General features: G+C 41.4%; 1 protein-coding gene across 2 annotated transcripts; it reads right to left on the reverse strand.

Moving 5' to 3' along the window:
- Positions 1-595: 595 nt before the first annotated feature.
- ATP2A1 (ATPase sarcoplasmic/endoplasmic reticulum Ca2+ transporting 1) lies at positions 596-30,375 on the reverse strand. Of its 2 annotated transcripts, XM_077449629.1 has the most exons (23): positions 30,012-30,375; positions 26,638-26,655; positions 26,445-26,527; positions 20,888-20,992; positions 19,214-19,352; positions 16,687-16,767; positions 16,511-16,596; positions 16,116-16,413; positions 15,860-16,026; positions 15,623-15,711; positions 15,039-15,141; positions 13,621-13,752; positions 9,604-9,729; positions 9,073-9,291; positions 8,405-8,740; positions 8,049-8,269; positions 7,513-7,715; positions 7,331-7,416; positions 6,888-7,021; positions 6,644-6,761; positions 5,568-5,685; positions 5,314-5,354; positions 596-1,161 (listed from the first exon to the last, which is right to left on the reverse strand). In XM_077449629.1, exons 1-22 carry the CDS (start codon positions 30,127-30,129, stop codon positions 5,350-5,352), a joined length of 2,985 nt encoding a protein of 994 aa, XP_077305755.1. In that variant the 5' UTR covers positions 30,130-30,375; the 3' UTR covers positions 596-1,161; positions 5,314-5,349. The 2 variants fall into 2 exon arrangements, with proteins under 2 accessions (XP_077305755.1, XP_077305754.1); XM_077449628.1 differs by lacking the exon at positions 5,314-5,354.
- Between the last annotated feature and the right edge of the window lie 41,714 nt (positions 30,376-72,089).

Raw genomic sequence — 72,089 nt, forward strand, 5'->3', positions numbered from 1 at the left:
CACACATCCCATAGAAACAGAGCTGAGGCTGTCAATCAGCTGGAGGCCACTCCCCTGTCACCATTTTTCTCTTGGTGTCAGGAAAACTTGTCAGAAGTGACTCATGCTGATAGCAGAGGATGGAGGCAGCCGACAGAAATGACACTTAGTGCTCCTAATTGAGACACACTACAGAGGGATATGCTTTGTTCATATTTTATGTCTGAGGTTTACAACCACTTTAATTCTCTGGGACTAAGATCCTCAAGGACATTAATGACTCTTCTGCTGATATATCTTAACCCACCAACTCCCCATGTTTATTTTTTAAACCTCCAATTAAGTTCTACAAAAAGGAGGTGTGTCACTGACAGGACCACCAGGTCAAAATAAAGGGGGGGAAAAACCCTGGAAAAAAAAAGAAAACGAATGCAGCCATTACAGTTAAGGACTAGTAAGCTGTAGTAAGCTTTAACTGTATTTAAATCCTTATTGATTTTCATACACACAGTTTTTATACCATCTTTCCATAATTAGACACTTATAGAAATGTAAACAACATATGCAATAAACAGATACTCCATGCCCCACAGAATAATAACACGGACAAGAGGAATCAGTTTAACTTATTGTTTAATTTTAATAAATAGCTAGAACAGTTTTCATTTGGTTTTCTCGCTTCCATTTTTTTCTTTGCTACAAGCTGCAACTCCCACGGAGGGCTGGAAACAGGATAACATGACACTGCGATTTACAAAACACTGGCTTGGTAACTTTCACTGATGGTGGAGACACTGGGGGGAAAAGACATTCTTAGTCCTGGTATACTCCAGCTGGGTGATAATTTCCTTCACTTGTACGCGGAATAATTGAGGCATGACATGAAGGGAGTGCTATAAAAAGGGGCACAATTGGAAGCACAACTTTGAAGGCACTTGGAAAAAAAAAAAAACAGATCAACAGAAAAACAGCCCATCGATAACCCAGCCCTGCAGTCGGACCTGGTGGACACCAGGAAGTGAGGGCTTTGGTAAGACGGATGGAAGGTTGGCAGTGATGTGTTTCAGAATATCGAGATGAGACATCAGTAAGGGATAATGTAACAGAAAGTCTTAATGGAGGTTTTGGGCTGATATCTGACTTATTTCAGTAAAAAGCTGAATTCCTTTTACTGCGGTTTATCTGTCAAGAAAGAAAGAGGGGGGGAGGGAAATTCATTAGATTTACAGTATGCTTTTAACTAAATCAGATTAATTTCTTGTCCCAGGATATGTAGGGGCATTTTCATTTCCTGTTTAATAAGTTGCTCTATGGGATGATGGACTTAGATGTGACTTACAGAAAGGTTTTCATGCATGTGTAAGTCAAGACTTTATTAAGAAAAAAATTAAAAATTTAATTTAAAGGTCAACTAAACCCAAAATGGATATCTCTTTTTTAAGTTAACTCAAAAACTGAAGATTTGTTATCTTATAAGGAACATCTAGAAATGTTAATTGTGCCTGAACATTACACTGGAATAATTACATTTTTGTTTTAGATGGCAGTGTATGTCATGTGCCTAAGCACTCCTATGCCTTGAGCCTCATAGCTGTATATTTGCAGTAAAATGATTGAAGGCACTACTCCCTCTCCTTGATGGTCTCACACATTTTGGGGTGAGACTTGGCGCTGTCACTGCTATGCAGCTCACTAGTTTCCTTGCTGGAGAGGGCTTGAACCTGTGGACCTGCATTGCAAGGATCTGCCTGCAACTGTTTATTCATTAATTGAATCTGTGCTTTGTCTTGGGAGAGGGGGGCTGACTTAAAGAAGTTAAAAAAGCACAACCCTGAGCCTCTACCAAGACTGTCACCTCTCTAAAGACACAGTGGGAGATTTTTACTAAAACTGGAGCGTGTAAAAGCTGGTGCAGCTCTGCACAGTAACCAATCAGCTTCCAGGTGTTATTGTCTAAAGCTTAAACTGCAACTAGAGGCAAAACCTTTTTTTTCGTTTTGGATAGAGTGGAGAGGGATTAGAACACCTGTCAAGTTTTTATTGCTGCCTGTGCCCTCTTTAGGGAGATTCACCCTCTCAATTTGTCCTGTTTACCATTGTTATTGAAAGTAAAAGAAAACCTCAAATTTTGGGTTGTCCCCAGAAAAGTATTAGAGGGCAAATCTTATAATGGGGACACTAGTTCTGGTGACCTTGAGGTCCCCAAGGGATTCCCTTCATTTGCAGGGATTTCCTCTCACTTCCTTGTTTGGCTATGGGACAGGAAGTAAAGGGAAATCTTCCCAATGGTTCACAGATGCTTATAGCTCTACTTTAATTGAACAAGTTGAAGTTAGAAACTGATTGGCTACCATGCAGAGCTGCACCAGATTTTGCACTCTCCAGTCTTAGTAAATCTCCTCCACAGTGTGAGATAAGGCATGGTATGTCAGTAATAGGGAAAATATCAACTGCTGGGAGCTAATACTGGTGATTAGCACACACAGCAGGGCGCAGCTTCCTGAATTTAGGTCCTTTTTAAGTGGCTCTTAGCAAGTTGTATCCTATGCTGGCTCCTTATATTCCCCAAGAACTCCAGGGGGAATAAATCCCCATGAGAATTCTCAGTTGTGCCCAGCTGTCACTACAAAGATAAATAATAGTGTCACACTCATCAAGTGGATTTTTGCTAATGTGAATTAAACAAATAAACAGTGATTCCAACTTATGCCTTTTGGAAAGGGACAGAGCGAGAATTAAAGACACAGGGGTTGATTTATTAAAGGCAAATACACTGTGCACTTTGCAAGTGAAGTTGCACTCTGCAAGGGAATTTTCCGCAGGAAAAAAAATTCTACAGATCCAAAAAATATCCAATCAACTGCAATAAAATAAAAAGAAAGACACCATTTTTTTTGCTTGCATTGTTTGGATGATGGAAGTCAGCAGAACTTCTGGTGCAGAGGGCAAATGCACTTGCAAAGTGAACATTCTGTAAAACAAAACCAAGGAAATTTCCATGCTCAACTTACTGACCAGCCTTCGACCAACAGTATGCGTTAAAAACAGGGGTTTAGTTGCACACATTTGTGACCACTTGTTTGTAAAGTGAACATTCTGTTTGCCTTTAGTAAATCAACCCCACAGTATGTAGGAAAAATCTGTTCCCTGGAGTCTCCAAAAGATTTAAAGTGAGATTTGTGTTTAAGGGCCAGTTCACACCAGATGCAGTTCCGTGCGCTTTTTTTCTGCACAAAATGCATGCACAGTGTTTTCCATGTATTCCAATGGCTCTGGTTCACACCATGCAGTCAGTTTCCAGTCAGTTTCTGCACCGGAAATTGACTACATGGTGTGAACCAGAGCCATTGGAATACATGGAAAACACTGTGCGTGCATTATAGTGCAAAAAAAAAAAAAGGATCTGCATGGAACTGCATCTGGTGTGAACTGGCCCTTAAAATAATAAACATGTTATACTTATCTGCTCTGTTGCAGTAGTTTTACACAGAGCATCCCCATTCCTCCTCTTCTCATGTCCCCTGCCAGCCCTCCTGGCTCCTCCCTCCTGCCTAGTGCCCTCATAACAAGAAGCTTGCTATGGGGGCACTCAAGCAGGCTCGTTCTCAAATCACTGCTCTGTGTGTCCATTGTGTTTTGTGATCCGATGATGCCATCATTGATTTCACAATTCGATCAACCAAGTCTTTCATTTCATGTTGCTACAGAAAATAATTTTTGTGGCCTTGAAACTTTTTCTTTCTAGGATTTTCCTTTTTGTGCGCTCATGTGCATTTCTTTTTTTTTCCTTATATTTCTTGCACGATTCTCCCCATCACTGATCAGAAAATCGTTAGTTTTTCAAAAAATTTCCAACATGCCGGACTGCTCAAATTCGATGGCTGCACGCCATTGCTGCAGCCCACTTATGGTGAAAATTTAGAACGAAAATTCTTATTTACGATTTTCGTAAGAAAATTCTTTTGGAATTCAACCCATCTGATAAGTCAGTCCTTATATATAAGCTGTTTAAAAGTAGAGAAGCCGTTTTGCTTACAGTAACCAATCAATCATTCCTACAAGGATTTACTAATACTTGTTAGAGAAATTAAAGAATTACCTGGTTGATATGGGAAACATAGGCAGTGGGGTTTATTTACGAAAAGGCAAATCCACTTTGCACTAAAAGTGCACTTGGAAGTGCATTCGCTGTAGATCTGAGGGGGACATGCATGGAAAATAAAAAACAGCATTTTGGCTTGCACATGATTGGATGATAAAATCAGCAGAGCTTCCACTCATTTCAGATCTTCCCCTCACTTGCAGTGCAAAGTGGATTTGCCTTTAGTAACTCAACCCCAGTGCACCTTTTCAGACACTTTCAGTACTTTAGTAGCTTACCTTTCAGTTAGGCAGAGATTTACACCCAGAACCGCATTGCCCAGTCAGTCATTCACTGATTTTTTTCTTTGGCGCACACAAAAGCAGCTAATACAGTATATATATATAGATCCATTTCACCAGCCCTTTTCATGCAGCGTTTTCAACATGTCAGCAGAAACAAATAATACTTTTTTTTGTGAACAAAAAAAGTCTTCTACGTGATAACGTTTTCAAATCCGTTCCGATTTTTTTTCACTCAAACCTTTGTTTAGGTTGCGCAAAAATAAATCTGACATCTGGGACATATGATACAAATTTTATATCATATGATTGCTGAGAAATTAACATTTGCAACAAACATAGCTGTCAAAAGAGATTGCAGCAAACATATAAGATAGGAACATGTTGCTTTTTGGTTCTTATGCTGGTTCTTTGATGACATAAGAGACAAAACAGATGTGAATTTTAAATAAATGGCACAGTTTAAATCATGAAGTAAACCTGAACAAAGGGGAAATCCCAGACAGGTAAAAAGGGTATAATCAGATTATTGTTAATTATTTAAGTCCGTGTGAGGCCTTTCTGTGGTAGGGGATTAATGTTTTAATTCTAGGCTTTAATGGTCAGTTTTGTGATGTATTATTTTGTGAAGTAAAAGTGCTTGATAGATTGTAGTGTTAAATGTGTATTACATAGTACAAATAAATTATTCACTAGAATGGACTATATGTAAAAGTACAGTTTTAATTGCAGTTCTTTTGTGCTAGGAGTTTGAAATGTCTACTGATGTAGATGTACTGTAAATAGGAACTGGGTGACAGAACTGACAAGACATATATAGAAGACATTGTAATCGGGTTAGGTTACAGATGACAGACAGTGGAGCAGCACATGAAGGTGAATGAATATGGATAACTGCATGCAGATGATAAAGGCAAGAATGCTGTAAATGCATGCAATGTGATGGGATACCTGTTAAACAACAACAGGGTGGTGGTAAGGAAAGGTTTATCCTATGGGAGAGGATAGAAAAATACTGGTTTAATATGACATTGAAAATGAAAATGATGTTTAGTACATTTCTGTAACTTATCCAGACTTTGCATTCAAATAATGTTGTTTATGGTAGTAATGTATAAAGCAGTTATCTTACTGACTTTAAAATCCAGCCTATTTATCTTGACAAATAAGCCACCGTTGCTACAAACTAAAATGATTGCACTTACCTTCAAGGTAGTTACGGGCAACAAATTTCAAAAGCTCATCCAATAGGATGACAGGGAAGGAAATCTTCAGTACAACGAACCACTGTTCTACGTTCAGAGGTGTCAACTTGAAGATCATCTAAGGAATAGATCAAAAAACAGGATGAAGCAATGTCCTAGAGCATCTACAATACATTCATGAACTTGGTGATTTGTTAATAAAATACAGTTTGTTTTTAGCTTTCAAGATTGATGTGTGTTTGAAAATATTACTCCTGATTTTTTTTTAGAAGAAAGGCAGCACTGGTTTCATATTTAAAGGATGTTAGTTTTAAAAGTGAAAAAACAGCATCTTCTTCCTAATATATAACTATGAAGTTAATACTAGCAGATTTCAGATTCTTGTCAGGTTGACTAATTTGTTTATTTTGTTCATCTTTTTCAGGACAGAAACTATATGTAATTGAAACAATGGAGGAAATATGGGTGCATGTATTTGTTACATGACTTTGCTAGACATTAGATTATAAATAATGCATTATGGGCAATGGCAGGCTTGTTATTGATGGGCCGTGCATTCCAGTGGTACAGGCGTCTGCCCTTCCCTCTACATGCCAGGGTCCCAATGTCCGGCTATTGAATACAACACCTTTCCTACATGACTTGATAGCTGTGCACACTGGGAATGATGATCTATGTGATTTGGTTATAATTTTATTTGTTCTTGTTCCTCTTATATTTACTTATGGGCACACTCCTTATACCTTGCTTCGACAATAACTGTCTTTGTTTTTTTTTTCGGCATTACTCTGCAATGGATGTGCTTCACTATATATATATATATATATATATATATATATATATATATATGTATATATTTCTTCTATTTTGCAAAATGTATAATAAACACAAATTCAACATGAATAAGGCATTATGTATGCCAGAATTACAATTTAGGAACATTAGTGAAAGTAAATGTTAATTCAATATATGGTATACAAACTGAAGTCTGTTATTTATTAGCTAAATTATACTTTAATCAATGACTATACTCTGGTCTTCTTTTTATAATATACAACTTTAACATTTTCACTTACAGGCAGAGGTTCAACATAGAGGATAAGGAAGTGGAGGGACATGGATAGGCAGATGGAGCCCAGCAGCCAAAAGTTGACCCATGGGGGCATTCTGATCAGAGACTGGTTTTCTGAAAGACTGTAAGAAGAAAAGAAGAAAATAATATGTCTCTTTTTGTCATTATGATATAATAATAATAATAAAAAAAGAAAAGTGTCACAAAGGCGGGGGAAAAAAAAAGGAAGATTCTGATAGTGTTTTTACCTGTTGAGAGCATTGCACATCTCAATTGTGACCAACACAGACAGAGCCATGGTCATTGGAACTGGAGACTCAAAGACTTCACAATCATGACCCTCAAATTCGGGATTGTCTTCTGTGCACTGCATGAAGTGGCTCTGGGTGTATAAAAAAATTAAAATAAGAAAAACTTATATTCTATTAAATAGCAATATTCAAGGTGGAGCTTTTGAATTATTCCCTTCTTCAAAATTTTCTTGAAATAGTAAAGGAAAAAATTAAAATAAGAAAAACTTATATTCTATTAAATAGCAATATTCAAGGTGGAGCTTTTGAATTATTCCCTTCTTCAAAATTTTCTTGAAATAGTAAAGGAAAAAATGTGCATTCTTCACTGCCTGATTATGTACAAAACTGACCTTTGAAGAAAACGTGATAAAAAAAAAAAAATTTAAACATATCCTTACCAGCTGGTAGAAAGATACATTAGGTCCATCGTCAGCATACAGAAACCACCAGGCAGCAGCACCAACAGTGGCTGCACCGACGTAGCCTGAAAAGAAAGATGATTTGTATGGTTATTATAAACACAAAGACTTATGACGCAAGAACAAAAAAGTAAACTGCAATACAAAGCAATGCACCATACCTCCAATGGCCATGTAACGGAAGAAGAGCCATCCACTGATGAGGGGCTCTTTGGGGCTACGTGGTGGTCTGTCCATGATGTCCAGATCAGGGGGGTTGAAGCCGAGGGCTGTAGCAGGCAGACCATCTGTGACCAAGTTCACCCACAGCAGTTGTACGGGGATCAAAGCCTCAGGCAGACCCAGAGCAGCAGTCAGGAAGATACTGTTGAAACAAAAATATGGACCTAGATGTCAAGTTCCCATGACAAATAAAAATGATAAACGACACCATAGTGACCTCATTTGATGGGTGTACCTTTTGTATTGAACTGTACTGTAATTGTGTTGTTCCACCCCCTATACATTGTAAAGCACGGCGTAAACTGTTGGCGCTATATAAATCGTTAATAATAATGGGTGAACCAAAGTATTATTGCAAAATGAGTTATAAATGTGACGTGAAACTTAATAATTTATTTGGACCAAAACTTGGAGTATCATTTAAATCTCTAGAGATCCCTGGGACATGAATGGGGTCTGAAAATTAATAACTCACCAGACGACCTCTCCTACATTGGAGGAAATGAGGTAGCGGATAAATTGCTTCATGTTGTTGTAGATGGCACGGCCCTCTTCTACTGCAGCCACAATGGTGGCGAAGTTATCATCAGCCAACACCATCTCTGAAGCTGTCTTAGCTACAGCAGTACCAGAGCCCATAGCAATACCGATCTCAGCCTTCTTCAGTGCTGGGGCATCATTTACACCATCACCAGTCTGGCAGAAAAAAAGGATAATATATGATGTTAGACTTTTGCAGCAGAAAAACATAGTACAGTTATACAACCAGAGGGAAAGACGTGCAATATAATTTAGAGGAAAGAAAAATCTCCATATAATTTATTTGCATACCATAGCTGTAATCTCATCGCAGGATTGCAGGAACTCTACAATCTTGGACTTGTGAGATGGCTCGACTCTGGCAAAGCAGGAAGCATGTTTGACGGCTTCTCTCTGTTCTGCAGGAGGCAGATCATCAAACTCACGACCAGTGTAGGCACGGGTTGACACATCGTCATTCTCACCAAAGATTCCAATACGACGGCAGATGGCGATAGCTGTGCCTTTGTTGTCACCAGTGATCATGATGACACGGATACCAGCATCACGGCAAAGTTGGATGGAGCCCATGACCTCTTTACGTGGGGGATCCAGCATACCCACACAGCCAACGAAGGTCAGGTCAGTCTGTGGAATAGAAGTTAAGTTAGCTGCAGCAGTGTAATCAGTTGATATAAATTAATGTGATAAGTTTGTATTTGAAAAGAGAACAGTTTATACTTTGAGATACTAATGAGCTAGCATGACATATACAGTTCTGTCAATGTGAGTTAAGTTTTAGATTTTCAGTGATATGGTTTTATTTATTGTTTATAATGGTGATTACCTATTATGGGAAACATGATTTGCCCGTAATTTACTGCTGAAATGTCCCCACAGACGTGTTTGTAGGGGGGGGATACATTGTCTCACACAGTCTTGAAATGTCATATCTTTTGTATATAGTGCCACAGCATTACCTCATAGTCAGCAAATTTGGTGGAGTCTTCCAGAACCATGTCCTCTCTCTTGGGTGGAGTGTCTCTTGTGGCAAGAGCCAGACAACGCAGGGTATCTCTGCCTGTGCCCCACTCTTTGATTACACCCAAAATCTTGTCCTTGATAGCAGAAGTGAAGGGTACACGAGTTGTGCCCACACGTACATAGTTGCAACGGTCAATCACACCTTCTGGGGCACCCTATATTATACACAAAAATATAAGACAAAAATTTGCTTAAACGAAATACACATGAATACTCCTGATTAAGCACTATATGCAAATGGCATGCTGTGTTACTTAAATCTAATGATGATGGCAGCATATCATGTATAAACATTATTTGCACCCACATAATTTATGTTTATGCATTTCAGTTCACTAAAATATTATAACATACTTTACAATGCACAGATTATCAGTACCACGAATCTCCCCAAACTCCACCGTGAAAAAGTTTTTCTCTTTTCCGTCGGTTTACTTTTGCAGTGAAATAAGGTTTTAAAATTGTACCTTCACAAACATCTTGTTGCCAACAGCAGCACGGGAAGCCTTGGCGGGTGTGCAGTAGACAGACATGGATTTCCTGTCACGTGAGAACTCAAGAGTGAATTCCTTCTTCATCAGTTGCTTGATAACCTGAGTTATAAGAAGGGTAGTTTTGCTTTGTTAGGGTTCTCATTGATGACATTTGTTGTGCTTCATTTGTGGTTGATTGTAAATTAGCTATTAAAGGAATACTTGTGACTTTTTTTCATTAAGGATTCAATAGCTCTATCTTATTTAATTTAGACATTTAAAGGGATTGTAGTGTATACTTGTGTGGCTTTTTTTTTTTAAACTATTGGTAAGTTTTCTAATAACAAAACCCAGCACTGCTAGCATACCTGGAGATACCCCGTGTTTACCTAAGACAGGCAGTCTGCAGGGCCAGATTAAGAACATCATGGGCCTGGTGCTGAGGATTTTGGTGTGGCCTTTTTATAAACCATAAATAAATAAAAATGCTAACTATTTTTTGTTATAACAAATTAAATGAGAGAGAGAGAAGGAGGAAGAGAGGGAGAGAAAAAGGGGCTGAAAGAGGTGTGAGGGGTAAGGGAGGGAGGATGAGAGAGAAAGAGGGGGATGAGAGAAAGGGGATGCACATGAGCATGTGTGGGAATGACATCAACGCAGCCTTGCCAAGGCAAGTGACCGAAGGCACAGAAGGAGGACCGGGTGAAGATGGAAGTGCCCGGGCCCCGCCAGATTGATCACAGCACAGCACTGGAGGGCTCAGTCTGACAATTTAAGTGTGCCTTAATGTGCTAATATGCTGTGCATACTTTTACATTATGGCTCCATGCACACTGAAGCTCAAAAAAGCTATTTCTGGACGCCAGATTGCTGGCAGAAAACGCTGGTTGAAAAACCTGCTTTTAACAGCGTTTTATACTAGCGTTAATGAGCGTTAATGAGCGTTTTACAGCGTTAGCGTTAATGGGCGTTTTTTATAAAAATACACAGAGGACACTCCAAAAATCCCACAATGCATTGAAAAATAGAATGCCGAACACTAATGAACGAGCGTTAATGAGCGTTAATGAGCGTTTGTCGTTTTTTGCCGCTGAAAAACGGCACTTTGAACGCAAATTTCTGGCGTTCAGAAAAAAGCCCATAAACTCCACTGCTCATTAAAGCTGAAAAACGTCCATGTGTGCATGGACACATAGGCTAACATAGAGTGGAGTTTATGGGCTTTTACAAAAAACGCCCAAACGCCAATAAACTGCAGTTTATCAGCTTCAGTGTGCATGGAGCCTATGGCATAACCTACCCCAGGGCCTCTAAAAAGTAGTAATGTTAGAAAAGTTTACTACCGCTTTAATATCACAGGAGCCTCTCATGGGGCCCCCTACTGACCCTGTGGCCCTTGGGCAGTGCCTAAGTGCATAGTTATCAACATTTCAAAAATATTTTCAGGGACGCTTTTTTTACAAGTGCTATATTTAGAGTAGCTGACATCCCCTATGTTCCTCTATACATCACAATAGTAATTACAAAATTAAATAAATACTAATAATGGGGCGGAACAAATATGAGGACTGTGAGATTTCCATTAGTTGAACAAAAGTGTGCCCATTCTAGAGCTGGTAACATTGAGGATATTCAGTATAATTTTAAAGAACAGTTTTTGTGGGTAAGAGGCATAGGGGAGGAGTATTTATGGTATGTGAAGGGTCTAACAGTGGGCACTATGTACATGACAGGAGTGCAGAGGGTATGGCAGAAGGCACTATGTACAGGAGAGGAGTGTAAAGGGTATGACAGTGGGCAGTATGCACAGCAGAGGAGTGTAGAGGGTATGACATTGGGCACTATGTATAAGAGAAGAGTGTGGAGGGTATGACAGTGAGCAATATGTACAGGAGTGTGAAGGGTATGACAGTGGGCACTATGTACAGGAGAGAAGTGTGGAGAGTAAGACAGTAAGCAGTAATTAGAGGAGAGGAGTGTGGAGGGAGGGTATGACGGTGGGCACTATGTATAGGAAAGGAGTATGGAGGGTATGACAGTGAGTAGTATGTACAGGATAGGAGTGTGGAGGGTATGACAGTGGGCACTATGTATAGGAGAGGAGGATGAAGTAATCTGGCAAGGAAAAATGTAAAGGTTTGTGGAACAATGTTTAGGGACCGCGTAGTGGTTAAGCGGGCCATACATGGATTGAAATTACACTAATTAAGCAGAGACCAGCCATAGGGGATCTATGTATGGGCTAGCTGGTTTTACACAAGTCAACCTATTAACCGACTTAAGTACAACCAGCCTGTCAGGTTTTCCCCAAAACAATCAGTGCTGCCAGCTATAGTTAGCAACACTAATCAATGTAATCACTGGCAGAACAAAATAACACTGCGGGAGTGATTGCCCCATTCACAGGTCAGCAGGTGAGAAGGGTGTGTGGGGACAGGCTGGGGAGAGATACTAGTCAGTCCCTGGGTAGGCACTGGTTAGTATCAGAGCCAGATACACACAGGTTACATACACCACGATCGTTAGAGCGAGAACAATAATTCTAGAACTAGACCTCCTCTGTAACTCTAAACATGTAACCTGTAAAAAAAAATTTAAAGCATCGCTTAGTACACAACAAATCTTGCTGACTTTAGTGTTTTTTTTTATGAATGAAACCGTTTCTTTCCTAAAAAAAGTTTGAAAAATTGCTGCGCAAATATTGTGTAACATAAAAAGTTGCAAAGACCACCATTTTATTCCATAGGGTGTCTGCTAAAACAATATATAATGCTTGAGGGTTCTGAGTAATTTTCTAGCATAAAAAAATGATAATTTTTACATGTAGGAGAGAAGTCTCAGAATGGGCCTGGGTGGCAAGGAGTTAATTATCATAAGTAATATACAAATAATTATAAGCACTGTGAGTTCATCCTTTCAGTCTGCTGCAGAGTGTTCCAGCTTGTATTTAAACTGGCAGCTCTGTATGTAGCTTCTGACAGGCTCCGCAAGGAGCCCCGTATCTCCAGAACCATAGATGATAGCAGCCCCAATATTAACCAGTGCTGGAGTGGGTCTTTAGCTACCTACCCCCGAAATGTGGGCTCTCTGTGACTCCTGATCGCTGAGCTACCATCCTCGAAGTCAATCCTTTTTTTTTATTGGGCAAATAGGCCTATCTTGAGAAAGGGGCCTGGAGCTGCAGCTCCAATAGCCCCTATGTTAATCCGGCCCTGGCAGTCTGTTTGCCATAACTTAGCAATGAGAGAGGTGGCTTGTGTGCCCCTCTTGGGCGACAGATCCTGAAATATGTGAAATTTGATCTCTCCAGCTCTTCAGGTCTATTTCAAAACAGCAACTGGTTTATAGACCTAAAGACCACTAAGGCTTTGTTGAAACTGATTAAATATTCAAAGCTTTATTTTTTGAGCTTAACAAACAAATAAAGGGAAATATCATAAAAAAATTAAGTTTTGTATTTTCAACCTAAATTTCCAAATAGAACCCTTCTCAGAACAGTTTCTTAAGTTTCATAAAGTTGTGCCTACAATAACAGGTGTTTGGTATAGTGTGTTACATGGGATCATTAAGAAGCAGATTGTTAGATGGGAGTTAGGTTTCTTGTACATGACAAGTCCAAGGCAGGTGTCTGGTATAGAAAGTCTCTTGAAAAAACTACAGCCAACTTGCTGTGAGTTACATGCTGTAATTAGCTTTCTATATTGGTAGTAAGCTGGGGTAACTTGTCACAAGATGGGCCTGCAAATTTGAAGGTTATATACTCTTGGGTAAATCATATATTCAGGGTAAGTAAAACTTGTCTCTGCTGTTTCTCCTGTTAGATAATAAAAAAAAAAAAAATGTCATTCATTTATATGACTGGAAATGTATATAAAACCCTCATCCTTATATTCTGGCATTTTTGTCTCACAAAGTATAAACATTAAAAGCTTTTCTTTAGGTGTTGGACATGCAATGGCTAAGGCAGTGGCCAGTATTGGTGGCTGACGCAATATATAATCTGGTACATACAGAGTTGCAGGCATTGGCACGCTCCACTTTGGACAGGCTCTTCACGTCAGTGTTGAATACATTCATCTTCTCAACCAGGGTTGTTAGAGCAGTTTCAGTAGCTTCACCAACCTTCTCAAAAACACCTTTAGCCTGGTGAAAGAAAACGTTTCAGAAGGTAAGTTCTGAGCAAGGACTTTCTAGATGTCATCACAGCAGCCACACGAACATGATTAGTGCAATTTTAGCTGACCATGTAGTCTTAAATTACTTTTGTGTTAATTCGAGCTAGGAATGACTGCATGCTTTGAATAAGACACATACTGTATTTTGTATGCTCTGTGTTTGAATGGACACACGGATCTGCGGCTCGGCTCTGTTGCCCCCATAGCAAGCTGCTTGCTGTGGGGGCACTCAACAGGTGGAAGGGGCAGGAGAGCTGCGGAAGAACCCAGGAAGAGGAGGATCTGGGCTGTTCTGTGCAAAACTACTTCACAGAGCAGATAAGTATAACATGTTTGTTATTTTTAACCAAAAAAACCCAAGACTTTACAATCAGTTTAAGAGTAGGAGTACTACGTTTCTCATCTAGTCTGAAATTAACCTCCCTGGCGGTATGATTCAGTCTGGTTTTAGGTGCTGAAAGCGGTACAATTATTTTGCATGGAAATTTGGCGTTTTATTTTGTAGTCCTGTAATTCTTAGGAATAACTCTCTTAAATCTGTTCAAACCAGAGTCTAGCAGACATCCCGGGTATGATAAAGTTTATAATATAATAAAGAATAATAAAAATTATTCAATAATGTAATCAATTCCTAAAACACTGAAAAAGGGACACGTTTTGGTTGCTATGGACAATCTCCAAATTCCAGGCAGAAAAAACAGTATTTATAATATAAAAGTGCATGCAGGGCACTGCACAGACCACTAGGGACAAAGGAGGTGTGTATTTTTTAATACAGCACTGTAATCTGTAAGATTACAGTGCTGTGTGTGTTTTGTGTCTTTTTACTTTTTTGAATTTGCCGCCGTTCTCCGCTCCCGTGCGCCATAACGTCGCAGGGAACGGAGCTCGGCGGCATTCAGCACTGTGAATTCGAGCGGAGTACAGCTCGATCACACAGCGCGGAGGACATCGCTGGATCCAGGGGACAAGGTAAGTAACTCTCCCTGTGTCATCCCCTGCATCCAGCGAAGCGATCCCGAGTCTGGTTTGGGGTTACCGCTCTTGTTAGTGAAATCCCAACCCGAGCCAGACTCGGGATTACCGCTAGGGGGGTTAAAAAAACATATTGTAATTTAGTTTATCACAATCACAAAAGTCACTACACTTAGTTTTTAGTATAGTTTACAAAACTATGAGCACATGCAGCGTTAGATATACAGGCCAAACATAGTTTAAGGGAAAAATTTTGTGGTGTAGACTATTTGTGTTTACCTCGTTAAAGTCGAGAGAAGAGTCATTGCAAAGTGCACAGATTGTGGCCAACTCCACCAGCCCATCATATTGGCCAGCTTTCACATTCTTATCATTCTTCTGACTGAGAGGACACCACATAGAAAGAAAGAGGGCCCCCGGAAAAGGATGACAGGAGAAAAAGATTTGGTGAGACAGGGAGAGATGGTTTACAGAAGAATAGGGGGGACACAGATGTGCAGATATACGGTAGGTAAACGTAATGATAAAGGATGTCTTAAAATGGACATGGCAGATACCACTATGGTAGAGTAAAGAATCTAGTTTTAAAACAAAAAAAAATAATGAAATTGCACAGAAGGGCACAGGAGGGAGATACAGCGGGATGCGGTGACAAATGGAAAGTAATGCAAGAATAATGATTTGTGCAGATAGAAAGCAAAAGTATGCAATGGGTAAAAGTGTAGGTTCACGTAGGCACGTAGGTTAAATGGTGCCGTGTATAAACTCCTAGTGTTCCCTCTTCTGTTGTAGTTCACAGAACTATTGGTTGAGTAGAATGCACCAGTAAGCATTATTGTTCATTTAACTGTATTTAAACTTACACATCTCCTTCAGGGGCATAGGTGGATCCAGTAATGGTGAATTCATTCAGGGAGGCAACATCGCCTTCAACTTTATCAAGCACAAACATCTATTAAAAGAAAAAAAAAAAAACTTTTGAAACATACTTCTTATGTATTGATTTGGATGCCAGATAGTCACAAAAAGTGATAGTATTTATATAAAAAACACACCGTATTAGATGAAGACACACAATAAAGGTCATTATGTAGGCTTACCCTGCAGACAGACATCTGGTTGGTGGTCAGAGTACCAGTCTTGTCAGAGCAGATGACTGAGGTGCAACCAAGAGTTTCTACGGAGGGCAAGCTCCTTACAATGGCATTCTTCTTGGCCATACGTCTTGTACCCAGGGCCAGACAGGTGGTGATTACAGCAGGGAGACCTTTGTGCAAAGAGTGACTCTTAGTAAAAAAAAAATGGACTACTGCTATCTGTGTATGCTACAGCCACCCTAAAGAATAATGCTCTTACCTTCAGGGATGGCAGCTACAGCCAGAGCCACGGCAATCTTGAAGTAATAGACAGCTCCTTTGATCCAAGAGCCACCATGAATGGGGTCATTGAAGTGTCCAATGTTGATAAGCCATACAGCAACACAGATGAGGGAAATCACTTTGGACAGCTGCTCTCCAAACTCATCAAGTTTCTGCTGCAGGGGGGTCTTCTCCTGTTCAGTGGCTGCCATCTCATCACGAATTTTACCAATCTCAGTGTTGGCGCCAGTGGCAATGACAATACCAATAGCTTTGCCAGCTCCTACGTTGGTACCCTAAGAAACAGAAAGGAGGTCATCAACTGTTCCACAAAAGCAACAGATAAATTCAACGAAAAGCTCAGTAATAAGGGACAATGTCAAAAACACTTACGGAGAACAGCATGTTTTTCTTGTCCTGGTTGACAGCTCTGAGGTCGGGAACAACATCTGTGTGTTTGATGACAGAGACAGACTCTCCTGTTGGAGGCAAAAATTTTATGTGAGGCATCTACAAGATGAATGAACAAGTATGATGCAAAAATGTAATAGTGAAAGTGGCTGTCTCACCTGTCAGGATGGACTGATCAATACGCAGAGTGGTGGATTTAATGCTGATGAGTCTGATGTCAGCTGGGACTTTGTCACCAACTAGGAAGGAAGGACAAGAGATATGTGAAAACCCAACCGTAACCCCAACAAGGTCTTTATTTTATAAAAACTTGATTTTTGCAAAGTCTGGGAAGAAACGTTTATCATAGTTATAGCAAACTAGCTAAAATGTTTATGAATTTTCTACTAACTATTTTCAAACTACCATTGAAATAATTTTTCCACCCAAAAGATCCAATGCCTTTGGAATCAAGTTGGCTTATATGTCTGTGATTCTGTGAAATCTTCCCAGCTCCGATATCCCAGAAACAAATAAGACTCCGGCAATTCCCAAATTAACTAAGATGTAATATTTGTTTGGGTTAACTGGACCTTTACTGGTTATTGTACATTAGACCAAAGGTTCTCAACCAGGGATCTGTTTTCTGTAAGGCTAGGTCCACACTAGTGCAGGTTTGACTTGATCTGTATTTGTAGGGCTTTTTGATGTGTTTTTGACACTTTTTTTTTGCTGATGCATTTTTTTTTATTTTTAGGAGAAGGAGGATATACAACACTGCTAAAAGCACATTAAAACACATGTACATGCATTTTACATGCATTTGTGGTGCGTTTCCATTGAAGTCTATGAGACACAAAATTGCGATGCGTAGCATCTGTACCTTAACCAAAGTCGAATCACAGTAGCGTTGAATTGATGTGAATGGGCACCATTGAAATCAATATTATTTAAATTGTGCGATTCTGTGTGCCCCCAAGTGACATCTGAAATTGTACTAGTGTGAACCAGGCCTAAGGGATGCTTTTGACATGTTCAGGGGTTACTTCTATTTGTTAAATTGAATTTAATAACAACACCTTAGAGCAGCCTTTCTCAACCTTTTCAACACAGAGGAACCCTTGAAATACCTTTCCAGTCTCAGCGAACCCCTGCTAAAAATTACTATATCTACAACTCATGATACATTCGTGTGATGGTCTGTGGGAAGAATGCTCCTTACCCTTGTGGTCATTGGGAAGAATTACCCCTTTACAGATAGCTAACAAGATCAATGGGGTCAGTGGGAACTTATCCGAGAGGCAGAAATTGTAACTTCAAGCAAGCACTAGAGGAACCCTTGAGTTCCAATGAACCCTGATTAAAGAAACTCTGCCTTACAGCTTTAGCAAATAATAAACCCCTTTTAAAGATATTTTTTTTGTTATTTAAAATCTTAAAGGATTTTATGAAATGTTTTAAGCAGTAGATACTTTCACTGCTTGAATCTAAGTAATGTTTTAGAAAGGTTCACATTCCGCCTGGAATAGTCAGTGTGTGTTTTGAAGCTTTTATGATTGTCTATCATTGTTTTAAGTAGTATAGACCCTTTACAGATTAGCAAATATAAAAGTAAAGATACACTTATAAATTCAGTATACACCAGTATTTGTTTTATTATTTGTGTGTTTAGGTCTGCAAGGTTGCCTTAAAGGAAAATTGCTTTTGCAACTGCCATAGGGGTTGCAAACAATGCAGATGTCTTTGACTTGGAAGAATATACTTTTTTTTTTTGTTTTACAAATTTACACAGTATTTTGATGAAAATTGTAATTTTGCATTATAAAGAGCTCATAATATTTTAAATTAGGAAGGAACATTTAAAAAAAAGTATTTTTACACTAGCGTTACAATTCTACAAAGTCATTTTTGAAATGTTTCTATTTTTATGTAATCTTTCTTTTCAAGTTTTCAAAAATTACAAAAGAAATAAAGTAAGAAGACATGTCAGCATCTATAAAAGCATAGACGTTCAATGTTTACAAATCAATCCATTTCCATGACAACATCCATGAGTATGAGTGGATATCAAAGTGTCAGGTCCATAACAAGCAAGCATGGAGGAGTTATGGATGTGATATCTACTCATACTTTTTTGTATATCGACTGACTTTTACATGCTCTATTTCATTGAATCCTTACCTTCATGTCTGCAATTGGGTATCTGTTGAACTACTGTTAAGTAGTGGGTGTTGTAGTGATTTTGTTATGTGTGATTTTAACAATAATTGTAATAAAGTTTATTTTGTTTATATACCTACTGCCTCATGTTGTGCCCACAAAGTCTGCTATTTGTTTTTGAGAAAGTCTAGATTACTTTCTCAATCCTTTTTTCTCCATTTTGTGAAACAGTACATCATACTATTCAGCAGATTATGCAATGCAAAGCCATATTCCAAAAGGCATAGATTTGCCAGTTTTCTCTATCTATCAAAAGCCAGTAACGTGTCGTATGCATTTCATTCAGGAAATACTGCTCTTAGTGAGATTAATGACACAGAGACTGCCATCCTTGGGTAAAATGGCACAGGAGCAAGTTGCCCTATTGTGTATGTTATAGTGAAAGATAATGTTCTTGGAAACAGTGGCTAGGCATTCAGCTACACATCTGGAGTTAGAGTATATAGGGAAATATAGTCTTCAATATTAAGACATAAAGATGCTCACCTGCAATTTCAACAATATCTCCCGGCACGATCTCTCTTGCCTTGATTCTTTGTACAGATTTTCTGTCACTGCGGTAGACTTTTCCCATCTCGGGCTCATATTCCTTAAGAGCCTCAATAGCATCTTCAGCATTTCTTTCCTATATTACAATAAGGACTTTTTATTGGGAATCTTGTCTCATTTAGCAATTGTTTTTCATTTTTTTTTAAGTACTGGGCTTTATTTACTAACACGTAAAGCTAAATGGAGTGCAGTGAAGTGACAGGAGTCTGTGTTCACGTCAAATATCCAGTCAGAGAAGAAATTAAAACATAGTTCCTGAATGTTGAAGTGAATACAGATGCACTTCATGTTACCATACTTTATCATACCTTAGTAAATATGCACCATTGACACCTAACCTCCCTGTAATCCTGAGTGTGGCTTGGGGGTTAACTTTCAGTACCATCAGCGGTAACCTTGAGCCACACTCGGGATTGCATTACAGAATTCTGGTCCATGTAACTTACCTTGTCCCCAGGATCATGCAATGCCAACCCCCCCCCCCCCAACGCTGTTTCCTCCGCCCAATGCTCTGTGTTCCAGGCTCCTTTACCTGTGAGCGTCACAACGCATGGGGGCGGAGCCAGGTGGCAAATTCAAAAAGTAAATACATAACACATACAGTACACTGTAATCTTACAGATTACATTACTGTATCAAATCATTTCACATCCCTTTTGTCCCTAATGCTTTGTTCAGTGCACTACATGCAGTTTTATATTATATATACAGTTCTTTCTGCCTGGAAACTTGAGATTGTCCATGGCAACCATAAAGTCTCCCTTTACATCAAAAGCGGTTTTATACCAACTAGAAAACAGCGATAGTAAATTGTAACACTTGCAGAATTGAGCGATAGGGAATCGTGGGGAAATGAATTTTATTATTATTATTTTATTAATATTTTTTAAAATTATTTATAGTTATTTATTATATTATAATGTATTATTTCGTGTTATCATACCCGGGATATCTACTAGACTCTTATTTGGACAGATTTAAGCCCACAGGTCTTCCTAGCAGAGAAAATAATGGATCACAGCAGATGAGTGCATGTGGAACTGTGACACTGAAAACTGAATAATCTAAAAGAAAAGCTATTATTGAAAGCTGAAAAGACCTGAATATAGATTTGGGAACACTTTCTATAGAGGCTTCTTATGGTGACAGGCAACTATATAAAATTAGGGTTTTAAAGCTCAGGTACAGCCATTTCCTTGCATTTAAATACCTGACCATATTTAATAACATTGTAGTTTACTCATCCCTGGTTCAGCACTGTGTTCTTTGACTTGCTACTGAACTCCTGCGTGTAGCAATTTGGGTGCCCATTCCATATCATACAATAATAAACATCCTTCAAATACACCTATCCCTAGACTTTACAAGGCACGGGCCCTTTTATTATGCTCTTTTCCATGCAAAAGACTAAACAGAAAATAGTTTAAATTATTACTGGGGTTCTTCCAACCGCTTTTTTTTTTTTAAATAAATAGAAAGGCAAATAAGATAAAATGTTTCTTCCTAAAATATTATTTTGCTGATTCAATGTTAAGCATAAATAGGGAGGTTACTGCCATTTCCTCTCAATCAGTAATACTGGAGAAATGACAGCACTGAAGGTGTACTTACCTGCCAGACTCCTACAATTGCGTTAGCGATCAAGATCAGGAGGATGACAAAGGGTTCCACAAAGGCTGTGATTGTCTCTTCACCTTCCTCAAACCAGGCCAGCACCTGAAAAGAAGCAGTGGGTCATTCTTTTTTTTTTCCATGGAAACTACACTGCAGAATTTCTTTTCATAGAAGACAGAATTACCCACACCAAGTATGTGTATAGATTGTGTACAGAGGGAGGGAGCTATAGAAATCAGGGGCATGAAAATGGTTATTGAGTGATTTATAAGAAACATTTGGGGGTTGATTTACTAAAATTGGATAGTGCGAAATTTGGTGCATCTGTACATGGTAGCCAATCAGCTTCCAGGTGTTTTTATCAACGCTTAATAGAACAAGCTGAAGTTAGAAGCTGATTGGCTACCATGCACAGCTTCACCAGAATTTTCACTCTCCAGTTTTAATAAATCAACCCCATCAGGATAGAATTATGGAAGCTGCAATTGTTGTCTTGTTTTTGAGGTTGCAGTTTATTAGACTATGTTATTAAAGTATAACTAAGGCCCCTTTCACACTTGTAAGACTCTTCCTGTGACTTTGGACATCAGGGGCGCATGAAAAGTCGTACCCCATTATTCCCAATGATAACCATTCATATCTGTGCGACTTCAAGTCACGCCGACTTCAATGTAGTCCCTGTACTACTTTGGTCCTACTTTGATGCAACTACAAGTTTACACAGTCATTCCCTGAAATCGCGGCAGTGTGAAAGGGGCCTAAAGGCAAACCTTTTTTTAGTTTTGGATAGAGTGCAGAGGGATTAGAACACGTGTCAGTTTGTATTGCTGCCTGTGCCCCCATTAAGGAGGTTCACCCTGTCTATTTGTCCTCGTTACCATTATCATTGAAAGTAAAAGAAAAATCCCACATTTTGGGTTGTCCTCAGAAAAATAATAGATGGGAAATCTAATGGGGATAATAGTTCTGGTGACCTGGGAGGTCCCCAAGCAATTCCTTTAATTTGCAGGGATCTCCTCACTTCCTGTTTAGCTGTGGGACAGGAAGTGAAGTTAAAATGGGACACAGAATGCCATAGGACCCTCCCTTGCTCTATCCAAAATGAGAAAAAAAAAAGTTTTGCCTATAGTTCTACTTTAATTATTTCTTTACTACTTATTACCTACAATTACTAGGTTGGGTCAAACTGCTAAGTCTCTTCCATGAAATGTTTGATTCAATTATGTATATGATATGGTAAAGCTTCTGTTTTTTTTGTCTAATAAAGAATGCCTGCAGTCTGTGTGATAAGTCTATGTTTGCATTTTGACTTTTATATGTGCATTGGTTCTCATGTGCACACATTAGGGTGCATTTATTAAAGACTGTGTATTTTGCAAGTGCACTTGCATTCTGCAAGTGTGGTTGCACTAATTTTCCCCAGAGCTTAGTAAATGTAGTAAAGCTCTGCTGATTTACATCATCCAATCATGTGCAGGCAAAAATGGAAAATGGGTGCAACTGCACATTTTATTTGACTTTCGCAAACCCTCCCCCACGTTTTCCTTGCTCAATCCATAGAAGAATATGTCATAACTGTAAAAAAAAGTAAAGCCTGTCACTATGGGGAAGATTTACTAAAACTGGTGCACACAGAATCTGATGCAACTGTGCATAGTAACCAATCAACTTCTAACGTCAGATTGTTCCATTAAGCTTTGACAATAAAACCTGGAAGCTGATTGGTTAATATGCACAGCTGCACCAGAGTCTTCACCAGTTTTAGTAAATCCCCCACCAAGGGTCTCAAATCATTGTTATATCAAAAAATGGTTATTGATGAAGGCTTTGTGCATATCTTAACGCCACTCTTGTTGCAGAAATCACACATATCCCCATTGGCCTGTGCTTCTGAGACTCCCATAGAATGTACTGGATATGTCATCTAATAGTAGAATAAGGAGCTGTATATTTTGAATTCAGTAGAATCTATTATCTGCTTTTGTGTTTTGTACATTTTACCCTAATGGTTCTGCTGCCTAGGCCAGTGTACTGCGGTTCTGCACAGCACAGTGTCACGGCAGAACCCCTCTCATTATAAACAGGCTCTTGGGTTACAGTGGAGTAGATTTACAGCTATTTTATGGGGCCCTCTCATGCTTCATGCAGCTGTTGCCCTCGAAAAACACACAGCCATGCGGGGCTGTCACTCAGAGGTGGCAAGGAACTCCCACTGTCTCCCCTGACCTCCCTTCTCTCACTGGGCCTCCTCCTGCAGTCTCCCAGCAGCTGTCTGACACTTGAGCTGGCCACTGGCCGTTATCTTCAAGACAAATTTAACCTGCAGAATGTGCCGCTCACTGGGGAAATAAAAGGTCAGGGTTAGAACCCAGTTAACTCTTTCATGCTACCAGTATCATGTGTATGTTTGAGTAAAAGGTGGCTGTACCAAAAAATATATGTTCTGGAAAACTGAAGCAGACTCCAACCTAAGAAGGACAGGGAAACATAATTTATGTTGGGCTAACACACTGGGGGTTATTTACTAAAGGCAAATCCACTTTGCACTACAAGTGAAAACTACAAGTGCAAAGTGCACTTGAAATTGCACTGAAAGTGCAGTCGCTATAGATCTGAGGGAGACATGCAAGGAAAATAAAAAACAGCATTTTAGCTTGCACATGATTGGATAATAAAATCAGCAGAGCTTCCACTCATTTCAGATCTACCCCTCAGATTTACAGCGACTGCACTTCCAAGTGCAGTTTCAGTGCAATTTCAAGTGCACTTTGCACTTGTAGTGCAAAGTGGATTAGCCTTTAGTAAATAACCCCCATGGCCCAAAATGTTGGCTATAAATTGTAATAAATGAGTGCCATTAATTTGAGGTGTTTATTAAAAGTGTTCCATGTGTCTTTTTTTTGAGTGTAAGAGTTTTTGATGAATGCAGACTCTTGACATCTGTTAGCATAATGTCGTACATTCACATTCAGGTTCGGTATGTTTATATTCTCTTGTGATAAAAAAGGAGGTGTTTGATAACCAGCCGTGTTAGCTGACGCTGTCCACATTCTGAATTCAGATGCTTTTAGTCCAGGGGCACATCCCTGTTTACAGATTTTTTACACAAATTCTCAAAGGCATCTGCCTGTAAATAAAGTATGAAGGCATTTTAGGCTGGCTATAGACAAGCAGATGTCCTACTAAAACTGTTGATGCACATTCCGTACCTAGTAGCTGACAGAATAATGTTCATGTGTAGGAAAATATTTGTTCCCTTTTCTCCTTTGAAAAGGAGACAACCGAAACCCATTGGCACACAATTTAAAAATAAATAAAAATGAAGAACTGTGTATATGATAAAGGGGGTGATTTACTGCGCACAAATGGACTGCGTAATTTGCAAGTGCAGTTACTCCAGACCTTAATAAATAAGGTGAAGCTTCACTTTGCAAAGAATACGCAATCACATGCAAGAAAAAATAAAGCATAACTGCATTTTTGTTTGCACAGGATGATGGAAGTCAGCAGAGAGTCCAACACAAATACTTGTCACTGCTCCCTAGGAAAGACCTATGCTGAATGATTTTTGTATGATCATTCTCAGCAATTTGCTTGCAAAGATTGGGTTGCTAATAATCACTTTAAAGTGGTAGTAGAGTCTCCTTGAGAGTACAAAAAACGTGCCCCCCTGGAGGTTTAAATCATAATGTACTAGTATGAGACTTACCTACAAACAGAGCCCTCCAGCGCTGGGCTGTCATGGCCCCCCCAATCCCCTGAAGCTGTCATGTTAACCCAGTCTTCTTTCCGGGTTCCAAATCTTTTTGCTACTTGATTGGCTGGTGTATGGTGACAACACCCCTGTACATGGGGTACATGTACATGGGGTACATGTACATGTGAGTCACTTCGCCACAGCATACATGCGCGGCCCAGATCACATTACTGCTGACAGTCAGTGGGGACATTTATGACAGAAGAGACCTAAGGTCTCTTCTTTTATAAAAACCTTGCCTGTTAGTGGGGTTTGGCATGTGGGCATTTACCACCACTAATGCTGCCAGAGTATAGTGAGAGCAATTAACCTATCTAGATTATATAGAAGGGAACACAAATAAAAAGTGTATGTGTTGTCTATAGCAACCCTTTATGTGATCACTATTATTTTCTAAGGCCCCCCATACACTGTCTGCTGATCCCCGCTGAGCAGGCGGATGGCTGGTCTGTGTCTGCTTCGCTTATGCAGAGCAGACACAGCCCCCTCTCCTCTATGGAAGGTCAGATGTAAACAGACAGCCTGTCTGTTTACACCTGACTACCATCTGATCCGCTAGAGGGAAGGGAAACGGATCCCCATCTGTCTGTTTTGAGCAGATAGGATCGAATAGGATGTAGGCCGGTGTAAACGGACATATGTCCGTTTACACCAGACATATGTCCGTTTACAACCACCACTCCATAGAGAATAATGAAGGGTCCAATCGGGTTTGCCCAAAAAACTTGACAGGCTCCTGTGAAACGGGCCCAAGTTGGACTTGAAAAGTGAAAGATGGAATACAGCCACACTGGAGAACATTCCAATTTTCTGTCATTCAGCTTTTACTTTTGAGGCCCAGTATGTTCTCTTCCTGATACAATCTATGCATTTGACTAAGAGTCATGCAATAATGCAAGTGGAAGTGATATCTGTATTATCACTGTACCACAAGTATGTTGTAAGAATAGTAAAAATAAATGTGAATATGAGTATTTAAGAGTTGATAAATGTTATTAGGATTTTGTACTGCCGCTGTTCTTCTGTACTTTTGTTTTCAAGTGAGCAGAATGGAGAATATTCTCAGTCGTTTGTCTGAAATAAGAATTGTGTGTATAAAGTGCAAGCTGTTGTTCTTGCCATCATTTTTAACAAAACATCTATCCTAAAATATAATGTGTAACTCTAAATAGTTAAAAAATGTGTATTGATGGCCAATTTTGCAGCTTGGTTTAAACCTAAAGGAGTATGGCATGTTTATTTAGTGGTTTGACTAAGTGATATTGTTTCAGGCTCGGTTCACACTACTGCAGTGCTATTATATAGTGCGACTTTAGTTTCAATTTAGAGGTGGTTTGCATGTTCTGTGGGGCCAAATCACACTGTAATTCACACCAAAGTTTCACGGGACCCTTTCCCAAATCGCATTGCAGCTGGTGAACAGACACCATTGGATGCAGTATTATTTAAATTGTCAGGCAGTTCAGGGTGACCCAAGTCACATCTGAAATCGTATCAGTGTGATCCAGGCCTTAAAGATTTCCTGGCTATGTGTACTGTGAGATTCCGTTTAATACACAAGTGTTCCTTCAGTAATTGATACTTAAACACCTTGTCTGGGATATTGTTCCTAACAAGCTTGTATTATCTTTTGAGGTATATCATTAGCAGCCGAAGCGTGCAGTAACTCACAGCCAAGACTTAATGTTAACTGTCCTTTGATAATAATGAAAGAATGTTTACAATTGGATACCATGAGGTATTGCAATTTCAGTCGATCGGTACCATTGAGTACTATGTGCAGCTTTGCATACTTACAAATGATATGATGGCAGCCAGCAGCAGAATTCGGACAAGCAGATCTTCAAACTGTTCTGCAACTAACTCCCAAATGGACTTTCCTGTGGAACAAACGGGAGTCCGTCAGTCGTCGGGAACATGCAGGACTTACTCATTCTTATGGAGGCCAACCTCCAAAGCATACACAATAATGTGACACAAAAAAACTCACCTTCCTCTGCTGGGAGTTCTGTTTAGCGAAGGATACAGAAGAAAAAAAGAGACAAAAGAGAATAAATTAGTTTCTAAACTTAACAGGGAATTAATATAACTATACGCAAAAATAATGACGATGCAGTGATTTTCCTGATGAGGATATAGCTAGTAGTAGTTTGTCACATTCAATTGGACTTCTTCTATAATGACAAAGATGTTTTGTGTGTGTGTGAGGTCTTGACCTACACATATAGTAGGCCTAAGAAATATATAAGGAATTTTTTGTTTTTGGCAAATCCAATACCCCCACAAATTAAACTATAATTTAATATAATAATGTTATAATATAATGTGTATTAAATATATAATGTGTATTAAAGCTAAGTTGCATCAACTGCACCATTAAATCCTGCGTGGGTATACTTCACATTAACATGCTGAGTCACAGAATATGAAGTATGTCATGCATTCTCTTATAAGTACACTTGTGTTTTCATCCCTGTGGATTTAAGAATGCACTTCAGTGTGATTTTACTGGTATCTTGTAACTCTTTTTTTCTCTTATATATAATTCTAAAAAAAATAAAATAAAAAAGAATTCTATTTATGGTAGGTGCTGTAGGCCTGAACTTGAGCAAAGGTGTTCCAGAGCAATCCATAGGATTCCTTCTTTCATGTTCCAAGGAATAAATTGATTGGCTGCAAGCTACCCTTAACTAATAGGGTATTTGTAATAATTGATATAAGATTATTGCATATTTTATTAAATGCAAAAGTAAGATTATTGTGTATTTTATAAAATATCAAGGTGTGTTACAATGGCAAGAGTGTTGCAAAAGACATAATTGTGGCCAAGACTGAAGCAAATGTGTTGTCAAATGATTATGTTGATGATGTTTTTGCAAGAGGCTATCCTGGGGGGGGGGGGGGGGGGGTTATGTGACAGCTTTGTAAATCCTGCTGTCAGTTTATGTCACGCAGATACTATGTATGTGCCTCATGCTGAGGGAACAGAATGCACCCGGACATGTATCTTTGGATCTTGCACTACACTGTGTTATCCTGGCCAAAGTAGTGGTGTAGAAACCCCATGGTGCCCTTTGGTCTTTTTGTACGCACTATATGATGTAAGTTGGATGATTAATGATGTTTCTCTTAGAAGGGGGACTAAAATGTGACATGTTCAATTTTGATACTCTGGTCTATTTGTTGGTGCCATAGCTGAAAAAAAAAATAGCTGAAAAAAAGAAAAATAGCAATGTAACCTGTAGTTGGCGAATGCGGTTTTAGGTCTAGAAAGGGTAAATGTTGTGCTCAGTTCATTTTGGCACTTGGTGAAAAGCATTAGCCTTGTTAAAGTTTGGAACCTATGCTTTTCTTTCTGCCCATTGAAAAAAAAATATTTTGTATTAGTTGCAATGTTATAATATAGTATGTGTGAAAGGATTGATTATTGTAGAGTTAGCCTTCCTTTACGTATGCTGTGCTTAGTTAGGGTGTTAGTATAGTCCCTTTTACTAATAAAATAATGCTACTTTGTTTGTGTTTGTACTTTAAGTAGTGCAAATTGTAGGTCTGTCTCTAAATTTAGACCTTCAGCTGCAGTAAGCCTGAGTATCAATATGTCTATATATAGAGATGCATGACTTATTATGAATGTATTTTGGGGCACACTGGCTGACATTGAGATTTGGGAAGACCACTGTAAGGATCTCTTCTCTCAGCAGTTTGTAGCCTGGGACTCTCTTGAAGGACACAGCGGATATGGCTGTATAAGGCGAGTGACATCATGGGCTGGATCTAATACCCCAACACTAAAATACCTCTCACTGCCATGTGAGGAGCCAGCTAGGCTCCAATGTATAGGGATATTTCAGTTTCTATATACCCTGCTGCATACCTTTAAGTAGGCCTACATATGACTAGTTATGTGCAGTATGTCTTTAATGTGATACTGTCCCGTGGATGTCATCTGATATGTATGGTATATGCATACATATACATAAAACTTGCAGTGGTGAGTAAGTGTTGCATTACCTCTATACATCTTTGTATTGTTGTATTTATAGAATACAGTATGCCCATCCCGCTGCAAATTGTTATAAATCTGGTATATTTTATAAGGGATAATATAGTAAAGCACTTAGTCATTCTCTTTATCTATAGGCTAATATAGCACAAGTTGTACTGCAAGCTGTCGTGCCAGCTCATAGATATGTGGCTCCTACATCAGGAATGTGACATTTAGAGAGATCCCCTCATTGTCCCCCGGGACTAGTAAAAGACAATCATAGCAACTTCATAATAACACAGCCGGGAACCCCAGAGTTATGTGTCAGAGGAAGATACCCATACAGTCTATATATACCATTTACTTTAACAGTACAGAATTCCTCAAAATTAACTTCTTTCTCCAAAACTACTTCAGTGCAGCAATCTTATCACATGCATGGAGAACAAGAAGCACAGATAGATATAGAGGTCTTCTCTTGTCAGTGTAGACAAAACAGAGCTCATCTTCTACAGTGACCTATCACTAACAGCAGGGTGTCAAGTGGCACAGAACAGATGTCTTGCACTCCGCCAGCCCTTCAGTGCAAAGTGCATCACTTACATAGTCAAACATGCAAGAACTAAAATACATGGCTGAACATGTCAGAGGAAGGGGTACACCCTTTGAGTGACACCGCTGTGCTTCCTAGAATTAATAACTACATTCTGTGCATTCATCCCTTCCTTTTGGCACACTTTGTGGCATTTTTAATTATTCTTTCTGGACTAAAAAATAGAGATAGTTAAATTTTTTAATCATATCTTCCTCTATATGTCCGTAATTTATTAACCAACAGCTATCCTACCATTCGCTTTGTTATATAACATAAACTTTCTGATCCTAATAATCTCACAGCACCATCACAGATGTCAACGGTTTTTGCAATAAAACCCTCAGAAAATGAAAATTTTAACAGGATTTAGTGGTAGCTGTTTCATGGATGCCTACATGTATTAAGCTCCGAAACATTGCCTCTCTCCATGTGAGTCATTTGCTTCTCTCTGAACCAAGGGTAAATAAGGATAAAGATCTTCTGTATCCATTGCCTATCAGCCATTCTCAGATATCACTTTTAAACCTACCTATTTGAGCCACATAAACTTAATGCTATATATATATATATATATATATATATATATTTGCTTTTAATGTTGCAAGTCTCTACGTTTGATTGTTGACTAGATGCTGTCTGAAACCCTTTTCAAACTCAGGCCGGCAGTGTAACTATTTTTCAACTTTTTTTTTTTTTTTAATTGGCAGAGATTTTTAACTTGCAACAAATTTCCATTGACACACCGCACAAAAAAATGGTCACAAAATGAGATTGTAAAACATACCATTGGGTCCATACTTCTCAAAGTTTTTCTTGACCTGTTCGGGAGAGAAACCTGTATTTTCGTTGACCCCAAAATAGGCCAGGCATTCCTCAGTGGTTTTGGTGTGTGCGTTCTCCATCCTTGCCTCTCAGCCCTATTGCAAAGGGCGCGCCTCGTCCTTAAAGTAAAGAAGTTTCTTCTTCCCCCCACCTCTTATGGTCGACAGAGTCTTTGAAGGACAGATCCCCCTTTTCTGCAGCTGAGTATTTTCCCTTAAGAGCCGACCCCGTTGCTCAACAGCTCATCTCCTGCCCTCTGTCCTTAGCAGGAGACTGGAAAACCTTTAACCCCGGACCCCCACACAGAAGCTGTCAGAGAGAACCTTTGCTGGAGAGGTGCTTATAAGAGAGTTGAGAAGACCCCACCCCAACCCTGTGCTGTAATTGGTTAAGGGGCGGGTCGATGTCAGATCATGCATTAACACTAAGTCCAGTCCTTTACAGAAAGGAGACCCTCTTTGGTTTTTTTGTTTTTGCTGACTTCATATGAACTTTGTAGGCGTTTCACCAAGGCACACACATGCATACACACACACACCAGCCTGTCAATCAATATCCTGGACAAGCTTGTAAAAAAAAAACAGTGGGTGTCCCTCCCTCAGATCCCATCCTGGCAGAGACTCCCCCTATCTCCCTCCTCTCAGCCCATTCAAGTTATTTCTGTCACCTGTCCATAATTGTTATATATATTCAGACAGGGTCTTCTGTGCCACACACTAGTTGCTTGTCACTTACATAATTACCTTCCTTTTATCTTTCTTTTATCACTCTTGTAAATACCATTAATTGTTCCAGCTGCTTTCCTTTCCGTGAAAAATATTTCTGTGTTACGCTTAGTCACATTTAATCTGCCACTCTTGCTTTTGTGTTTAATACCCAGCTACTGTTACTTGTTGAAAAAAATCCCATTCAGGACTATTGCTGACATGTTTTTGCATTGTTTTGCATTTGTTTCCTTAAATGCATAAAATTGAATATTAGTTCTTCCAAGTTCTCATCTTCAAATGCTATTATACATAGAGCATGTTCAATAAGAGGTTGATTCATTTGCAGAGTACAGTAGCCTATAGCAACGGGGAATTATCATCTTTCATTAAACCAAGATGTGTAAAGCTGCATTTTATGACAATGGGTAACTCCTCACTGCATCACTTTACCATAAAAAACTCACTGGGGTTCCCCCACTCAGCCTTGTGGAATGGGAGCTGCTTGAGGCTGGGTTCCCACTGTCATCGGGTGGAGCTCACAGCACGGGTCCGATGCGTCTGTGTTCTTTTTTTTCAGGGATAAATCAGGCCCAAAATTTTTTCCTGAATTCGAACCTAAAAGTGAGCCAAAGATGCACAGGGCCCTTGTGCAATCCGCTCCATAGCCGCCACTGAGCTGTGTGAACCGGCTCCATTGAGAGCCGGTCACAGTCTCCTGTCATGCGACTTGAATGTTTACAGCGCACGGGTACTCACAGCACTCTGGTATTTACAGCACATGGGTACTCACAGCACACTTAATGCACATTAACATTTTTTGCAGCATTTTATATGTTAAAGTAAATTCACAAAGATTCTTGCGTGTATTTTTGCTCCTAATGTTAACAATTTTTCATGGTATGTGTAGCTTGCTTTGCCTAGGATTGTGATTGGTGTTGCTTAACTGCTTCAATACAGGGAACTTTCACCCCCTTCCTGCTCAGGCCACTTTTCAGCTTTCAATGCTGCCACACCTTGAATGAAAATTGCATGGTCATGCAACACTACCCAAATAAATTTTCTATCAAGGACTGAAAAATTTGGAAAAAAAAGGGTTTCTTTCTGTCAGAAAATGTTGTAAATAAGTCAATTTTCTCCCTCACTGATGTGCGCTGATGTGGCTGCTCTGATGGGCACTGATGGGGTGGCACTGATGGGCACTGGTGAGACGGCACTGATGGGCCGGCACTGATGGGCATTGATGAGATGGCACTGAAGGGCACTGATGAGGAGGCAGTAATAAGCAGCACTGATAGAGTTTTGATCAGTGACACCAATTTCACTGATAGTTGGCACTGATGGGCATGGATAGGCAGCATTTATGGGCACTGACTGGCATTACTGATGGGCACAGACTGACATCACTGATGGGCACAAATTGGCATCACTAGTGGGCACAGATTTTCATCACCGATGGGCACTGACTGGCATCATTGCTAGGCACTGTTGGAGCTGCACTGACAATTGGGGCACTGGTGATCAGTGCCCTGATTGTCTGCATAGGTCTCCCCTGTGAGAAGATGCTGCTAATTGGCTCTCCTCACCTCACACTCTGTCAGTATTAGGCAAGGAGAGCCAATGAATGGAATTTCTGTATTTGCATGTGATCAGCTGTGATTGGACACAGCTGATCACATGGGTAAAGAACCGCACCTTTGGCTCTTTACCGAGGGTGTGCAAATGCGATGAGACTGCAGCGAAGTCATCAGCTCCCGTGCTGGATGTTTGTTGCTGCTGCCGCCGGTGGAGTTAGAGACTCTTGGCTTGGCCCAGCCCATTAGTGAATATGGACAGGCTGCTACAATAAATGTTTTTTTAATAATATAGAGACACTTGTATGGTTTATACACTTGCACCTTTTTAATAAGTCTTTTATTTATACATGTCTGCTATCACATATATATGCATTTAGCACTTTTTTCATCTATTATTATTATTATTATTATTACTGATATTTTATTTCCTGGTGTGTATGGCACCTTGTAACTCTAAAGCCGCGTACACACGGGCGGACTGTCTGGCCAACTAAGTCCGTCAGACAATCCGACAGACAGTCCGTCCTACTTTTGAATGAACGGACTTGACCACACACGATGAACAGACAGTCCGTTGAAAGCTTGCTCGATGACGTGTACAGCACGTACGACGGGACTAGAAATACGACGTCCAATACACTGCAATGCAACCTTCGGCCGTGTAAATCCTTTCTGAGCATGCGCCATACTTAGTCCTACTCACGAGCGGACTGTCCGCTGAAACCAAAGTTGGACGGACAATATTAAGGAAATTCCGAAAGACTTAGTCCGCCAGACTGTCCGCTGAAAAAGTCCGCTGAAGCCCACACACGAGCGGAGTGTCCGCTGAAATGTGTTTCAGCGGACTAAGTTGGACAGACAGTCCGCCCGTGTGTACGCGGCCTAAGGGATCCATATAACCTCACAGAGTTTTATTGGCACTTGTGCACGTTATATTTAGTTGTGCGTTTTAGTTGCGTGTTTACAGATTTTGTGCACATTATTTGTTTTTCTATATTTTGCACTTGCACTTTACACCAGTTGTATGTTTATTATTTTATGCACATTATTATATTCTTGTGGATCTATAACTATATGTTAACCACCTTCAGACCGGACCATTTTGCTGGTAAATGACCAGAGGTCTTTTTACAATTTGGCACTGCGCTGCTTTAACTGGTAATTGCGCGGTCATGCAATGTTGTACCCAAACAAAATTTGCGTCCTTTTCTTCCCACAAATAGAGCTTTCTTTTGATGGTATTTGATTGCCTCTGCGATTTTAATTTTTTGCGATATAAACGTAAAAAGACCGCAAATTTTGAAAAAAAATGATATTTTCTACTTTTTGTTATTAGAAAAATCCAATAAACTCAATTTTAGTCATACATTTAGGCCAAAATGTATTCAGCCACATGTCTTTGGTAAAAAAAAAGTCAATAATTGTATATTTATTGGTTTGCGCAAAAGTTGTCACATCTACAAACTAAGGTACGTTTTCTGGAATTTACGCAGCTTTTAGTTTACGACTGCCTATCTCATTTCTTGAGGTGCTAAAATGGCAGGGCAGTACAAAACCCCCCCAAATGACCCCATTTTGGAAAGTAGACACCCTAAGGAAATTGATAAGTGGCATGTTGAGCCCATTGAATATTTTATTTTTTTGCCTCAAGCGATTGAATAATGACAAAAAAAAAAATTTTTTTTTTTTTTTACACAAAGTTGTCACTAAATGATATATTGCTCACACATGCTATGGGCATATGTGAAATGACACCCCAAAATAAATTCTGCTGCTTCTCCTGAGTACGGGGATACCACATATGTGGGACTTTTTGGGAGCCTAGCCGCGTACGGGGCCCCGAAATCCAAGCACCGCCTTCAGGCTTTCTAAGGGCGTAAATTTTTGATTTCACTTCTCACTACCTATTACAGTTTTGAAGGCCATAAAATGCCAAGATGGCACAAAACCCCCACAAATGACCCCATTTTAGAAAGTAGACACCCCAAGCTATTTGCTGAGAGGCATGTTGAGTCCATGGAATATTTTATATTTTGCCACAAGTTGCGGGAAAATTACAAACTTTTTTTTTTTTTTTTTTCACAAAGTTGTCACTAAATGATATATTGCTCACGCATGCCATGGGCATATGTGAAATGACACCCCAAAATAAATTCTGCTGCTTCTCCTGAGTACGAGGATACCACATATGTGGGACTTTTTGGGAGCCTAGCCGCGTACGGGGCCCCGAAAACCAAGCACCGCCTTCAGGCTTTCTAAGGGCGTTACAGTTTTGAAGGCCATAAAATGCCAAGATGGCACAAACCCCCCCCCCCAAATGACCCCATTTTGGAAAGTAGACACCCCTAAATTTAGGGGTACACTAGTGAGACTAGGTAATAAATGGCGGGTGCCCTGAAACTATAAAAAAAATAACTAACCAACCAGCGTCACCTGTAACAGTTATATGGTGATCACTGGTGAAAGGGTTAACTAGGGGGCAATCAGGGGGCTTTATGCGGTAGTATATGGGGGTCCCTGGCGCTATAAAAAGCTGCGGCGAACCTAAATACCTACCTGCCTAACTAGCGTCACCTGTGACACTAATACAGTGATCAGAAAAACGATCGCTTATTAGGCTGGGTTCACACTGGAGCGATGCGGGAACGCCACGAATCCGCGGCGGGTTCCCGCATCACATGCCTCCCGGCGGCAGTTCACACTGCCCTATGCGAACTGCTGGGAGTGTCAGTGAAATGTTAATGACACCCCCAGATCAGTTCGCATATCGCAGTGCGATCTGCAAACTCGGATCGCATGATGTGAACACCCATGCGATCCGATTCTGCTGCGGACCAAAAAAAGGGTCCCGTGCGAGTTTGCGGCGGGTGCGGCGGGTGCGACACGAATTCAGCCATACTATCTGTATGGCTGAACTCGAATCGCACAGAGATCGGATGTGATTTGCACTGCAGTGCGGTGCGAATCACATCCGTTCTCATAAACCGCTGCAATGTGAACCCAGCCTTAGTGACACTGGCGACGGGGGGTGATCACGGGATTAAACCTTTATTGGGGGGGTTAGGGGGGTACCTTAGAACTAAAGGGGGCTAACCCTAACTGCCCTAACAGTTATTACAGTCACAAATGACACCCGCCGGGTGATCAGGGGGTTAAACCTTTATTAGGTAATAAATGGCGGGTGCCCTGAAACTATAAAAAAATAACTAACCAGCCAGCGTCACCTGTAACAGTTATATGGTGATCACTGGTGAAAGGGTTAACTAGGGGGCAATCAGGGGGCTTTATGCGGTAGTATATGGGGGTCCCTGGCGCTATAAAAAGCTGCGGCGAACCTAAATACCTACCTGCCTAACTAGCATCACCTGTGACACTAATACAGCGATCAGAAAAACTATCGCTTATTAGGCTGGGTTCACACTGGAGCGATGCGGGAACGCCATGAATCCGCGGCGGGTTCCCGCATCGCATGCCTCCCGGCGGCAGTTCACACTGCCCTATGCAAACTGCTGGGAGTGTCAGTGAAATGTTAATGACACCCCCAGATCAGTTCGCATATCGCAGTGCGATCTGCAAACTCGGATCGCATGGTGTGAACACCCATGCGATCCGATTCTGCTGCGGGCCAAAAAAAGGGTCCAGTGCGAATTTGCGGCGGGTGCGACACGAATTCAGCCATACTATCTGTATGGCTGAACTCGAATCGCACAGAGATCGGATGTGATTTGCACTGCAGTGCGGTGCGAATCACATTCGTTCTCATAAACCGCTGCAATGTGAACCCAGCCTTAGTGACACTGGCGACGGGGGGTGATCACGGGGTTAAACCTTTATTGGGGGGGTTAGGGGGGCACATAAGAACTAAAGGGGGCTAACCCTAACTGCCCTAACAGTTATTACAGTCACAAATGACACCAATGCTAAAAAAAAAAAAGCAATTGGTGTCACTGTGACTGGGGGGGCAGGGGTAATTGGGGGGTGATCGGGGGGTAAAGGGGGGGTGTGAGTGTGCCTGGCATGTTCTACTGTATGTGTGGTGTGTTGGTGCAACTCACCGAACCTCTCTCCTCGGTGCCGGAACGAAAAATACCGACACGGAGGAGAGAATACATCACTTCCTCTCCTGTGTTTACATTACAGGAGAGGAAGTGATGTCACGGGACATTTTCATTCGTTGGGAGCGATCGCGAGGGGGTGGCCATGAATGAAGGGCCGTCCCCTCGTCCGGGATCGCTCCCGAACGAATACCGACCGCCGCAGGCACCGGGCGGGGGCCCGATCGGGCCCCCGACCGGCGGGCAGGCAAGGACGTACATGTAAGCCCTTATGCCTGCCCGTGCCATTCTGTCGACGTACATCGTCGTGCGGCGGTCGGCAAGTGGTTAAGATACAGATTATTCAGTGCATAGCCATTCCAGTGCAGTGTATATTCAATTTTGGTTTTAATGTGCACGAACGCATGAGACGCGTTTAACGTTTGCAGCTTGTTAGTGGCAGATAGCTAGGGGGTTCTTTAAGGCTCGCAGGATTTTGTTGTTTTGTTAGTGAATATGGGGTCCCCAGCCTGACCCCGATGATTACTCACCTTCCTGCCTATTTGATGCAACATACACTCATTAATTTGATTTACCACTTGTATTACAGATTTAGCAAAGCATTTACCCTGAAGAGCGAGCGTGGTCTCGCAAAACATCACCGGGTATTACTTATGCGTGCAAATTTCTCTGATGTTTGTATATTGGTATATATTGTTTTACCATGTATGTGGATTGTCTCATGTTCACATTATATGCATAATTTATTGGCTAGTAGTTATTGCTGTTGTGTTTCAGATGTGCAACAATTGTAATAAATCTACATTATTTTACTTCCATAACATGTTTCTTGACTAACCATATTCACCTCACTTAAAGTCCCAGGGCGAACCCCCTGTATGTATGTATTGAATTAGGGATGAAGGTGATGTTGGGGGTAAGACCAGACCTTGGTACATTTCAAAAGTTTTAGGAATGACACAAATATTAATTTTCACAAAGTCTGCTGCCTCAGCTTTTATGATGGCAATTTGCATATACTCCACAATGTTACGAAGAGTGATCAGATGAATTGAAATTAATTCCAAAGTTCCTCTTTACCATGAACATGAACTTATTCCCCCCAAAAAATTTCCACTGCATTTCAGCCCTGCCACAAAAGGACCAGCTGACATCATGTTAGTAAGCCTTTCCTGACAGGTCTGCTGCCTCAGTTTATTATGGTGACAATCAAAAGAGGTAATCATTGCAATCATTGCAATTAATTGCAAAGTCCCTCTTAATCCCAAAAAAAGATTTCCACAGCATTTCAGCCCTGCCACAAGAGGACCAGCTGACATCATATCAGTGATTCTCTTGTTAACACAGGTGTCAGTATAGATGAGAACAAGGCTGGAAATCACTCTATAATGCTGATCGAGTTAGAAAAACAGACGAGAAGCTTTAAAAGAAGGGTGGTGCTTGAAATCATTGTTCTTTCTCTGTTAACCATGGTTACCTGTAAGGAAACACGTGCAGTCATCATTGCTTTGCACAAAAAGGATTCACAAGCAAAGACATTGCTACTAAGTTTGCACCTAAATCAACCAGTTATCGGAAGTTCAAAGAGAGGTTCAGTAGAAGAAGGCTTTAGGGTGTCCAAGAAAGTCCAACGAACTCCAGGACTGTCTCCTGCAGGTGCATCAGCTGCAGGATCGGGGGACACCATCAGTGCAGAGCTTGCTCAGGAATTGCAGCAGGCAGGTGTGAGTACATCTGCACGTACAGTGAGGCAAAGACATTTGGAGGATGGCCTGGTGTCAGGAAGGGCAGCAAAGAAGCCACTTCTTTCCAGGTAAAACTTCAGGGACGGACTGATATTCTGCAAAAGGTTCAGGGATTGGACTGCTGAGGACTGGGGTAAAGTCATTTTCTCTGATGAATCCCTCTATGATTGTTTGGGGCATCTGGAAAAAACCTTGTCCGGAGAAGAAAAGGTGAGGGCTACCATCAGTCCTGTGTCATGCCAACAGTAAAGCATCCTGAGACCACTCGTGTGGGGTTGCTTCTCAGCCAAGGGAATGGGCTCACAATTTTGGGGTCACAGCCATAAATAAAGAATGGTACAAAAACATCCTCTGAGAACAACTTATCCCAACCATCCAAGAACAGTTTGATGATAAACAATGCCTTTTCCAGCATGATGGAGATGATGGAGCACCTTGCCATAAGGCAAAAGTGATAAGTGGCTTGGGGAACAAAACATTAAACTTTTGGGTCCATGGCCAAGAAACTCCTCGTACTTTAATCCCATTAAGAACTTGTGGTCAATCCTCAAACGGCAGGTGAACAAAACCCCCCACAAATTCTGCCAAACTCCAAGCATTGATTAACCACTTGCCGGCCAGCTGCCGTCATTATACTGTGGCAGGTCGACGCGTTCCCGTGAGCCGCCATAGCTATAGTGCCTTGCGAAAGTATTCGGCCCCCTTGAACTTTTCAACCTTTTGCCACATTTCAGGCTTCAAACATAAAGATATAACATTTTTATTTTTTGTGAAGAATCACCAACAAGTGGGACACAATTGTGAAGTGGAACGAAATCTATTGGATTTTTGAAACTTTTTTAACGAATAAAAAAAATGAAAAGTGGGGCGTGCAAAATTATTCGGCCCCCTTGCGTTAATACTTTGTAGAGCCACCTTTTGCTGCGATTACAGCTGCAAGTCGCTTGGGGTATGTCTCTATCAGTTTTGCACATTGAGAGACTGAAATTCTTGCCCATTCTTCCTTGCAAAACAGCTCGAGCTCAGTGAGGTTGGATGGAGAGCGTTTGTGAACAGCAGTTTTCAGCTCTTTCCACAGATTCTCGATTGGATTCAGGTCTGGACTTTGACTTGGCCATTCTAACACCTGGATAAGTTTATTTGTGAGCCATTCCTTTGTAGATTTTGCTGTATGTTTGGGATCATTGTCTTGTTGGAAGATAAATCTCCGTCCCAGTTTCAGGTCTTTTGCAGACTCCAACAGGTTTTCATCCAGAATGGTCCTGTATTTGACTGCATCCATCTTCCCCTCAATTTTAACCATCTTCCCTGTCCCTGCTGAGGAAAAGCAGGCCCAAACCATGATGCTGCCACCACCATGTTTGACAGTGGGGATGGTGTGTTGAGGGTGATGAGCTGTGTTGCTTTTACGCCAACATATCGCTTTGCATTGTGGGCAAAAAGTTTGATTTTGGTTTCATCTGACCAGAGCACCTTCTCTTACATGTGATGCATAATGGACATTGATTGGGACTTTTAACGAAGCTATGGCCTGGTAAGGTCATGTGCTTCCATCCCACGGGACTTTAAATGAAACTATGGCCTGGTAAGGTCATGCGTTTCCATCCCTATTGTATTCAAAAAAAGAGGGGGGGGGGGAAACAAGGGGGACATTGGGACTTTACATGAAGTATGTGGTAGCAAGAGAGTACAAGGTGAACTAATAGGAATTTTATTGATCGTTGCAATTAGATTTACAAGAAATAAATAAATACAATGATAAACAAAGTAATAAACAATGCATGATAATGGTAATAATGATAATAATAATACAGCATGATAATAACATAAATATTACAAAGTATCATAATAATAAAACTCCAAAGTTCACCGCAGCAAGATTGAATAAAAGCATATGTAAGATAATGTCTGCAGGACCAAGGTCTTTTTGCACCAATTAGGGTAATATCAAAATCTGAATGTATTCAAAAGAAGCACGGCATATGATAGCTCTACGCACGTTTCGTGGCCTTTATACCACTCATCAGGAGCAGAGCACGTGTTCAATCTATAATAAAGAGTAATATGATATTCAGAAGTAAGGTAAATGAAAAATAAAAATAGTAATGAAAACGCATGAAAAAAGGTTGGGGTAAACGAGTCACCCACACCTAATACATGCTTACTCACTTAGGTAAGTGCACTGATAGTCTAGTAGGTGGGTGCCGCAAGCCGTCCAAAATACACCCCCAACCGGGAGCCGTGGTGGGTAACTCAATGGAGATAGCCACAAGGCCGCAGCACAAGCAGGCATGGAATCACCACGAGGCACTTCTATAGAGAGTGAAAGATTAGAACCATTAGGAGATATGCAAGGTGTGAAGATGGTGAAGGATTAAGAAAGATAGTAAGGGGAGCTGAATGTTAAGAAGAAAGAGAGAATATAAAAAAGTTAGGGCTCACCGAGCAAAAAAGTGAGGGGACCAAACATAGGGCTGTCACCATCTTCACACCTTGCATATCTCCTAATGGTTCTAATCTTTCACTCTCTATAGAAGTGCCTCGTGGTGATTCCATGCCTGCTTGTGCTGCGGCCTTGTGGCTATCTCCATTGAGTTACCCACCACGGCTCCCGGTTGGGGGTGTATTTTGGACGGCTTGCGGCACCCACCTACTAGACTATCAGTGCACTTACCTAAGTGAGTAAGCATGTATTAGGTGTGGGTGACTCGTTTACCCCAACCTTTTTTCATGCGTTTTCATTACTATTTTTATTTTTCATTTACCTTACTTCTGAATATCATATTACTCTTTATTATAGATTGAACACGTGCTCTGCTCCTGATGAGTGGTATAAAGGCCACGAAACGTGCGTAGAGCTATCATATGCCGTGCTTCTTTTGAATACATTCAGATTTTGATATTACCCTAATTGGTGCAAAAAGACCTTGGTCCTGCAGACATTATCTTACATATGCTTTTATTCAATCTTGCTGCGGTGAACTTTGGAGTTTTATTATTATGATACTTTGTAATATTTATGTTATTATCATGCTGTATTATTATTATCATTATTACCATTATCATGCATTGTTTATTACTTTGTTTATCATTGTATTTATTTATTTCTTGTAAATCTAATTGCAACGATCAATAAAATTCCTATTAGTTCACCTTGTACTCTCTTGCTACCACATACTTCATGTAAAGTCCCAATGTCCCCCTTGTTTCCCCCCCCCCCCCCCCCTCTTTTTTTGACCTTCTCTTACATGTTTGGTGTGTCTCCCAGGTGCCTTGTGGCAAACTTTAGACGGGACTTTTTATGGATATCTTTGAGAAATGGCTTTCTTCTTGCCACTCTTCCATAAAGGCCAGATTTGTGCAGTGTACGACTGATTGTTGTCCTATGGACAGACTCTCCCACCTCAGCTGTAGTTCTCTGCAGTTCATCCAGAGTGATCATGGGCCTCTTGGCTCTATCTCTGATCAGTCTTCACCTTGTCTGAGCTGAAAGTTTAGAGGGACTGCCAGGTCTTGGTAGATTTGCAGTGGTCTGATACTCCTTCCATTTCAAAATGATCGCTTGCACAGTGCTCCTTGGGATGTTTAAAGCTTGGGAAATCTTTTTGTATCCAAATCCGGCTTTAAACTTCTCCACTTTTTTTTTCACGACCTGCCTGGTGTGTTCCTTGGTCTTCATGATGCTCTCTGCGCTTTCAACAGAACCCTGAGACTATCACAGAGCAGGTGCATTTATACAGAGACTTGATTACACACAGGTGGATTCTATTTATCACCATCAGTCATTTAGGACAACATTGGATCATTCAGAGATCCTCGCTGAACTTCTGGAGTGAGTCTGAAAGTAAAGGGGCCGAATAATTTTCCACGCACAACTTTTCAGTTTTTTATTTGCTAAAAAAGTTTAAAATATCCAATAGATTTCGTTCCACTTCACAATTGTGTCCCACTTGTTGGTGATTCTTCACAAAAAATTAAAATTTTATATCTTTATGTTTGAAGCCTGAAATGTGGCAGAAGGTTGAAAAGTTCAAGGGGGCCGAATACTTTCGCAAGGCACTGTATATATCGACTCCGTTAAGCGGGATAGCTGCACTGTGGGGGTGCCGATGTTCATGATCGCCGGTCGCGATGACCTCTGGCCTTGAGTGATCACGGGCATGAGAGGCAGAACAGGGACGTGTGTGTGTAAACACACAAATCCCTGTTCTGTTCTGAGAGGAGATGCAAATCGTGAGTTCCTAATAGCTAGTAACCATGATCTGTCATCCCTTCTAGTCAGTCCCCTCCCCCTACACAGTCAGGGAACACAGTTAACCCCTTGATTGCCCCCTAGTGTTAACCCCTTCACTATAAGTGACATTTATACAGTAATCAGTGTATTTTTTTTACAGCATTTATTGCTGTATAATTGTCATTCGTCCCAAAAATATGTCAAAAGTGTCTGATGTGTCTGCCATAATGTCGCAGTCATGATAAAAATCACAGATCACCGTTGTTACTAGTAAAAAAAAAATCAGCTTCTAACCTCAGCTTGTTCAATTAAGCTTTGGCAATAAAACCTGGAAGCTGAGTTGTTTCTATGCAGAAGTGAGCCTTATTTTGCACTCTCCAGCTCTAGTAAATAAACCCCATTGTGTGTTTTTTTTTAAATTGTCGCTTTTCTTTTGTTTATAGCGCAAATAATAAAAACCGCAGAGGCAATCAAATACCACCAAAAGAAAGCTCTATTTGTGGGGAAAAGAAAGACATTACATTTTGTTTGGGTACAGCATCGCATGCCCGTGCAATTGTCAGTTAAAGAGCTGCAAAAAATGGCCTGGTCATTCAGCAGCCAAATTTTCCGGTGCTGAAGTGGTTATGCAAGAATGGGCTGCCATCAGTCAGGATGTGGCCCAGAAGTTGATTGACAGCATGCCAGAGTGAATTGCAGAGGCCTTGAAAAAGAAGGGTCAACACTGCAAATATTGACTCTTTGCATAAACTTAATGCAATTGTCAATAAAAAGCCTTTGACACTTAAAAAATGCTTGTAATTATACTTCCGTAACATCTGACAAAAAGATCTAAAAACACTGAAGCAGCAGACTGAAAATTTATATTTGTGTCATTCTCAAAACTTTTGGCCAGGGCTGTAGGCTTCACCATTCACCTCAGTAATGCCAAAGAGTGGCAGCTTTTCATCCTAGGCTTCTCAGTGTTCGGCTTGTTGACAGTTTTCCTTTAACTAATACGTACCCTTGCTTGATTTGCTTTGCAATGATGATGATAACTGCCCCCATGTGATCATGATGTAATCACAAGTAAACATATGGAAAACTCATCATATCACAAGCTGCCATCCTGGACACTGTGTCCAGATAATGTAGGACTTGAGCTGTCCAACTCAGACCTGAGCTCCACAGCCACTGGCACTAAGCCCTGCGTCCATACTTCAACACTGTAAGTCTCAGTGCCAACGGCGGCCTTTTGTTGATCTCTGTACATCTGTGCATACCTTCTTTACAATAAATCTGCAGTCAAGCAACAGAACAAAGCCATTTTTATTACTAGAGTTATATGGCGGATGCCTTTTGGTGTCTGTTTTTTTCCCATTGTTCTACTCTGTTCACCAATATACAGCTGAAAGGTTTGCTTAAACACTTGCTGACCAGTCGCCGTCATTATACTGCGGCAGGTCGGCACATTCCCATGAATCACCATAGCTGCACGTCTGCCCTTTAAACAGCTATAGCAGGCCTGCATCCATTGCATGGCGGGAGGAGCTGATGCCCGTGGCATCATCCCACCCCCCCACCATGTGTAAACAGACAGATCCCCGCTCTGTCAAGGAAGTAGAGAGAGATCTGCTCTTCCTAGTGATCAGGAACAGCGATCTCTCTTTTCTCACAGTCAGTACACTGCCCCCACAGTTAGAAACACCTCCCAGAGAACACATTTAACCCCTTGATCACCCCCTAGTGTTAACACCTTTCCTGCCCGTGACATTTATACAGTTATCAGCGCATTTTTGTAGCACTGATCGCTGTATTAGTGTCAGTGGTCCCAAAAAAGTGTCCAATCGGTCCACTGCAATGTCGCAATCCCGCTAAAAATCGCTGATCACCGCCATTACTAGTAAAAAAATATATATATATTAAAAATGCCATAAATCTATCCTCTATTTTTGCGCAAACCAATCAATGTACGCTTATTTTTTTTTTTACCAAAAATATGTAGAAGTATATGTATTGGCCTAAACTGATGAAGAAATTTGTTTTTTAAATTTTTTGGGTATATTTATTATAGCAAATAATAAAAAAATGTTTTTTTTCAAAATCGTCAGTCTTTTTTTTAGCGCAAAAAATAAAAACCACAGAGGTGATCAAATACCACCAAAAGAAATCTGTGGGGGGAAAAGGATGTCAATTTTATTTGGGTACATGGCCACGCAATTGTCAGATAAAGCCACGCAGTCCCTAATCACAAAAAATGGCCTGGTCATTAAGGGGGGAAATTTTCCGGTCCTTAAGTGGTTAAACAACCTTGTATACTGATTTACATTCAAAGCTAGCAAGAACAATTCTAAGTGCAGGAGCAGGCTTAAAGTGTATCTCTAGGCAAGACTTTTTTAGTTTTGGATAGAGTAGAGAAGTTAGACCTTCTGTGAAGTTTCTATCACTGTCATTGCCCCCATTGGGAAGATTCCAGCCTCTATTTATCCTGCTGACCCTTGTCACTCAGAAAGAAAGTGAGGGGAAATCCAAAATGTAGGGATGCACACACTGGGCATGGTTGAAATGAACAATACCTGAGTTTCACTTTCCCCTCTACCCCGCTGGTGTTCCAGTGCACACTTATATCTCATAACCAGACCACAGTAATCCCTGCTTTGTGATCTATGGAGAGTTCTGTTCTCATACTGAAGCAAAGCGTACCAAACCACAAGTGAAACGTGCCTGGGACAACTGATTTCTGGGCATGGTTCAGTGCACACTACACAAACAAACCAGACCAAGAGGTAGAACTGTGCCTGGGCATGGTTAAAACTGCCAGTGTGAATGCACCGTTAGGCTGCTTTCACACTGGGGCGGTATTCAGGCGTTACAGCGCTAAAAATAGCGCCTGTGTAACGCCTGAAAAAAAACGGCCCCTTTAACTCCAGTGTGAAAGCCGGAGGGCTTTCACACTGGAGCGATGCGCTGGCAGGACGGTGAAAAAAGTCCTGCTAGCCGCATCTTTGGAGCGGTGAAGGAGCGGTGTATTCACCGCTCCTATACCGCTCCTACCCATTGAAATCAATGGGACAGCGCGGCAATACCGCCGGCAAAGCGCCGCTTTGCGGGCGGGTTTAACCCCTTTTCGGCCGCTAGCGGGGGTTAAAACCACCCCGCTAGCGCCCGCACACCGCCGCTAAAACGACGGTAAAGCGCCGCTAAAAATAGCGGCGCTTTACCGCCGACGCTGCTCCCGCCCCAGTGTGAAAGCAGCCTTAGAGTTGTCACCAGAACAAGAGGTTAGTCGAACTGTCTAAGAGGGGAATTATCTTAGCTTTTGGAAATTTTCTCAAACGTCATGTTGTATCGTTGGGACAGGCAGTGATGGAAAATGTTCCCAGTGGTACACAGATAGCAGAAAAATTACCTGGTAAGAGTTTTAGTCTACAAAAACTACAATAATGTTTTGGCTATACATGCCCTATAAAGTAAAAAATTACATTGCCTTTATTTTGCCTTTTCTGGTTGATCCCTCCCCCCATCAACATGCTAATATCATTTTTTTTTTAAATCTTTCCATTTTCATTACGTATCTTATATTAGACACAGTATACCCCCACTAGGTCTGTGGGCTTATCTATTCAATGCAAGCAAATCTTGTCTAGGGGGAGGGGTCGGCAGGCAGCTACAGCTTCCTGAAAACATAACAGTCCTCTACCTCCGTTCACATTTCAGGCTGGGTTCACACATATGCGGCCACTGTTTCAGTGCCGCAACCCATTGGCGGTTCTGTTCACCGGTTCAAGTGCAAATTTTACCTGAAATTGCACCCGAATCAGACCCAAAATCTCACAGGACCCTTATAACCCTTAAAACCTCCCTGCAGCTGCCCCACACATGTGTGAATCGGCTCCATTAAAAGCCGGTCCAATTCATATGTTATGCGAATTGGTTGCAGTTAAAAATGCATCCAATTCGCATATATATGTGAACCGAGCCTCAAGAGTTCTCAGCCCTGATACAAGCAGTGGGCTGGTTTGCGGGAGGAGTTATGCAAATATAAAAATGCCTGGGTGGATCCCAGTCTGAAGGATAGGCTGAATTTGCATGCATACCACCCTAGGTTATACCCACATATAATGCTGGGCCTCCATGTTTGAAAGAACTGAAATCCAATGAATGAAAGGGGTGGTCCAAGGACAGTCAGCCTGGGGAGAAAAGAGGTAGATAATACTAGATGTCCTCCAGCCAGGAAATGAGGCAAACGCTATCTGACCTTGCTGCATCTTCTAATGCACATTGTGAGAAGTTTACAGTGTGCAGTGAAAGCAGAGTAAACCATTTTAGTACAGGAGAGGAGCCGGTACAACTGTGCAAGACTGAATTCTTGAGTTCAGCTTTGAGATTTTTCTGTACTTTTGTCATGGTATTACTAATGTACAGCTCTTGATTATGCTATTTAGAGGATTGAAAGCAATATCCAGTGGAAGCTTATGCAGTATCATTTACCCATGATATACTGATACTGTATTTTTATAATCTTCACATGTGACCGTGTGACTTTGCAGTTCCAAAGTGTTGTGTTAATTGAATGATAATGTTAAGAAACCCTGTGCTGTTAGCCTGACTTATTTACTTGTTGGTAACTAAGGACATTGCACCTGTGTGTGGGGATTGCATTAAGTTCATTTCTCAGTGTCGTTTGCTTGTGACCTTTTGTTGGCTTTGTGACCTTGAGCAAGTATGTTCGGAACCATCACGTATATTGTCCAAATTATTTAAAAGCTACAAATGTGCTGCATGCAGTTTTCTTCAGAAATTTGTAGTAGAAAAATGAAAAGAGAAGTTCGGATATTGGAGAAAAAAAAACAATTATACTCACCTAGGTGGATGTACCATCGGTTTGATCCTGCAAAAATCATACACTCCTTTGGACCGAGGCACTGCTCCTTTCAGATGGAGTGGAGTGCTTATATTTCTTTTGTTTCACCACAAAATAAACATATTTAAACTTGAGGAAGGGTGAGGACACACAAAAAATTTGTTTCTATGTTGCTGATTCACTGTTACACAGAGAAACTTTAGGATTCATTTGCAATATGCTGTGTACCTACATATATATATATATATATATATATATATATATATATATATATATATATATATATATATATATATATATATATATATATATATATATATATATATTCATACAGATATAGGCTACTTTCACACTGGGGCGGGTGTCAGAGGTACCGTCGTTTTAGCTGTGCTATTTGGCCGCTATCGGGCGGTTTTAACCCCCGCTAGCAGGTGAAAAAGGCGGGTTGGCGGCGCTGCCCCATTGTTTCCAATGAGTAGGGGCACTTTAGGAGAGGTGTATACACTGCTACTACAGCGCTGCAAAGATGCGGCTTGCAGGACTTTTGCTTTCACACTGGAGAGACAGGAGAGACTCTTTACAGGCGCTATGCAGGCGCGACTTAAAAGGTGCGCAACTTTTACTGGGATTTTACCACGATTTTGACGTGACTTCAGGGAATGCCTGTGTGAACTTGAGGTCTATGGACCTCAAATCGCATGAAAGTTGGACCAAAGTCGGCATGACTTGAAGTCGCACGTATATGAATTGTTATCATTGGAAATCATGGGGAACGACTTGTCATGCGAATTTCAGGACAAGTCGCATAAGTGAAAGGGGCCTTTACCAGTTATACCAACGTTGCCCATTTCTTTGTGCTTCTTCAAAAGAGCTTGAACAGCACATCTCGAAACCCCAGTCTGCTTTGAAATCTTTGCCTGGGAGAGACCTTGCTGATTCAGTATAACTACCCAGTGTCTTGTTGCTGTGTTCAGTCTTGTCATGGTGTATGATCTGTGGCATGAAATCATCTTTCACAACCTCATATTAGTAGCAGAGTTTGGCTGTTCCTCAACCAGTTTTAAGCCTCCTTCACAGCTGTTTTTATTTAGACCCCTTTCACACGGTAGGCGGTTTTTAGATGCTACAGCTAAAAAATAGCATCTGAAAAAAGCCTCAGCTGCAAACCAAGTGTAAAAGCCCGAGTGCTCTTACACTGGGGAGCTGCGCTGGCAGGGCATCACAAAAAGTCCTGCCAGCAGCTTCTTTGCAGTGGTGGTTGAAATCAATGGGCAGCGCTGCCGAACTGCTGGCAAAGCAGCGCTGAAGTGGAGTATTTCAGGCGAATTTAACCCCTTTTCAGCTGCTAGCGGGGGCTAAAATCACCCCGCTAGCGGCCGAATAGCGTCGCTAAAACGCCGGTAAATATGCGCTAAAAATAGTGCCACTTTACCGGCGACGCCAGTGTGAAAGGACTCTTAATAATTGTGTTTCAGGCTGCATTCACACCTGAGCGTCTTGTTTTCAAACAAGCTGAGGTTTCAAAGTGGAACTACAGTAAAGAAAAGTGGTAGAAATGTCAACAGTGAGCATGACCTACTATTGCTTTTGGCTCATCCGCAGTATGAATAATAACGTTTCAGATTTCCCCCTTGTGTTTTACAATAATTCCAGGCACGCTTGTGTCATTGCAGCTAGTTGATACCAATACTGTAAACTATACACAATGGATTGTATTACCAATTCTGTGTTCTGTACATCCATTGTTCGCATGATAAATAATAATTTTTTTGATTATAAGCCAGGGGATATTGCACATCGTTAACAGGCTTTTAGCTGTAGTCTAACTATAGCCTACACTGAAGCATTAACATTTTGAATGTTTTACACTTTGTGAAATGCTCATTTTATTGAGGTATCTGTACCCATAGTTTGAGCTTGACGATACTCAAATGCAGAATGCTTTCAGTATTCCCCTTACAGTTAAAATAGAAGTAGGGCCAAAGATTTTTGGGGTTAAAGGAGTGCATGTATTCTCCACTCCTGGGACCCAGATTCAGCTGACAGCAGGCTCAAGGCTTCTGTTGGCTTTATGCCACTGCACTGGTGCAGGCTCTGGAGGGATCCCGACTTTAAGGGCGGAATCCACCCAGATCCCTGACTTGCAGCTGGCTCAGCGTCTCACCATGCCACTGAGAGTTTGAGCCAACTGCCCCTGCTGGAGCTGCAGAGCAGAGAGCCACCACCTTCTGCTTTGTGAGTCTGTATGTATGTATGTTTTTTTTTATGCACTAGCCCTTTAGGATCAAGTTGAGATGTGTTTAACCACATCCTACCCAGCCTATAGCAGAATGACGGCCAGTATGTGGTTTCATTATCCTGACTGGGCATCATTTGATGTCCAGCAGGATAAGCTACCCATGCACACCCCCGAGGGCGAGCAGCGCATCTCCTCAGACCACAGGACCTTGTTCCACTGTATGCGGCCTTTCTTGTGCATCATCTTTAGAAGAAGCTTCCTTCTAATATGACAGCCATGCAGACCAATTTGATGCAGTGTGCTACGTATGGTCTGAGCACTGACAGGCTGACCCCCCCATCCCTTCAACCTCTGCAGCAATGCTGGCACCAGTCATAACTGTATTTCCCAAAGACAACCTCTGGATATGATGCTGAGCACGTGCACTCAACTTCTTTGGTCGACCATGACGAGGCCTGTTCTGTGTGGAACTTGTCCTATTATACCGCTGTATGGTCTTGGCCACCATGCTGCAGCTCAGTTTCAGGGTCTTGCCAATCTTCTTATAGTCTAGATCATCTTTATTTAAAGCAACAATTCTTTTTTTTCAGATGCTCAGAGAGTTCTTTGCCATGGGGTGCCATGTTGAACTTCCAGTGACCAGTATGAGAGAGTGAGAGTGATAACACCAAATTTAACACACCTGGGACTTTGTAACACTAACGAGTCACATGACACCAGGGAGGGAAAATGGCTAATTGGGCCCAATTTGGACATTTTCACTTAGGGGTGTACTCACTTTTGTTGCCAGCGGTGTAGACATTAATGGCTGTGTGTTGAGTTATTTTGAGGGGACAGAAAATGTACACTGTTATACAAACTGTACACTCACTACTTTACATTGTAAGATAGAATAAATATTTACAAAAATGTGAGGGATGTACTCACTTTTGTGGAATACTGTAAGTACCTTTACAATAATAATATGGCCCTTTTCTTGCAATGGAACTAAGTATAATTTTTAAGATATTGAAGAGATTTAGCTTTAACATCAGTTTTTGAACCAGTTTGTAAAAATTTTCAAACATACATTTTTATTCAGCAACTAAAATAACTAGATGGCCTAAATGGAAGATACTTTCTGAAGATTGCTCCAGCAGATGCTTTCCTCATTATACCTATGACTTCCAGCTTGAAGTTTTGCACTGTACCAAGACAAGATAAATGGGTGAAATGGGAGCAAGCAGGAAGGAGGGGAGATCCTGTGCAAAGTTCTAAAGAAAAGTCAGGTTTCTAGGCCAGGTCAAGGGGTTACATTGTTTGGAAAGACATGGTGGGTTGGGTTTAGACACAAATGCTGAGTTGTCACACCTCAGAAATCGGCACAGGGTGTCTGTTGATTTTGTTCTCGCCTTTTTGAGCTGGTCTGGGCAGTGCTGAAGACCCTTTTGCCTTTTAAGGTGGGCCAGTAAGTGAAGCCCCCCTCCTCAAGGCCTTCTCTCCTTCCCATGCCCTCTCTGTGGGTCTTCTGTCTTTTTTTTTTTTTTTTTAACCCAGGGACATAGATGCAGCTGCCTGGTTTGCTGAGCAGTGGCTGAGATTAGAAGCTGCAGAACATCCCAAATTGCAATGTAAGCCCATTGCTCATAAACGACTGTGTTTATAACCTGCAGAGGCATTTGCTCTGAGTAAACAAAACATTTCAAAACTATTTGGATCATTTTGTACTCAGTGTCCAAGTTGGTTCTTCAGTGTGCATTGCAATAACTGTGACGTTACCTTTCAAACCTATAAAAGCAGCCATACAGTATATATTGGCGCACTAGTTTCTGAAGTATCTTCAAGCTTGACTGTTATAGTACAACAAATGTGTTTTATCTGTGTGAAGGTGTTTAGATAATGTAAAATACATGTCACCTAACAAATATACTGTTAAATGTTAACAGAACTGATTAAATACTCTCTACGCCAATCAATTTTTTTCAATGAAAACGTTGTACTTGTTTATCACAATGGACTTTCTTGTTTGAATGTTTATTGAATATTATTTTTATGGAGTCAATGATTGCACTTTAATTCAGGCACTGGCACTTTTTGGCACATTTTACTTGAATGATATTTGCATTAAACATTTAATTTATTTAAAGGGGTGTTCCAGCGGGATTTTTATTTTTTTTTAAGTCAGCAGCTAAAAAAAAAAGTAGCTGCTGACTTTTAATAAGGACAATTACCTTTCCAGGGCACCCTCGATGTCGGCCGCCTGATGCCGACCCATCGACTGGCTCTCGGGTCCCGGCGCCGCCATCCTCACTAAGGGAAACAGGCAGTGGAGCCTTGTGGCTTCACTGCCCGTTTCCTACTGCACTTTGTGAATGGGACGCACTGTGTTAGGAAACACACAGTTCCCAAAACACAGCGCGCCCTGTTACCCAGAAGACCATGCGAGGAGGAGAGTAGACTGAAGATCACCGCAGAGTAGGAAGAGGCAGATTAGAAAGACTGCCTAGCAACAGGGGTTTCTGGTAAGGTAACATTTTTTTTTCAAATGTTTTTTTTTTAAAGAATATTAATGCTTTATTTTTTAATTTTTTTAGGGTGGCCCTCCACTTTAATACCTTCATTACTTATTTAGGCTCTTTTGTTTTTTGGATATATCCAGCACATGGAGATGTAAAACACGCAAGACAAAGGAGCAGAGCCACTCCCCACACCGCCAAGGACCACCTACAACCCCACAATGCTCCATGTCCACACAGCCCAACCAAAATCAAACAGCATATGCACAAACTGGGGCCCAAAAGCAAACCATCCTCCTAATGCGTCATGCACACTTGAATGTTATAATAATGTTATAACATTTATAACATTTTAAGCGTTTTTTTTTTTTTTTCAATGGGATCAAAATCATTATATTCTGGTGAGCCACATTTATGAGCGTTTATCTGCTTTTCTGTGTTTTTTTACTTTAGAGCATTTTTACAGCTGAAAAACTCCTCTCAGGATCCACTAGTTTTGTATGTTTTTTTTACAGCCAAAAAACGCCGTAGCCAAAAACAGCCTATGTGTGCATGGATACATAGGATAACATGCTGGAGAGTTTATTGACTGTAGGAAAAAACGTCTGAAACCCAAAACAGCAGCTGTAAAAATGTCCAAAAACGCACAGTGTGCACAAGGCCTAAATCAAAAAACCAGAAGAAAAACAAAACAATGGAGACAAAAAATCTAATAAAAAAATCGATAAATAAACCACACCAGACAATACAGCCATAAAAAAAAAAATATAAGAGAGAGAGAGAGAGAGAGAGAGAGAGATAGACAAACCATACCAAACCAAAAACAACAGCTGTAAAAACATCCAAAAACGTCCAAACCAGAAGAACAACAAAACAACAGAAACAAACAAAAAAATAAATTGATAAATAAACCACACCAGACAATACACCCATAAAAGAAAAAAAAATATATATATAGATAGATAAGCCATACCAGACAATACAGCCATAAAAAATAAGTAGCTAAAGGAACAAGTATGTGGACCAAGGCAAACTTTAATTCCTAGGCAAAATACCAAAATAGTGTATTTTACAATGGGCCCAAGGCATGGAAAGCTTATGGGGGGATAACGTAACTCACACACCCAAAATGTCAACCCTACTTCTATCTATTCGGACCCCTGGCACCCCAACCCACTCATGCATCTGCCCCCTATTATGTATCTAAGACTGAATACATAATTCAGTTATATACATTGTTTCATATACAAATCAATAAAACAAAAAATCTAAACAATGAATAACAACAATACAAACATTTCAGGTATAGGCAAACTTCTTCACAAGGTAAACTTGGTGAGCAGCCTACCCACTATATTTGTGTTTTCTTTGAGCCAAGAAGGGTTGGAGACTCTGTCAGGTTTTTATTGCTGTCCCTGTATAATAGCTATCTTTATTTAGGTAAATGTGTTTGTTTCTTACACAGATTTACTCCTATATGACCATTTTTTGATTGACTGACTGTTTTAGGCCTCATGCACGCTGGATGTTAAAATAACGTTATAAAAATGCCAGTAGCTTTGCAGTGAGTTATGCAAAGTTTTTTAACGTTTTTGCAATAGCGGTTTTTAACATTTTTCCACGTTAGTGTTTTGTAGCATTTAACAAATATAGATATTTTTTTCAATGAATCAAAAACGCTAAAAAATGCCGGTGAGCTGTGTTTTTGAGTGTTTATCAGCATTTGTCAGCTTTTTTTGACGTTAGAGCATTTTTACAGCTGAAAAACTCCTCTCAGAACCCACTAGTTTGGGGATTTTTTTTAAAGCCAAAAAATGCCCCAGCTAAAAACTGCTGATAACAGCCTATGTGTGCATGGACACATAGGATAACATGATGTAACATGATGGGGAGTTTATTGACTGTAGACGAAAACGTCTGAAGCCAAAAACAGCTCCTGTAAAAACGTCCAGTGTGCATGAGGCCTTACAATAATCAAATTTATGTTTGTGTCATGCTTGGGGAAAATTGGTGGTCAAGCTATGATGGTAAACCTTGCAATCGCCTGTCTTAAATAAAAAAAAGTATAAACCGCTCAAGTCCCTCAAAAAACATCTAACATTTGCGTAATCCACAGTATAAAGAGTAAGTAGGGGAGGAGTGAGAGAGACAAGAAAAGGAGAATAAAGGCCCATACACACGATCAGACTTTTTGACAACAAACATGCAAATTAGCTGTTTTGGAGCAACGTCCGACCGTGTGTACGCTCCATCGGACAAACTTTTTTGGTTTTCATCGGACTTTTGTTGGCTGTGCGAACGGACAAACTTTCTGGAGCAAAGTCTGATCGTGTGTACAGAAAACCATAGGACTTTTGTACAAAGTACAAACAGGCATGCTCAGAACCAATGCAAAAGATCAGACAACATTACAGAAGTTGACCAAAGGTGGCGGTAAAGAGCAGAAAAACCACGTGATTTTGTGAAAGTTGGCTGAAAAAGTCCTGCTGTGTGTATGCAATACAAGTTCAGGGCCGACGCCCTTTGTACAAAAATCCAAGGGAAAGTTTGTACAAAGTCCTATCGTGTGTATGAGGCTTAAGAGATGGGAATAGACATGGAAGGGAGGGGAGGAGGGAAGGGGGCGGGGGTCTGCCTCGGTCCAATCTCCTTGAAGTAGTCAGGTTGGCATAAGACACATAATTCCCTTATTTTGAGACATAATATTTGTATATGCGGATGTATACCATATTTATTGGCGTATAACACGCACCCCAAGTTTAGGAGGGAATTTTAAGGAAAAAAACTTTTAGGAGGGAAGTTTAACCACTTCAGGACCGCCGTATTGCCATTGTACGTCAGCACAATGGCACAGGCAGGCAGAATCACGTACATCTACGTGATTGCCTTCCAGCGGGTGGGGGGTCCCATCGGACCCCCTCCCGCTGGTTACGGCGGTCCGATTCGGTGCAGGAGCGCTCCGTGATGAGGGGATGGCCGTTCGTTTTCGGCCACCCCCTCTGGATCGCTCCTGGCCAATGAGAAGCTTCCTCCCCTGTGTATTGTTTACACAGGAAGGAGGAAGTGATGTCATTCTCCTCGGGGCGGTCTTTTTGACCGGACTACGAGGAGAAGAGTAAAAGTAAGTCTGCACGAACACTACACTGACATGTAGGTACACACAGGCACACAAACCCCCCCCGATCCCCCCCCCGATCGCCCCCCGATCCCCCCCCGCCCCCCCTCCCCCCCCAGTCACAGTGTCACTGATTGCATTGATCATTTCTTTACTGATCAATGCATTCAGTGTCAGTTGTGACAGTAAAAACTGTCAGGACAGTTAGTGTTAGGTCCAGGGTAGCCCCCTATCACCCCCCAATAAAGATTTAACCCCCTGATTGCCCCTAGAGTTAACCCTTTCACCCCCTTTTGCCAGTGTCACTAAGCGATCATTTTTCTGATCGCTGCATGTGTCGCTAGTGTCGCTAGGTAGCTAGTTATTTTTTTAGGTTCACCGCCAGGTTTTTATATCGCTAGGTACCCCGATATACTACCCAATAATGTTTTTAACCCCCTGATTGCCGCTAGTTAACCCTTTCACCCCCTTTTGCCAGTGTCACTAAGCGATCGTTTTTCTGATCGCTGCATTAGTGTCGCTACAGTCGCTAGGTAGCTAGTTATTTTTTTAGGTTCACCGCCAGGTTTTTATAGCGCTAGGTACCCCGATATACTACCCAATAATGTTTTTAACCCCCTGATTGCCGCTAGTTAACCCTTTCACCCCCTTTTGCCAGTGTCACTAAGCGATCATTTTTCTGATCGCTGCATGTGTCGCTAGGTAGCTAGTTATTTTTTTAGGTTCACCGCCAGGTTTTTATATCGCTAGGTACCCCGATATACTACCCAATAATGTTTTTAACCCCCTGATTGCCGCTAGTTAACCCTTTCACCCCCTTTTGCCAGTGTCACTAAGCGATCGTTTTTCTGATCGCTGCATTAGTGTCGCTACAGTCGCTAGGTAGCTAGTTATTTTTTTAGGTTCACCGCCAGGTTTTTATAGCGCTAGGTACCCCGATATACTACCCAATAATGGTTTTAACCCCCTGATTTCCGCTAGTTAACCCTTTCACCCCCTTTTGCCAGTGTCACTAAGCGATAATTTTTCTGAACGCTGCATCAGTGTCGCTAGTGTCGCTAGGTAGCTAGTTAACTAGGCTCCCAAAAAGTCCCCCACATGTGGTATCCCCGTACTCGGGAGAAGCAGCAGAATTTATTTTGGGGTGTAATTTGACTTCTGCCCATAGCATGTGTGAGCAATATATCATTTAGTGACAACTTTGTGCAAAAAAAAAAAAGTTTGTAATATTCCCGCAACTTTTGGCAAAATATAAAATATTCCATGGACTCAACATGCCTCTCAGTAAATAGCTTGGGGTGTCTACTTTCCAAAATGGGGTCATTTGGGGGGGTTTTGTGCTATTTTGGCATTTTATGGCCTTCGAAACTGTGATAGGTAGTGAGGAGTTAAATCAAAAATTTGCACCCTTAGAAATCCTGAAGGTGGTGATTGGTTTTCGGGGTGCCGTGCGCGACTAGACTCCCAAAAAGTCCCACACATGTGGTATCCCCGTACTCGGGAGAAGCAGCAGAATGTATTTTGGGGTGTCATTTCACATATAACCATGGCATGTGTGAGCAATATATCATTTAGTGACAACTTTTTGTAAAAAAAAATTTTTTTTTTTTTTTTTGTCATTATTCAATCCCTTAGGACAAAAAAAATAAATATTCAATGGGCTCAACATACCCATCAGCAATTTCCTTGGGGTGTCTACTTTCCAAAATGGGGTCATTTGGGGGGGATTTGTACTGCCCTGCCATTTTAGCACCTCAAGAAATGAGATCGGCAGTCATAAATTAAAAGCTGTGTAAATTCCAGAAAATGTACTCTAGTTTGTAGACGCTATAACTTTTGCGCAAACCAAAAAATATACGCTTATTGACATTTTTTTTACTAAAGACATGTGGCTGAATAAATTTTGCCCTCAATGTATGACTAAAATTTAGTTTATTCGATTTTTCTTATAACAAAAAGAAGAAAATATCTTTTTTTTTCAAAATTTTCGCTCTTTTTTCATTTATATCGCAAAAAAAAAAAATCGCAGAGGCAATCAAATACCATCAAAAGAAAGCTCTATTTGTGGGAAGAAAAGGACGCAAATTTCGTTTGGGTGCAATATTGCATGACCGCGCAATTACCAGTTAAAGCAGCGCAGTGCGAAATTGCAAAAAGACCTCTGGTCCTTAAGGTGTTTATTGGTCCGGAACTGAAGTGGTTAAGGAAAAAAAACTTACATTTAAATGCCCATCAATGCAGCCTTATCAGTGTCCATCTGCAGCCTTGTCCATCATTGCACCCTTGTCAGTGTCATATGCAGCTTTGTCAGTGTCATATGCAGCTTTGTCATGCAGCCTTGTCCATCGCTGCACCCTTGTCAGTGTCATTTGCAGCCTTGTGCATCATTTGTAGCCTTGTCATTTTCATTTTCAGCTTTGCCTTTTAAAAATGACGCTGCCGAGATACAGAGCCGGATGTCTCTCGGCGGTTTTCGGATGCTCTAGGCTGTTCTCGGCGGCTTTCAGCCGCTTTCGGCCGAAAGCCGCCGAGAGTGGGCGAAAGCTGGCGAGAACGGCCGAAAGCCGCTGAGAAGGGCTGAAGGCGGCTGAAAGCCCACAGGCTCACAATCATCGGGGGATCAGCGTATAACACGCACCCACGATTTCCCCCTGATTTTAAGGGGGAAAAGTGCGTGTTATACGCCGATAAATACGGTATTTGAAGGCAAGCCAGGAGGACCATATTTTCTTCACCAGATCCGATTATTCCTGAGGGAGTAAGTGAGATCCTCCATATAGTATGTGTGGTCTACTTCCAATAGCCATTGGCGTAATGAGGGTATGGTTGGTTATTTTCAGCAACGTGGAATGAGTGCTTTTGCTGCATTGAGCAAGTGTGGTGTTATTGATTTTTTTATATGCTCCTGCTGGTAAGCCTGTACAATGGAGTAATATGACCCATGGATCGTTGGAGATTTCAAAGCCTTGGATCTTCTTTGCCCAGTGTAGGATAGTTAGCCAGAATGGGCGGATGAGTTGGCAGTACCACCAAATGTGGGCGTGTGTGGCTCGTTCACCACATCCCCGCCAACATAAGGGTGATGCTTGTAGAAATGTCTTGTGTAACACTGCTGGGGTATAGTGCCATCCCGTCAGTAGTTTATAATTTACTTTGGCTCTTTTGGAGGCCATGGATGTGTGGGCCATTAATAGGATTTTAGCTATCTGGGCCTCTGATATCTCTTTGTGGAGTTCTTTTTCCCCAATAGGCTAGAAAAGTAGGGTTTACTGTGGTGGTTAGGGTCTGTAAAGCCTGATAGAAATGGGAAATAGGTTTCTCGACTGGCTGGTCTTCAGAAAAGGCAGATTCTATAGATGTTAGCTCTGATGTGGTCCGGAGAGGTTTCGGGAGAGAGTGAACAAACGCTGACAATTGGCGGTATTTTCGAGTGATCCAGGGGTGTAATTGTTGAGCTGAGTAGCAATGTAGACATGGGCACAATGCCTGATTGGGTAGTAACTTGATGAAGAAGAGGCGTAGGACCCAGTTTCCAGGCGTGGGTTCTGGGGTCTATGTTTCCAAGTGGGAAGTAGTTGTGTCCTGTCAGCGGCATGAGAGGGGAGTTGTATTGCCATTTATGTGTCTTATACAATGAATCCCACACCACAAGGGTCGAATGTGTGAGCGGTGGAGTAGTTAGGGATAAAGTTCTGTACTTCTTAGGGGTCCATATTTGGGATCTGTTCCTCTGAGTGACATTTCAAGTTAACCCATATTTTACATTCTTTATGATACTTCCAGTCAGAAATTCTATTCATTACTATAGCCAAGAAATATTGCTTAATGTTAGATAGCGCCAGGCCCCCCTGTCTTTTAGGCCTGACAAGGAGAGCCCTAGCTAATCTATGACATTTTCTGTTCCATACATATCTGCCTATCATTGATCTGATCAACGTGAAGAATCCTGCAGGGATTCCATACGGTAACATCTGAAGCAGGAACAGCAGCCTGGGTAGTATGTTCCTCTTCACAACGCTGATCCTCCCCAACCAGGAGTGTGCTATTTGGGACCATTTTTGTAAATCCAATCTGATTGTGTTAAGGAGGGGTAAAAAGTTATTGCGAAATAAGGATGTTAGATTGGGGGTGAGGTATATACCTAAGTATTACATTTTATTTTTTTGTCAGCTAAAGGGGAAGGATTTTTTTGGAGTATCATGTGCAAGAGGCCTTAATGTCCTGCTGCAGAATACATTTGGGGCCAATCATACGCCTCCCTGATGGTATGTTATGATGGAGAATATATGCAGGCATATCTCTGCATTGAGGACACCATTGATCCTGACAAAATCTCCAACTTTATTTTTATAAATGCAGCCCCAAGCTTGCAAGGAACCTCCACCTCCACAGTTGCCTGCAGACGCTCATTATTGTACCTCTCTTCAGCCCTTTGGTGAACAAACTGTCTCCTGCTACAGCCAACTATTTATTTCAGATTTTGACTCATCAGTTCAAAGCACCTGCTGCCATTTTTCTGCACCCATAGCTATTTCCATGTCGGGGGTATTTTTTTTGGCCAAAATTATTTAATGAAGACGACTTCTTGCCAGACTTCTCCAGACAGTAGATAGGTGTACTTGGGTCCCACTGGTTTTTAACAGTTCTGTGCTGATGGCACTGCTAGACATCTTCCGATGTCAAAGAGAAGTAAGCATGATGTGTCTTTCATCTGCTGCACTAAGTTTCCTTGGCTAACCACTGCACCTATGGTCTTTAACGTTGCCTGTCTCTTTGCGCTTCTTCAAAAGAGCTTGAACCACATATCTTGAACCTCCAGTCTGCTTTGAAATCTTTGCCTGGGAGAGACCTTGCTGATGCATTATAACTACCTTGTGTCTTGTTGCTGTGCTCAGTTTTGCCATGGTGTATGACCTGTGGCATGAAAATGTCTTCCGCAACCTTCCCTTAGTAGCAGAGTTTGTCTGTTCCTCACCTAGTTTTATGCTTCCTACACCGCTGTCTTTGTTTTAGTGAAAGCGGAGGTTCTCCCACCGCTACAAAAATTAAAAGCCAGCAGCTACACATACTGTAGCTCCTGACTTTTAATAATAGGACACTTACCTGTCCCTGGAGTCCAGCCACGTTGGCACCTCAGCTGATGTTTCCATCAGCTGTCCAGTGCTGCCGCTGCCATTGCGGGTAAGGAAAGCTGGCAGTGTAGCCTTACGGCTTCAACCCGGGAACCCTACAGCGCGTCCGTGAGGCTCCGCTCCTCTTTCCTACTCGCCCCACAGCAAGGGAGGGAGGAGGAGGGAGCCGAGCGGTGACGTCAATGGCCACGGCCGAGACGCCTGGAGATGGGAACAGGATAACTGTCACTTTTGGTTGGAACTCCCCTTTAAAGACTGGTTTTCAACCTACATAGAAAATTGACGATCATTAGAACCTGCTTGGTTTAATTGGCTATTCATACACCTGACTCTAATCCTACAAAATCCCTGACTTTGTGCAAGTGTACAAAGTGTAAGAATTTATGCTGGTTATAAGCCAAAGGTTAGTCACACCAAATATTGATTTAATTTAGATTTTTCTTCTGTTTGCTCACTTTGCATTTTGTAAATTGATAAAAGTAAACAATTAAAATATATATAGTTTTAAAAGCATTTTTACATAAAATGGTTGTAAACCTGAAATAAAAAAAACCCTTTAAGACAAAGGCATAATGAGCTAGTATGCATCACATACTAGCTCATTATGAAATACTTACCTTAGATCAAAACTGTTGCAGTGGTCCCCGCACACTCTCCCGGAGTTATTTCCAGGTTCGTGGGCTCCGGCGCTGTGATTGGCGTGATGCCCGTGCATGTGGTGGGAGAGAGAGGCGATGGAGACTGAGAATCAGAGTGCAGAATGTCAGCCTGCAGGGTTGCTATGATGACGTCTTTCTCACTGAAGAAGTCAACACCCTGACGAAACGTGTAGGGGGGGGCAGAGCTTGCATACCAATGTCACACCACGGCCATTTCGAGATTTCAGTTTGCACAAGCTGATTGTGCTTTATTTGTGAGTGTATGTACTACTTTTTATACTATTAAATTAGCTTAAAACGGAGAACACTATGGGCACTTTGAAACTGGGGAGGCGGGGCATTAGTGGTAAATAGCCACCGTAACAGCAGCACTTTTTGCCCGCTAGCGGACGCCTTTAACCCCCGCTAGCGGCTGAATAAAAGGTTAAAAGCGCCTGCAAAGCACCCATCAATTGATTTTAATGGGCAGGAGTAGTGGAGGAGCGGTGCATACACCTAAAAGATGCTGCTTGCAGGACTTTTTCTAACATCCTGCAAGCGACTTCAGAAATCCATGTGTATTCATCAAGAGAGGATAAATGTGCAGGCAAGCAGGGGTTTGAGTGTGCCTGTCTGTCTTTATATGTGTGTGTGTGCATGTCCCTCTGTGTGTCTGTGTAAATCCAGGAAGCGAACAGGTAGCAGCTTCAGCTGCCCACAATTAAAGTGGCTGCAGCCAGACTTAGTGGAGGGAGATTTCTGCAGCATATTTACAAGTACAAAATCACAATATATATAAAATAATATGCAAAGTGGTTGGAGGGAAGCTTCAGAATGGAAAATATGTTTTTATTACAAGCTATGTGAGCAGACTGCAGTTCCTCTTTAACTACTTAACCACTTGCCTACCAGGCCAATTCTGAATTTATCTCCTACATGTAAACATATTTTTTTTGCAAGAAAATTAAACAGAACCCCCAAACATTAAAGCTAGCCCAATTGTTTTGCATAATGTGAAAGATGATGTTACACCGAGTTAATAGATACCTAACATGTTACACTTCAAATTTGTGCATGCTCGTGGAATGGCACAAAAATTCAGTACATTAAAATCCCCATAGGCAACACTTTAAATTTTTTTAAGGTTACATTTTTTGAGTTACAGAGGAGGTCTTGGTCAAGAATTATTGCTCTTGCTCTATTGTTTGCGGTGATACCTCACATGTGTGATTTGAACGCCGTTTTCATATGTGGGCATGACACAGGGACAGGGGCAATTAAATAAAAAAATATTTTTTTATATTGTTAATTAGATGCTTTCTTTTTATATATTTTTTGATCACTTTTATTCCTATTACAAGGAATGTAAACATCCATTGTAATAGGATTAGTGCATGCCAGGTCCTCTTTACAGAGGGGTCTAAGATCAATAAGTCGCCAGATCTCACCTCTAGGCTGGGAAGTCTGAAATAAAAATAAAAAAAAATCTCAGCTTCCCAGCCGAGACGGCGGCATTTTTTCATCATAACATCGTGCCTGGCCTCCGAATGAGGATAGCATAGAGATAAGGTTCCTTATCCGGGTCACCGATCGCACGGGTGAGTCGGTAGAAGCCTTGGAGGTCGGGGAAAGGGGGGGGGATGTAACAGCCGCTATGATTTTTCTTAGACCCCTTTCACACTGAGACTTTTTCAGGCGCTTTTGGGCTAAAAATAGCACTCGTAAAGCGCCTAAAAAACAGTTTCCCTGCAGTCTCAGTGTGAAAGCCCAAGTGCTTTTACACTGAGGCAATGCGCTGGCAGGACGTTTAAAAAACTCCTGCAAGCAGCATTTTTGGAGCATTGAAGGAGCAGTGTATACACCTGATCGGTTAAATCCATATATAATATATGTATATATATAATGCATGAAGGTAAAAAACCTTAAGCCTTTAGAACCACTTTGACCCCTTGGAGTCGGGCCCTTTAAGGGGTTTAGAATGCCGGGGCAGCGGATTATGGTCATGTGAATGCTGTGATTGGCTGTCACAGTGGTCACATGATCAGAAAGCGCGTGATCAAGAGCCTTTCATTAGCTGCCAGCAACTGCCGGGGGCATGTGCTCTCGGGCCCACCCGCCGAGAGGCTGCATACTTGTGTGCACTGGGCGCCAAGTGGTTAAGTCACGTTTTCCCAGGTAGGTCCACAAGGTGGTTAAACTTTGAAATCTTATACCTCTTGCTGGCTGTTTATCAGCATAGTGCAGTGTATTCTTTAAAATAGCCATGTTTGCCCAATTTTTTCTTTGGTTTAACTGGATTTTTTTCATACTCTATTTAGATACATGCCTATAAAAAAAAAGGACATAGGTAAAATTATATAACAGTAGAAATGAATGGTTCTGCAAAACCCCTCACACAACCAATTGTATTTTCAGAATAAACTCAGTGAACATGTCGAAGATTGTGGGTGTAATGCAAACATTTATTAGGCACATTAAAATTCTCAGTTGGTCCATTAGTAAATATAGCCCCATACTACCCTTTCACTCTCCCTCTCACTCCATTGCACCCGCTATCTCAGGCCCAGAGGATGCTGGGAGATGTGACTGGGGATTTAGTGTACTGATCAGGAACCAAGGACAGGATTGAATGTTCAGTGGAGACTTTTAGCCTGCAGGAATAGAGAGGCACAGGGCAGAAGAGAGAGCAGAACGAAGATCTAAGGGAGATTGAAAGCTGATGACAGGAAAGCAGATATATATAGAAACACTTGAAGATGAACAGATAGCAATGGATATATAGGCTTCTGTAGATGATAGATAGAGAGATAGACAGACAGATAAATAGACAAATATATCAATATATCATTCGTATATTTTTTGCTCTGTGAGTTTATGGCCTTCTTTATATGTGGAGACGTTTCAACAATAAACACAATTTTAAAATGTGTTGATTTTATCTGACCTTTAAAAGCAAAATTAAAAGACTGCTATATCTACTACAAATGCACCAATATCGGGTTCTGTCTGCACCTGTGCCAGACAGTTAAAAATAAAGTAATTTAAAACTCACAGCTAAGAAGATAATAAGCGTAGACTATTGCATTTTTTGTAAGCATGTGCAAGCTATCTATCACTGTACCCAGGGCCGCTGATAAGCCAGTAAGACTGGCCCTGTTGTACCGGGCCCAGCCACCAGGGGGGGCCCAGGCAATATAAACAGGGATGAAAGAATGCATAGTAACTAATTAAAAAAAAAAAAACGAAAAAAAAAAAAAGTGTAGCCCTCCCCTTCTTCAGCCTCACCTTTAACTGTAAACAATGCTGGAGTGGGGCTGAATGGGGGAGAGCCAGGAGGGAGACACAAGGACATATGACTAGAGCTATACAAGTTCTGCAGGTAACAGGATCTGGAGCACAGTTACATGTAGCTGGCCGGCTGCAGTGTCTTCCAGATATCTATGTGATCAGTCAGTGTACAGGTTATCGATCAGCCTCCCCTCCCTCTTGTCTTGCTGGTTACTTTTTTTTTTATCTGCCTAACCTGACCTGCACATTGTCTGATCACACTGATAAGATTCCTGGAAGACTCTGCAGCAGCTTTTAACCATTTCAGCTTATAATCAACTATTTAGCCAGAGCTCTGTGTGCTGCACAGATTGTTTGATATTTTAATTATTTTTTGGAGAAGGATTTACTTCTGAATCAGGCTAGAAGCTTCACAGACCCATTAACTGGTTACTGTCCTCAGTAATCCTGACCAGTTCACTGTTTGGAAGAAAATTTGTATTTTGGAAATTGGATGTGAAGCTGTCTTCTGTCACTTGGTTGTACTTTCAAAGAAAAATCACTGACTTTATTTTGCAGAGGTGGTTTAAATAGAGTGGATCAGCCCTGTGATACTATATACTTGTACACTGGGTTCAGCCATAAACGGAGTCTCTGACCATCTCCTGAATCAATCATGTCTGCGATCCCTAACCATCTCCTGTACTATGTATGCAGTCTCTGATCATCTCCTGTACTATGTATGCAGTCTCTGATCATCTCCTGTACTATGTATGCAGTCTCTGATCATCTCCTGTACTATGTATGCAGTCTCTGATCATCTCCTGTACTATGTATACAGTCTCTGATCATCTCCTGTACTATGTATACAGTATCTGATCATCTCCTGTACTATGTATGCAGTCTCTGATCGTCTCCTGTATTATGTCTGCAGTCTCTGATCATCTCCTGTACTATGTATACAGTCTCTGATCATCTCCTGTACTATGTATGCAGTCTCTGATCATCTCCTGTGGTATGTCTGCAGTCTCTGATCATCTCCTGTGGTATGTCTGCAGTCTCTGATCATCTCCTGTGGTATGTCTGCAGTCTCTGACCATCTCCTGTAGTATGTCTGCAGTCTCTGACCATCTCCTGTGGTATGTCTGCAGTCTCTGACCATCTCCTGTGGTATGTCTGCAGTCTCTGACCATCTCCTGTGGTATGTCTGCAGTCTCTGATCATCTCCTGTGTTATGTCTGCAGTCTCTGACCATCTCCTGTGGTATGTCTGCAGTCTCTGATCATCTCCCGTGGTATGTCTGCAGTCTCTGACCATCTCCCGTAGTATGTCTGCAGTCTCTGATCATCTCCTGTGTTATGTCTGCAGTCTCTGACCATCTCCTGTGGTATGTCTGCAGTCTCTGATCATCTCCCGTAGTATGTCTGCAGTCTCTGACCATCTCCTGTGGTATGTCTGCAGTCTCTGATCATCTCCCGTAGTATGTCTGCAGTCTCTGACCATCTCCTGTGGAATGTCTGCAGTCCCTGACCATCTCCTGTACTATATCTGCAGTCTCTGACCATCTGGGGAGGGGCGAGGGGTGGGGCTGGAGGAGGGACCAGGGTGGAACTGAAGGGGGCCCCGTCAGGTAGGCTGTACGGGGCCCCATGATTTCTATCAGCGGCCCTGACTGTACCTCACCTCTGTGGGTCATATGGGGGCCCTGCTAAAGAGGCCAAAGTCTGCTTCTTCAAATAGCAAACACACTGGACCATTAGTGGCTTAGGCAATAACATGTTTTGCTTATGAAATCTCTGCATTCAATTGCACCCTGATTTATTATTACAACTTTAATAATGATTGGCTTTTTATAATAATAAAAGTTCTTGTTTTTTGATCCATTCCTTGTTTTTTCTGCCTCCCATGCAAATCTGGAAAAGTTATGATTAGTGTAGAGACTGCGTTTTGAATGGGAGTGTCATTTATAGCCGTTGGTTACACAAAAGACAGGCATATTGATATGCTTTACTGAGTAGGGGGCAGGAGGTTTTGCAGATCTGAGCAGAGAGTGGGAGTATTTGAAAATTAACAAATGGGAAAAAACTTGGTTGGTAACATTATAGGTTTGGCAGTTCTCATTCTCCGTTTAGATCTGTTGCACCTCCTGCCATGTAGTGATGACAGCGGTAGGCGGGTGGAAGACCCAGGAACTGACATCTAGACTGAGAAGTGGCATGGCTGCGGTGTGGACAGGACTGCCATTGAAAGGGGGACTGTAATGTAAGGCAGGAAAGGGAGGGGCTATGACAGCAAGGGGGATTGTGATTGGGGGAGGGGGTGCTGTGATTGCAAGGGGATTGTGATTGGGGGGGGGATGCTGTTGTTATGTAAGGCCTCGTTCCACGCGCTTTTCCCACGTTGTGTTTAAAATGCACTGGGTGTGTGATCTTCTGCGGGTGTCAATATATTCATATTGACACCTCAAATGCTGATCACAAATGCAATGTATTTGCCTGGACCATATCGGTACCATGCAATTTGGTGCAGTGCATTTGATGCACTATTTTTTGTGCAATTCTGCACAATTTTTAGCCCTTTTTAAATAAATGGGCTTAAAATTGCATTGCACTGTACGTGTGTGTTCCTATGCTATTCAGGTGTGAACTGGTCCTCAAGAGGGACTGTGGAGACACTGATGTATAGAGGGTGGACTGTGATGTAAAGGTGGCGCTTAGGGCACTGATGTAAAGAGGGGGCTATGATGTGGAAGGAGGGCTGAGGACACTGATTTAAAGGGGGGACTGAGGACGCTGATAAAAAAATGGATGCTATGATGTGAAGAGGGGACTGGGGTGCAAATGAGGCTATTGTGGGAAAGGTAGGCTGAAGACACTGATGTTCACGGGGGACTGTAATGTAAAGGGGGGCTGTGATGTATTATAGCGCAAACATGGGACATCTGCCAGAAGAAAATTTTACTGACTGGACCTCTGTGAATTTTAATTCAAGACCCCTGGTTTAACTGCTGTTTATCCCTCCTTTTAAAGGGGTAGTAAAGGTTTCCGTTTTTTGTTGTTTTTTTTTGCATAAAAATAACAAATATGTTGTACTTACCTGCTCTGTGCAAGGGTTCAGCACAGAGCAGCCCCAATTCTCCTCTTCTGGGGTGTCCCGTCAGTGCTCCAGGCCCCTCCTCTCCCCTACATCGAGTGCCTGCACGGAGAGGCACTTTCTGCTTCCGTGTCACTGGATTTAATTGACAGCAGCGGGAGCCAATGGCTCCTGCTACTTTTAATTTGTCCAATGATGAGAAAGACAGCGACCGAAGCCCGTGGGCTTGTGCCTATCACTGGAGCGGATCAGGCTCAGGTAAGTAAAAGGGGGTTTATGGGGGGCAGCTGCAGCAAAAAAGGATTTTCACCTTAATGTAAAGAATGCATTAAGGTGAAAAACCTTGAGACTTTACAAGCCATTAAGTGTGCCTGGAGGGGACAGCTGTACTGTTCACCTCCGCTGCCTGCAACCTGTGGCACAGAATATAGGGCACTAAAATGCCAGGACGGGCACACAGCAGCTAGACTTCCCTGTGTGCTAGGGGCCTAATCAGTTTCTGCAAAGTTTATAGCAGGGCCACTCACACCTCAGGGTGGTCTGTTGTGGGAACTTGCGCAATAATACAACACATATTATGTGCATTAGTGCATTGCAGTGCTGTTCATTTTCAAAGGTGCTCCAGTGCACTAACCCAACCTCTGACGCACATGCTTTGCAGGGCACAGCAACACATGGTAACACATTATGGTGTATTTCTATTTTTTCAATTCAAGTGTTGGCTGCCTATTCATTAAAATGGGTTACCTTAATGCAATGCAAATCAACATATGACATGAAGCATATGCAGTAAAGCAAGGCAACCAAAGGGACAATAGGCCCAAAGAACAATGAAAAACACTAAACATGCAAAGAGATAAGAGTGCAAAAGTATTTATTTTCAATAAAAGAATGTACTAAAAGTCTGCAAAAAGGTTTACACATTACGGGGTCCGTAAGTATCCCCTTCATCGGGCTTGCAGTGTTAGCTATTGGGAACCTTAAATGATGAAGGACTTTGCGTAGAAATAGAACACATAATAAAAAACTTCTATGTGGCAGATGGTTTACTGTATTGTCAAAGTTTATAGGGTCTGTTTAGCCAAAAGTGATATCTTAGCTATAGAATTTTCCAGCTCCATTTCTGTCCACCTGAGAGGTTTTGCTGCCTACACCCACTTTTGTGTGTTCAACATTCTCCATTCTATAGGCAAATAACAAACCCATCGGGGGTGGTGAGAGCCTCTCATATTGGCCGCAGCGGGTGTACAGACCTGGGAAATCAGCACAGGGATCTCATCTAGTAGATTACGCAAGAGATAGAAGAGACTGGTAATGGTTTAACTCTCCAGCAATTACCATAAACCAAAATATACATTTTAATATCAACTATCAAATCAAATATCAACACTAAGAATTATATAATTGTTAAGCAGCATGGCTTTGAAACAGCAATGTCTAAAATTACAAATATATAAAAAACTATTATTTTGTGCTGTATGCATTCTGTTGTGTCATTTTTCATTATGGTTGTTCTGCTGTCCAAAAAAAGCAACGTTAAGCAGTAATTGGAGAGTTCTTTTCTGTAGCCATAGATTGGTCAAGGTTATTCCTTGTGTTGTAGGAATTCCGTTGGCCAGAAGTTGGGGTAACTCAAGATCTTGGTATGAGCAGTACTGACCCCAGCAGTGACATCTTTGCTGGTTAATTTTATCAGCAGGAGATTGAACAGACACATGTCGTTATGAGAGGGTCTTAGTCATATAGAAATATACACTAGGCAACATGATGTTGGGGAGAATGTGAAATTACAAAACTAAAACAGATGTGCTGTGCAGGGCAACAAAAAAAAACTTATAACCACAGAGTACTCATTGGTTAAAATTATATTTTTGATATATTTTAAAGATAAAGAAGCCTAGGGTATCGCATCCATGTTAAATTGTATATCACATTGTAAAAGGAAATTGTAGGAAATGAAAAAACCCTTTTTGCAGGGACCAATGCTACATAGCATTTGCCAGTTGTTGTTACGCAGTTCTGAAGTGTACAGGCGGTCCCCGGGTTACAAACAAGATAGGGTCTGTAGGTTTGTTCTTAAGTTGAATCCGTTTTTAAGTCGGAAACAGGTTCATTATTTAAGTGTAGCTCCAGCACAAAATAATATTTTTAAGCTTTTTGGATAGCATAGTGAAGGGTTAACACCCCTGTAACATTTGTTTTGCTGTCTGTGCCCCGTTAAGAAGATTTCATCTCATTTTCTGTCTCAATGACAATTGGATTTTGAAAATTTTGGGTTGTTGTGCAAACAAGCCTTGGTGATAAAGCATCAGTGGAGGTACCTTCTTTCCCATAACTCTTAGCCCTTGTACACACGGTCGGACATTCCGACAACCAATTTTGTCCGAAACTGGTGTTGCATACACCCGACCGTGTTGTCGGAAAATCCGATCGTTCAGAACATGATGACGTTATTTCGTTATGATGGGACTACGTTCAGGCCAGTAGCCAATAGCTTTGGTCTAGGAATTTGATCTGAGCATGCGTGGCACTTTGTCCGATCGGAATTCTCTACAAACGATCGGACAAAGTCCGATCGGATCATGTTGTCGGAAAATTTTATAGCTCAGCTCTAAAACTTTGTCGGTCGGATATTCCGACGGAAACAGTCCGATGGAGCCCACACACGATCGGATTATCCGACAACGTGGTCTGATCAGACATTCTCCGTCGGAATGTCCGACCGTGTGTACAAGGGCTTGAGTGAATTTCCTTTCCTAGGGGTAGATGTCCTCTCATTTCCTGTTGCCTCCCTCCATTTGTAAGTAGGAGTCGTTTTTAAGTCAGATGTTTGTAACTAGGGGACCGCCTGTATTTAAAGCCCATATTTTTTAGTTTGGAATAGAACAGGAAAGTCAAGTCAAGTCTTTATTGCTGCCTGTGACCCTTTTGACAAGAGTCACCTTTCTGTTTGTTGTGGTGACAGTTGTCACTGCAAGAGAAGGTGATTATAAATATATTTTAGAGTGGTCACCTTGTGGCAAGTAAGCAGGCCCGTCGCGACAGGACAGGCAAAACAAGCAATTGCTTGGGGCTCCAAGCTGGCCTGGGGCCCCAGCCACGCCGCTTCCTATAAGCTGCAGCCTGTAGCATGGCCAAGCTCCTCTTCCTTCCTCCTGCAGTCCATGCGGTACAGGAGATTCAGTTTCCTGTTCCCGGCCGGACTGACAGGAAATGCACACACTGAGTGCTCACTTCCTTTCAGTCCGGCTGGCCGGGAACAGAAAATTGAATCACCTGCCGCAAGGTAGGGAGGGGGGTTAAAAAGAACATGGGGGGGAGTAGTGGGGGGGGGGGTCAGTCATTAAGACCCATTTAATAATAAAGATATGGTAGCTTGCTGACCATAATAAAAACAATTACCATAGCTTTCTTTCCATTTTCTTTCTTTACCATCTCATTTCCATCTTATTGCTTCTTTTTTTGAATCAGGTTGCAGAAAACAAGGCTCGCACACAGCAGTTTTAGATAATTTGCACGTTTGTGAGAACTGAAAAAAGTTAATGTGAGTGCGTGTGTGTGCATGTGTTTTAAGTGTTGGATTTAGTTATTGTGCACTTTTTTAATGTATAATTGATTTTATGGTTCAGTGGTGTTTTTTTGCAAATGTTCAATTGTTGAAAATGTTCAAATTTTATGCAGATTATATGCAACTGCAGTATTTGCACTGTAAGGCCGCTTTCACACTGACGATCCGTTCAGGCCCGCCTGTCAGTTTTTTAGGCGGACCTGAACGGATGCTCCATAGACCTCTATGGAGCGTCGGATGTCAGCGGTGACATGTCCGCTGACATCCGACCCGCTCCGATCCGAAAAAGTGTGACGGAGGAAAAAGCTATTTTTCCATCCGTCTGCGGATCGGATCAGTGACGACGGACACTGCGGCCCGTCATCATCCGATCTCCCATAGGTCTGTCCCTGCGCAGTGTGCAGAGACGGACCTGTCATCTCCCTGCTCAGCGGGGATCACGTTAAGGCAGTGCAACCACTATGAATGCAGCAGGCTGTTCCTCCTACTATTCTGTGGGGTTAGTAAAGCCCTATGGCTTAACCCACTGATGGTGTATACCTCTTCTAAGTTGATTGGAATATAATTTAAGATTGAATCAGTGATGTCCAGATCAGGAACGAATCCCTTAGGCTAGACACCTAGGCCAAAGAGTTGGTGACAGGACCTTAGAAGAGCTAGAGAAAAGATTGGAAGATCCATGATCATCTTTAATCGCCTAAGCTCATTTCTGATCCTCTCGAGGAGCAGCGAAGTTCCTTTTTCACTCAAATGTGCCCAGTAGGTGTTATATTGCAGAAATTTAATGCAAATGTAGGCAGGAGACTCAGGATCAGTGGAGCCTGTGCAGCACTTGTCTTTGTGTTGTTATCTGTCTACAACAAAACCTTGGGACAACAACGGAAGATTCCAGGTGTGCTGTCGAGTCGCACTTTGTGCAGTAAGGAAGTCAATAGAATTTTTTCCGACTCTTTCAACTCCTCTAATTTCCACTATGGTTCCTTAGAGCAATCAAGGCTTTAAGCAAATGTTACCAAATCTTGTCCAACGGAAACAATCGGTCCATTGTTGTTTGTCGGAAAGCAGATTCAGGCAAGATGTGTAACAAAGGATCAAGATCCAAAACATCATATGGAGTCATTGAGAACAATGACTCCAAACTATCGGATAAAACTGCTACAGTTCTTTAGATCGAGCTGATGTGTACATGCGCACTTTGCTACACCCAGGCTTCTGAGAATTTCACAGTAACCATTGACCTTTCCACATTTTCCAGAACATGGCTTCTAGTAGTGGCTGTCTTGCAGAAGCAAGGGCTTCAGGTTCCTCATGTCGACAACAGATGCGGGTGGCTCA

The sequence above is a fragment of the Lithobates pipiens genome, unplaced genomic scaffold (genome assembly GCF_037356315.1).
Source record: "Lithobates pipiens isolate NorthernLeopardFrog02 unplaced genomic scaffold, aLitPip1_a1.2 Scaffold_22, whole genome shotgun sequence".
NCBI classification, from domain to species: Eukaryota; Metazoa; Chordata; class Amphibia; order Anura; family Ranidae; genus Lithobates; species Lithobates pipiens.

Coding starts and splice junctions, on each gene's coding strand:
- ATP2A1 (XM_077449628.1), bottom strand. CDS start 30,129: ATGGAGAACGCACACACCAAAACCACTGAGGAATGCCTGGCCTATTTT. Junction 9,730..13,620: donor GTGCCAATGCCTGCAACTCT/GTATGTACCAGA, acceptor CTTATAACTCAG/GTTATCAAGCAACTGATGAA. Junction 7,022..7,330: donor ATGTATCTTTCTACCAGCTG/GTAAGGATATGT, acceptor TTATACACCCAG/AGCCACTTCATGCAGTGCAC.